Below are 70,391 nucleotides of genomic sequence, written 5' to 3' on the forward strand. Positions count from 1 at the left end.
TATTTTTCTAGTTTTACTCTTAGTTTGTTCAGGTGCCCTCCAGCAATAATCATAATTAACACCACCAAACAGCCCTAAGACTTAAGATGGTAAACAATCATTTTATTTATTTATTGTTGGAATGGGGTTCTTACACCGTAGAAAAGAAAAAAAAAAAAAAAAGAGTCACGTAAAATGGGAAAATGAATTAATTATTTTCTTAATATCGGTTGTCAATACCGTGCCATCTTATTAAGAAGTCGCGATAAAACTCCAACTCAATATATCTTAACTTGAATGAATTATTACTTATGGTATGATTGAAGCAGGAGGAGTAGAAACTTGAGCAACACCTACTCCGCTAATCATGACGGTGTCCCCCTTATTCCACCCCTACACTCTCGGTGGACAACTAATATGGATCCATCCACACGTGGTCCACATATATCTTCACATGCACATTCAAATCTCTGGCCCCCGTTTTATTAATGCTCACGAACGAGACGCACGCCAGAAACTCGTGCTAGCAGTTTCCATGTCTGTTTTTTCTAGTCTCAGATGACACAGGCAGGCAAAAAGTTTGACCTTTTCCATGTTTGATTTATCCGCGCATAAATATATCCAATTAATTATACAACAATACTCTTTAAATAGATATAATCAAATTTAGCTCGCAATTAAAGTAATTTCAAATGATATCGAGAACTGTGACAAAAACATACGTACATTTATATTCTATAAATTAAATAAAAAAATACTTGGTAATGAAGAAATTTCTAGTAGTTTCTGGATATATAGAATGAAACGCTATTGACAAGTATCCGATCGGATGGTTAATGCACAACAAGTGCGGTATCTTGGCAAAGCCACTACACTACATTAATTAATCGAAGATACTTTCCGTGTACATAATTACAGATTAGCACCCCCCCCCCCAAAAAAAAAAAAAAAAAGGGTTCTTAATTTTCTCTTGACCAGTTACATTAATCACCAAACAGCAATCAAACAATAAAACTTGACAAGCCCTTGATTTGGCAATGGAAAATGTTTCCGTTTGGAAGCATAAAGGTGGTAAGAATATATATTTAGAGGTTGTTTGGGAGTGTAGTTGTGGTTATTTTTTAAAATGATTTTAAAATATCAAATAAATTAATTTAAAATAAATTAAATTTAAATATTTTTAAAATATAAAAACAAACAATCACAGTGGCTTTGACATAGAGTGGATGCGTCAACAATTTGCATAGCACAAGGGTGGGTAGTAATACGGGTCTTCGAGTGAGATTCTCATGCAAGGTCCAAACAGAGGAATGTGACCACTTGGATCGAAGTTGTTTTTCAATTTCACTTTTGTTCCTGTCAAGGTTCAAGAATAGAATTCGCACGTGGAGGGTTGAAACTCGAACATTTGTTAGAAGATCTTAAACTTGGGAGAGTGTGAATTACAAGGTTGTTTATACCGATAATCACGTACATGCTGTCCCCCTGCATTTTATTACTCTATTTTACTGGGAAGTAAAGGGTCGATTTGATCCAATGTAAAGTCGAAGCTCTATATATATATATATATATATATATAGCCTCGACTATTGAAGTTTCTCTCATTATTATTTTTAGGGTCATTAGGCAGAGATTGAACACCTTAATTAATTATTATTTGGCGGTGATTTGTTCAAACAAAAGTTAGGTTTTGAAAGTTTTGTATGTTTGGTCGGTGTGCTCTTAAGTTTCTTCCATTGAAAAAAAAGAAAAAGTAATTGATGACACCAAATTGCAAACATGAGGAACGTGAAAAAAATCAATTGACATTCAAAGTGGAGGCAAAACATGTAAAGCTGAAAAAACATGTTGCCCGCTCCTCCTACATTCGACTTTAGAAGAAGCTTGTTGCTCTTTGAATTTGAATTTTCCTTCCTGTAAATATTGTCAAAAAAATACATTTTTAACACGATATAAAATATATAATATAAATTCAGTTGGTAAATTCAAATTGTAAAATTATAAGATTATAAATAAAATATTTTAATTAATTACATATTGACAATTCCAATAAAATAGTAAATATTTTTAATGATTTACAATCTAATTAGACAAAAATTACATTGTTTCAACTTGTAAACAAACTATAAAATTTAAAGTAAAGCTAGATAAAATAAAAAATTTCACAATTCTAAGAACTATCTTTTACTAGCCAGTTAATTTGCTAGTCCATCAAACAAGTATTAGAAATATCATAGGATATCACTTAATAGTTTAAGTGCACAAGGTAATGTAAGTCTGTACAAGTTTTAAGTTCAAAGAGCTTTTACTTGAGAAGGTGTGTTAGAAAATAATATAAATTATATCATAAAACATTATCTAACCGCTTAACCTATTGGGTTGAAATAATTTTTAACAATAAATTTTCTAGAAGATTTTTTTTACGAGAGAAAACAACTTAAAACTTCCAAGTTAAATCATATACATCGCATGATCCATCCACTGATCCACAAACATATATATATATATACACACACACACACATATGGGAGGATGAGAAAAGGGAGTAAGATAGAAACCAATCTGCATGATTCTTGATAAACAGTAGAAGAAGAATAATTGTTATGTTTACATACCTCTGCCCTCTATCCACACCCACCCCAGTAATGTAATGAACAGCACAAATAATATTGTAATAGAAAAGAAAAGGGGATGTAACTGTGATTCCATTCCATATACCAATATTACCGCAGTAATGCACTCGCAATTACTAAAAAAAAAAGAAAAAAAATGAGATGTTCTTCTTGTATGACCACGGGAATAACACCCAGAAAACAATAATCTCAGCTGAACAAGACAAGCAGTGCCCTGTGACAGCAGCAATATATCCCTTCAACAAATTTCAAATTGCGAAATATGCAACTCTAAACTGCTATGGTTGCAAGCTAACTAAACCAAAAGAAATACAACTGGAAGTGGGAAACTTTACACGATTGGACTCTACAAACGCCTTGTTGAAGAATCAATATATGGTTTGAGGTGGGGAATCAGAAGACATTGTTTTCCACATTAAAGCCCCCAAGTTTACTAACCACTCAAATGGTCAAATGTTCTTCTCTGGGCAAGCTCTGAACTGTATCTGACCATCTTCCAGTTGAATAGTCACTGCTATTAGATGAAACTTGAGCCTCCGCCCTTGCGTCTCTGATCATCTTCAAAACATCCCTCATTGACGGCCGGTTCTCTGGTGTGAGTGAGACACAAGCCATTGCAATGTTTACAAGAGCCTGAAGTTTCTCCTCCGCTGCCTCATTACCGGAGGCAGGGTCATCTCCAGACTCAGTCTCTTCCTCGCGTACTGACCGAACCCACCTGGGAATATCTGGACCATGCTCCTGAACAAGGTCCTGGAAGGGAGCCTTTCCAAAAGAAGAAGAACTGTTATGTTTACATACCTCCGCCCTCCATCCACACCCACCCCACCTCAGGGTCGTATTTTTATATATAAAAAAAATCAATTAAAAAACATTTCAAAACAAGTTGAACTGTAAGAACAAATACACCTTTAATATTGTTTTTATTTTTTATTTTTTATGCACATTATTAAACTGTTATGTTTATTATACATGAACATATTAAAAATAAAAACCTAACTCAGTCCCGCACCCGCCAGGGACTCGAACCAAGGTGATTATATAATACGGGACCGAATCCGATGCGATCTGAATGGGTGCTCGGGAAGGCAAAACACTAATAAGCTGACCAATTGCTACCATATCTAGCATAAAAAACCAATCTTCGGATAAACTTGCACCAAAGGGAAATGTTTATTCGAGACACCGGTGATGTCAGCTGAGAGGACACAGTGGTTTATTTGTGTAGCAGTATATAACAATGCCAATGAAGTACAATTGCCCTATCCAAAACAGCTTACATTTCAAGACATTCACTTCACTTCTTCATGAGAAGAACCACTGTGTGTGCTGCTATACTTCTATTCTCACCAAGGCTATCGACTTTTTCATGAGTTTTTGCTTTCAAATTTACAACAGAGGGGTCTGCTCCTAGCAGCTCAGACAAATTGGCCCTCATAGACTCCTTGTGTGGGCTCAGTTTTGGCCTTTGAAGAATCAAGGTAGCATCCAAGTTTCCAATCTCGTAACCTGCCTCGTGCATAAGTCTCACCTGAAATGAAGCATAGGATAAGCTTTGGTTATTACAGATAACTGAACTGCTTTGAGTACCTAACATTACGATTTCCCAGGTTTCAGAAAGGTAGATGAAATCATTTTCAGATATAAACGTAATGGACGGTGGTTTCCAGGATAGATTATCCTGCCAGGTTGTTATCAAGATATGTATATAAAAAGATTCCTTGATGTCAGTACTCACAAGTCATAATCTCACATCTAAATGTAAATGCCAGGACACCACTCCAGTCAAGAACATCCCACCCAACGATTTCAGATGTTTATCACAGTAGTTATTGTTCAAGAATGCCACAAGAGTGTAACTATAAGAGGTTTGATCGTCAAAGGCTTGTTCCCAAACTGCTTTAGGCTACATTTAACAGTAACGGATGCGAATAGGGAAGTGATAGATGGCACAAAGATTGAAGGAAAGAATAGCTTACCTACCAAAGAGATTGAAGGGGCAGCGTATTAGAGACTTGGATGGTGAAACTGTTATAGTTTTAACTAGTTTTGGTAAGAAAGGTGGTTATGCAGTTGAGTCAAAACAGCTAGAAGGTCACAATTTTAACAACTCTACAAGGATCAACTCCCATCATTGTAACATAATTCATTGAGGAACAACATTGATATTCTCTTCTTTCCTCTCCAAAATTTCTCTCTGTATCCTAATTTCACAAATTTGTTTCTGCAAGAAGTCCTAAGAAATATGCATCACCAACACATTATGCATGTTTGAAGGTATGATTGCCAAGAAAACACATGGGACAACGGATACATTGCATAAATAGATGAGTTAAAAAACCCATGCCAATGCATAATTTTTGCAGGAATAATACAAGTAAAACCTTCAAAAGGTGATATCAAGACTGATATGGTGAAAGCTTGTCTGCTGTTCTCCACTGGTTACAATAAACTTAAAAAAAAAATACACTAGAATCAATGCATGGAGGCCCAGCCAAAGCAGAGACACATTTTATACCGAGAATTTAACGGTGACAGGCTACTGTGGGGTGGTGCCATTAGCACTTTACCAAGTTTAGTTATCACTCTACTTCTCTCTAGATCTATCTTTCTCTCTTAATAATAGTGGAGCACTATCAACACTTTTCTGCAGCGCTAAAGGCCCCACCCGCTTCGTTAGGGATGTATACATCATGTAGACAGCGTCACTTTTATCTTTTTGAGGACATACATATCATGCAATGGTAATTTCCCATGACGAATCCTTGCCCGCCCTCCCCTGAACTCCCAAGTCAAACCAGAAACAACTGAAGTTGTTCCAAGCACGGGTGTCATTTCATCAGCATCAATCAGGAAGCATAGGATTTTAGAGCACCATTAGAAATGCTTCTTTGTAGATTATATACTATACCTTTAAATGCCAATTCATGCAAGGGAAGTAAAGCAGTTGGAAAATCACGTTGCTTAATTTAGAGTAACTCCAATTCAACTCGAATATGTGTCTGCTATTGCCTATAAAAGTGTAGATATTCTTTGTTTCTTTCATAGCAATAGAATCTTTCTTACCCTCAACTTGAAGTAAGCAAATCTGATCTATTCATTATGTTCATAGCAGAACAAATTCCTCAAAGCATCTTGACTAGCACATCTGAACCTGTGAGTGATTTGCTACTCCTAAATGAGCAAACACAGTTGAATCTATACTAAGTGTTGACAATGAATACACGTAAACATTAAGCATACACAAACGAATTTAAGACACAACCAAGAACCCATAATACTTATCTAATAGTCAAGACTAGTATATAAAAACTCACAGCTTCTTTGATAAAAACAGATGAAGGTGCTCCTTTCCATTTAGGATCAGAATCAGGGAATATCTGCCCAATATCAGGGAGCCCCAGTGCACCCAATATTGCATCCACAACACAATGAAGTAGCACATCCCCTGCAAGCAATTCAATGAAACTACTTAAACAAAATCATACCCCAATTAGTTCCCATAAAAAAAATAACCCCAAAAGGATGATCATAGCCCGAATCTTTTAAAACCCAAAACTCCAACTTTGAACTCAAACATTCAATTGATATGGAAGCAATAGCAAAAAAAAATAAAAAACATCGAGAATCAATCAAAATGTTACCATCAGAGTGAGCTTCGCATCCTCTATCATGTGGCACATCAATCCCACCTATAATCAAAGGGTACCCAGGTTCTAGCCTATGGAGATCAAACCCATGACCCACCCTAAAAGGCAAAGTCTTGGATGCTTTGCTAGAAGTTGCAGGTCCCTCTACTTGTGTTGCAGCAGTACTCGCAGCTGAAATTGGAAGTCGGGTTCTTTTTTGAATTGGTAGAGTGAACTTGACATGGCTAGTGGTGTAAGTACCAGGTTGTAACGAAAGAGAGACACTTTTGTTATTGTGGGCTTTGGTCGCTATTATAGAATATGAAGTATACAAGTTTGTGGCCATGGCCATTCTGATTTTGTTTTGCAGAAGAAAAACGGGTTCTTTTTGTGACTGTTGTGGTGTAAAGAGTGCTTTGTGGTGTTCAAGCCGGTACTGTTCTGTTTGGTAATGGAGATTTGACAGAGTACAATGCTTTATAAGCTGATGGTACAAGCTCGCGAAAGATGGTGGACGAATAAAACTTATTTTTAAAAATTATTTTTGTTATAACAGCATCAAAATAATTTTAAAATAAAAAATATATATTAATTTAAAATTAAAAAAAAATATATTTTCTTAAAAATATTTTTAAAATATAAAAACAAACAAAAAAAATTAATTTATGAAACTTGGAGTAAATATAATCAAAATTTTAACTTATATACTTATTTATGTGATAAGTTAATTTTTAAAGTATTTTTATTTTTAAATATATTAAAATAATATTTTTTATTTAAAAAAAATTAATATTAACTAATCCAAACAATACAAAAAAAATTAAAAACTTAAAATTTGATAAAACACTTCTCGTGGCCCGTGCTACAGCAGCAAATATTTTCATTTATCTAGTTAAAAAAAAGCATTCGGACCACACAATCTTGTTTCAAAAAAGTAAACAAACATAACTCATGGTATGGATTTAACTGAGAAAAAAATGGTATAATTTAATTTAAAAAAACATTTCAAAACAGATTAATTTGGTTGAAAAAATTTATAGAACCTTAAAAAAATGGTTATCAAAATAAAAAAAAAATAAAAAAACCAACATTTCAATCAACCAAATAAAAAAAACTAAAAAAATAAAAACAAAAACGACGGGAGTCAATCCAAGTGAGCATGCTAAATATTCAAGTCAAGTAATGTGATCAAGATAAGTTAGTAGAAAGCATATATAAAAATAAACAAAAATAAAAAAAACCTCAAAGTTCAATTCCAGACAAATACAACGCTGAATGATGAATTAAAAAAAATAATTAAAAAATAAAAATAAAAACAAAACCAACAAGTCAAGAAAGCCAACTAAACTTTATGACTCGAATCATGTGGATGAAATATCTCAACAGAAGAAAAACCAAAAAAGATTACAAAACTTGAGACGTGAAAAAATATTAAATTTAAAAACAATCTTAAAAAAGCTTGGGTCAATCTAAAATAACTCATCAAACCTACAATTTAAACGATGAGACTGAGATAAATGAATAGAAAGAAAACTAAAGAAGATCGTAAAACCTAATATCAAAAAACTTCAACCTTAAAGGATGCAACTAAAAAATAAAATTAATTTTCAATCAATCTAATGTTGAGTAATGAAATAAAAAAAAATATTTCAATTTAAAAAATCTGTCAAACTAAATTTAACCAAAAAAGATTAATAAAAAAAGCTCGGACAACCCAAGTTATTTTAAAAAATTATTAAAAAAAATTATAGAAACTAAATAAATAAAAATAATAGAGCTTGGTCTTCAATTGAATAAATGTTGATGGATAAAATTAAAAGAGCACGAGCTTAAAAAAGAAAACTCATTAAAACCTCTTAAACCAAGGTAACTCAGTAGGATTCACAACCCACAAAATCTAAAACCCTTACTTAATAAAGAAGCTCAATTATCAATTGATTTAATGTTAAAAGGATTATAAAAAAAAAAATCAATTTAAGAAATTTGCTAAATTAAAAAAAAAACAATAAAATTAACAGGGATCAAATTTATCAGGAAAAAAACTTAAAAAGGATAAAATTATAACTGTTAAAACCACGACTCTGACTCAATCAAAAAACTTAATTCTCAACCAATTTAATATTTAAAGATAAAATTGAGAAAAAATATATATCAATTAAAAAAATTATCAAAGGAAAAAAATAGCAATAAAAAAATAAGATACAAATTTGATATATACAAACAAAAGAGAATAAAATCAAAAAATAAAATTCAAACAATCTCATACAAAACAAATTTGGATCAAGATAACAACACATAAATCAAATAAAACAAACTTGGTCTGTCAACTGGGTTAATCTGGAGACTCGGCACGTAAAATTGGAATAATCTCATAGAATAATGGAATAAAAAAAATCACTTGTAAAAAATAACCTGATAAAAAAAGACCTAAACAACTATTTAAACTTGTAACCTGAGTTATGGTAGCTGAATTATCTTATAGAAGACAAATATAAAAAAATTATGAAGCTAAATTTTGGATCAACAAAATCACAACCAACAAAATTCTCAAGGATAAAATAAAAAATGAAAGTTTCAATAAAATATCATTTAAAAATAACAATCAAAAGAATAAGGACTAAGTTTAATAGAAATAAAATAAAATAAAATATTAAGAGATGCAATTGAAAAATAATTAAAGAAAAATAAAGCAAAATAGCAATAAAAAAAATAAGGACTAAGTCTAACAGATAAAGAAAATCAAATGATGATGATATTGAAAAAAAAATTAATTTTAAAAATTATTTAAAATAAAATAGATAGTAATAAAAAAAAATATGGACTAAATCTAAAAGAACAACAAATTAAAGGGTTACTCTAAAGCTTTGTAAGGCTTGATATGAAAATTAAGGAGAAGAGAAGAAAAAAAGGTTATTGATGTCAAACCAACACGAATATTGTCATATACGTCACTTAGTAATGGAGGGGTTGGTGAATATTCAAACGCTATTATGAATGATGAAATTCGACCACCAAACAATACCGTATGTATCATCAAAATAGCATGAACATTGCCACTTGTGTCCATGTTAATAGCATGCATTGTAAATTTTTAATGTTAAATAATATTTTATATAAGCTAAAATACCGAAGTGCCCATGACCTAACCTTCTAATAACAAAAAAAAAAAAAGAAGTAAAAATACCAAAGATCCCTTAAATGCTAGCCTAAGATAATATGGATTAAAGGACACTAAAATCATTCCATCTTGTTATTAAAATGGAAAAGTAGAAACAACCAATGTGTGTTAGTTCAATAATTTTTGCTTTAAAAGTATTTTAGTTATTTTATTATGCAAAAAATAAATAAATACCTCTAATATTTTCGTGAGATGGGCAAAATCATGATTTTGTTGTTCCAATCTATAGTGCTAATAAGTCTAGAGCTACAATAAAAACACTACATGAAAACATCTTCCCTTTTTAATTTTTTTTAATGATATGATATATTTAATTTAAATTATAAATAAATTTAAACTCAATTAATAATGTATTACAATTCTTATATTTGAAATAAAATATAAAACCATATAATTAAATTTACTTATACTGTTTGAAACACATGTGGAAATAAATTGAATTAGCAATCTTAACTATTTTGCCCTTAGTTTAGAAAAAAAAAATTTTATGAAAATTATTTCATTTTTATAAGCACCCTTATGAATTTTTAAGATAATATAAATAGATTTATCTCGTATTAATTTTTTATTAAATATTTGTTAAAAAAATAAAAAATATATGTTTGTTAAAAAAAAATTTCAATCAAAATTTTTTCATTAGAATAATGAGGAAAAAAGTTCAAGAAATATTTTAATAAAAAAATATAACATTTTAACATATTTTTAACTTAGGCTTGTATCAATCATCTATCATCCACGGGTATTAAAAAAAAAACTAGAAAAAAGAGAAGGAAAGATTCAAGCAAAAACTAAAAAAAATAAAGGAAAGGAAAAATTAATAACATACCTTATGAGGAATGAGAATATCTTGATCAGGATTGATGTCATATAGAGAAATAAATAATATTGTGCTGCTAATGATTTTTTCGAAGAAAAGAAAGAGGCGAATAAGAGAGATAAAGAAAGAAAAAAAAGGATTTGTGTTAACATGTGGGTATTTTTGGAATACTGTTTTCAACATTAATTTCAAGAGTGATTATTATAGCAAATCATATAATCCTCTAACTTACTCTTGCACCTCTTTATAAATTAAAATTTATTTGAAATTCAAATAAATTTAATCCTCTCAATTGAGTTCAATTCACATTCTAAACATGCCATTAATAATTGTATATGCAAAACCTGTGTTGGTCAAAATTATGGAATAAAGTTTAATTGGGTAATATATTTTTTTTAATTTATGTTTGTAATATTTTTTTATATATAAAAAAGAATTTAAATTCATAATTTCATAAAAAAAGGGGATTTTCTCTTTTTTCTCTTACTCATATCTCAATATTCTCTTTGACTAAAAAAGTACATACACAAATTCATAAAGCTTTAATTTTTTTACTGAGAGTCAGTTTAAAAAAATTATTGTGATTGTTTTTTAAAATATTTTTTATTTAAAAATACATTAAAATAATTATAAAATATTAAAAAAAATATTAATTTAAAATAAAAAAATAAATTATTTTTAATTATTTTTTAAAATATAAAAACAAACAATCTTAAACTAATTTAGAGATTCCCAACCCTTTACCAGGAAAAGTCTTTATGCCTTTTATAACAATTTTAAGAAGACCATAATTTTATAAGGTTTTCAACAATCTAAATAGAAGTCATATAAATAAATAAATTTGAAAATCTTGCTGTCAAATGATTTTAAATTGAAGGACATAATTTTGGTCAGGTAAAATTATGAAGATCATTTTGAGAATATGGACTCCAAAAAAAACGAAATTCTTGTCCCCGAGAAAATTTTACAATCAGTCCGATTCAACATTCTTTTTTATTTTTTAAGCTTAAAGAATAAATAAACTACAAATCGCCTTTTTTTAGCTCAAAAAATATGTGGCGGAAAATTATTTGCAAATAAAAAGAAGAAAAAATCCCCGACACAGTTTATCCAAGAAAAAGAGGGGAAAATAAAAAGAAAAAGGAAAACGTCGACGTTTCCTCAACGACCCAATGAAATAAACGCTTACGTGTACTGAAGACAACCGCCAAGACAAAAGAAAATCACACACGTAAGATCAGTAGAGCCTCAATCGGCTAACACATCATCGAGATCCTAACCACTAAATCCCTCGCATCCCCACCGAACACAAAACTCTCTAAATCCACCAGATAATTCCCCTACCCCTTCTCTAGGGTTTTTGACCTGCCTATCCCTCTCTACCCTTCTTCCACTCCTCGAAACGACGGCACCTCCAAATCGACGAGAAAACAAAGAAGAAGGAGAAGAAAAGGCGGCAAAGATGGCCGCACCTGAAGCCCCTCTCCGTTACGTCGGTATCGTTAGAGAATCCCCTGCTTTCCGCCTCATGAAACAAATGGTAGATTCCCCCCATCTCCCTGATATATTTATTCGTTTCACTTTTTAATGGCGTGTCTGTTGATTTTTTTTTCAGGGATGGGAAGAAGGAGAGGGGTTAGGGAAAGATAAACAGGGGATCAAGGGTTATGTTAGAGTAAAAAACAAACAGGACACTACAGGTGTTGGAGTAGAGAAGCCTAATAACTGGGCATTTGATACCACCCAATTTGATAGCATCCTTAAAAGACTGAAAGTGGTCTGTTTTTGCCTTAATTGTTCAACCGTGTTTGCATAATATTTGGCATCATGGATTTTGATTCTCCTTTTTTTTTTTTTGTGTTTGTTTGACAGCAAGCTGTGCAAAGTAATGATGAAGGTATGATCGTACTATAATGAAATTTGATTCGACTAGTATTGGAATTACTATTTAATTGTCTTTAGTTTTTCTGCGTCCGACAGAGGTTGTGAAGGAGAACAGCAGTGAAGAAAAAACTGAGACTGATGCAACTAATGATGCTAAGGAACAAGTTGTCAAGGCTACTCGAGCACGGGGAAGGTTAGTGGTGGTGTGTGTCGCTATAGTTATCTTTGAAGAAGTTCAGTTTTATTGCATATTGGTTTGGGTTAATGTATAGAAGAATTAGTTTAAGGAATACTAATCAGCATCAGCATTGTTTATCAGATATCATAAAAGAGAGAGGGGGAAGCTTGTCAATGCATATTCCTCAAAGGATCTCTCAGGGATTCTTGTAAGTCTTAAAACTCGGAAAGTTAATGTTTGTCAAATGGTTAAAGCATGAACTTTGAGTTTGCATCATCGCTATATGTGGGATTTGTTGCAGAATCTAGGCTTATAATTGATATGCTGAAGATTACACATGTTATTGGGTATTTAAAATACAATATACCAATGGAGGAAAGCTCATTTCGAAATATTCAATTTCTGATAGATTCTTGTTCCATTGGTCTCCGTGCTCTTGTTTGATCTATGTTGTGAGTTTAGTATTCAAATAGAATTTTATCTTTCATCTTTAGTAATCTAGTGATATTTGTCCCAGGTAAAAAAATCAGAGGAGTTACCTCAGACAGACCCAAATCCAGACAATGAGTTGGAGTCTGAATCTGCACTTGAGAGTCAAATATGGTATCTTGGAGGTAAAATACAAGTATATGGAGACAACAGGTGTCTTTTCTGATAAATGGCATGTCTTGGGATTTTTTCCGATGAACTTTTACTTGTTCATGTGTTTTGTGCATTTATGCATTCTTTCAGGAATTGATGATTTTATAGTCTGTGTTATTTCCACTTAACTCCTAGCTTTTAGTGTCCTGGGCTTTTGACAAGGCAGTTCAATGTGATTTTATACCAAGGGATTCAGGTCTGCATAATAAGATTCTCTATGTGCTTGTCAAGATAATGATGATGACAATTTAAATCATGTTTCATATAGCTGGGAAACATATGCTGATTACATTCTGTTGAACTTATCCAAAGAGTAGTTACTGCAACAAATTTATCATTCAACACCATTGGCAGGTGTTTAACTTTTTTAATTTTAGCTCATTGATTTCAGATAATTTGGGGGAGTGAAATCATTTGAATCCAAGGGTCTTCTCGGCCATTCTTTGTCATGTTCCTCATAAACCTCATTTGATCATCTCTGTCACAGATTTCTCTACATAAATATGCAATTTGTGCTGTATCTGTAGATCCTTGTGCTTTTTATGAGAAGCTATATTTCACATTGGTTTTCCTTCAGCTGCTGATTGGAAAACATTGATTGCTTGGAATAACTTTGGTCATTGTGACAGGAAGCAAGGTTGAAGATCTTCCTCCAGATTGGTGGGGTTTTAAACATGGGTTTGTATCTGGTGGTTTACTTGGAGCAAAGCCTGCCAAAAAGAAATCAACCAGAACTGCTGATACTCCCAATCGTAATGAAAGGGCCATGTTCTTTGAAGAAGATCAAGAGAATCTCTACAAACTTGTCCAAGTACGTGTCCTTTTTGCAACTTTTTTTCCTTGAATACTATTTTTTGGGCAATGATTTTCTTTGAATTTTTGTAATCCCTTGAGTTCTGAAATTATTAATATGGAATATCCTGTCCAGTCTCTTAACCTATGCCAATTACATATCTCATGGAAATTCCTGAATGGTGCAGGATAAAAGTTGTACAGGAACATGACTGATAAACTGAATGTGCATTTTGATTTTTTTTTTCAAAGGCTGTGTTTGGAGTGTTGGGTAGTTACATGACGGTGGAGTCATTGATTGCATTTTTCTACTGTTTTAGGATAAAGCTACATCTGGAAAGCAAGGTTTGGGAATTAAGGATCGGCCAAAGAAAATAGCTGGTGTTCGCTTTCAGGGGAAAAAGACCACCTTTGACAACAGTGATGATGAGGATTCTGCAGCTGACGAGGACGACTCTGATGCTGATGACAAATGTTCTGCTGATTTTCCCTCAGCAAAACAAAATTGTGATGGCATTCTGGAAATGGAAAATGTTGAAGCGAAAATTGTTGACAAGGATTCTGTTGATTTCTGTTCATCAGGAAAACGTAAACATCAGGACACTCCCAAAATGCAGGAACTTAATGAAAAAAAAGTGAAGTTGAAAAGCCTGTGTAAAAGGCTCCTGCACCAGGTGCGGCACCTAACATTGCTAGCTATTTTAAGCAAATGATAGTTTATGTCCCTAATTAATTAAGCTATCCAGGTGCCGGGAGAGTCATTAAAGCTTAAAAAGCTGAAAAGTCTGGTTGAAGAACACTCACCTGCTGTTTTTTCAAACTTCACTTCCAGGAGAGATGCTGTTGGTTACTTGAAGCAAAAGGTATGTGCATCTAGCTATCAGTCAACAATTTGCAGCCAACAATTTTTTAGTAATAATTATCAGAAAGATATGGCAGCTTTTTTTCTCCTTTTATCCCTGCTTTTTGATCTTCAGCCAGCACCTTTCATGCTCCTTGGTGACCTTGCACGTACAATTCTGATCTGACACTTTTTCTGTGGTGGTTGCAGCTGGAAGGTTGCAAGAAGTTCTCCGTTGAGGGAAAGAGAGTGAGTCTAACATCCAGGAGAAGCTGAGATTGTTTGTTAGGAATTGAGATGCCTGTAGTTCTGTATATTGCGGCTGAGACTGGTTTTGAATCTGATTCACACACCATTTGATTGTTGGATTCATTTTAGTAAGCTGGAATTTTGCTGGTATCTATGCTCAATTTTATCCTCGATGAAGAGTGTAAAATTCATTAAAATAGTTTTCACGGTTTGGATGAGAGTTGTATCACAGAATAATTTCTTAGAACAATTTTGTTATTAAAAAGTAATGGAAGTTGTTTTGAAGTAATCTATCATTTTAACCTGCTATATACTTACATTTGTTATTCTTGTGTTTTTTTGGCCAATATGACTATTGCCATGGTTATCGCCACCATGTTTGATCCTTTGAAAAGATAAATGCTTGGATCTGGGATCAGTAACTGGCAGTTGACTATCCTTACAATATCGGGCTGTCGGCAGTGAACAGTGCTTTATATAGAACTTGTTGGAAACAAGGTTGTAATTCCGTTATAATAATATGTTCTTTATAATAATATGTTCTGTATTTTTAATTGGAATGGAATGTTTTAGTTTTATAGTGTTTTGATATGATGTTATTTTAAAATTTAAAATATTTTTAAATAATCAGATTAAATAGATCTTTAATTTAAAGTAATTTAACTTAAACAAAATATCAAAATATTAGGAAAGTAAAATGTTTTAATAAAAATATTTTAAATATAAAGTTAGATCAATGTTATCAAGGTTAATGGAATCTAAAGTATCTCTTGTTTTGCTCAAATTTCTATAAAGTATAAACATGAAAAAAAAAACAACATGAATATAAACCATATATATTAGTGATAAATGTAATTTTAAAAAATTAATATCATTGTTAATGAAAATAGTAATAAGAATTTTAATATTATTATTAATATCATTGTTATTGAAAATAGTAATGAAAAAGAGCTTTTTATAATTGGTCGTTTAATTAATTAAATTGAATAAGGTTTAATTTGATTTAATGACTTTTCAAGAACGGAATGGAACATGTGGAATGAAACTGGAATGTTCCGAGTGGAATTTAGCCGAAAAATCCGGAACAGATCTAGATTTAAAATGAGATGGAATTTATTTCGTTTTGTTCTATTTTTTGAATTGGTATTAAATATTTCGGTTATTTAAAGCAAAATGGAACGAAATTGACAACCTTGGTTGTCTTGGACTTAGAAGCTGGGTTTCTGCTTTTAACGTCCACCTTATTGACGGGCATTTAATGGGCTTTCTTGATGGCAGGGCGTAGAAGTCAATGGGCTTGCTTTTGAATTCCTGGCTGGCCCAAACCTTAACTATTTACTCGTGGGCCCTGCGCAAGGATCACGGCTGCAAACTGGTTGTCCGAGAATCACCCGCAGACAGCAAAAGTGCCATGCTTACGTGAAGGAAAATTCTTGCACCATTTTTAAATTAGAACAATCAATTTGGAGAATCATGGCACTTCTAATTTACAAAGAGATTCTTGCGTGATCAGCTTAGACAGCCAGTCCCAAAATATTTTTATAGTATTCCTTATTTATTATTTATCTTCCAATTATTCAGAATAAAAATAAAAAGAATAATTAAACAATTAAACATAGTTTTTTAACCTGATTCGATCCAGAGTCCAGGTTCTGAGTTTTAACCGAGTCAATTCATATTTAAAAAACAATCAAAACATCGTTTTAGTAAAACAAAAAAAAAACAAAAGTTAACGGATTGCAACCGAGTTTTTAATTGGGTTTTGCCGGGTCAACTTGTTGAGTCACTCGAGTCATGACTTTTTCAATTTTTTTTAACCCGGCCCGGTTTCAGCTCCAAGTTAACCTATCGGATCATACTGGATCATGACTTTTCATATTTTTTTCTTTAATTCGGCTCGGTTCCTACTCCAAGTTGACCTGCCGGGCAGGACTGGTTTCAAAACTATGCAATTAAATACTACTATTGTTGTTTAAGAGAGTATATAGGTACGTAGGTAGCTAATAGCTATTTGGTCTTTGGTCAAATGTCGGTTGTGAATCATGCATGAATTTTAATTTTGTTCCCTACTGATTTAACCTACCATTTTATTGAAAGATTTTTCTTGTTAATTTTTTTGTTCCAACTTTGAATCTCAATTCATGATTTACTCTGGAGTTATTCTTCTCAACTAACACATGTTAATTTTTTTTTTTACAAACGAGCACATTCAAAAAATTATTTGAGAAAATAGCAAAGATTTATAAGTTGCCTTGTTCTCAATAACATAATCTAACGGGCTATGTTATTTTCAAAGGTACAATTTATTAACTAAAAAATTAGAATGAAGTCCTTGAATTCAATTTGTTCCGTCCTAACTAAACCTTAAATCCAAACATCAAATCCTACCACAAACCTAACCCTTAATCCAAACCATAAACCCCAACACCAAATCCTAACCTTAAACTCTTAATCCTAATATCAAACCCTCATAAAACCTAAATTATTGTTGCAATGTTCATTTACTTATTGTAACATCACAACCTAACATGTAGAACAATAATTTGCTTAATGACCTCTCTTACTTGCATTGCTTCACCCAATATTGTTGCTTTCATTCACTTGAAAATACTTGGTTTTAATTGTAAACAATGTAATTATGAAAACTCAAAATGAGTAAAATAATAATAATATTTTTTTTTGGTAAACCTAAAATAATTATAAAAGTAAAATCAAATACAATCTCATCATTAAAAAAAAAAAACAACATATAATAATTACATTTAACTAGCTCTATCATTAGTACTTCTCCTATAACTTGTTGATGGGTTGGCTTCAACCACATAATTTCTTGAAACTTATATAGGTCCTTGATTTTTAGTAGCCTCATTCTCAGCCACGACATCATTTAGAATTGAAGCCTCTTCAATCACATCAAGTCTAGAACGACAAATTCTGAACCAATTGATGGTCAGGGCATGTCTCACAATATTAATCTAATACCCTAAAAGATCTTAACCTAATACATTAAAAATGACATATATCAATTTATAATATATAAAATTCACCATTTATTGTATGTTGAAAAAAGAAAACAAACATACACTAATTTTTATGCCCCAACTCACAAAACTCATATTATATACGTCTTTGTCTAGGAATACAATCCCAAAATGACATGATAAAGTGATATGCAATCTCCATGTACACATCAACTAATTTAATGTGATACACCTCTTCATAGATTTCTAACTTCCATGCATGCAACTTTAAGATATAATATTTGATGTGCTAATGCCTTATTATTGTCATTTTTACTACAATGACTTATTGAATACAACTCATTATTGGTGTCAACATCAAGTGAGATGTTTTGTTGTAACCCAAATCATCACATAACATGATCATAAAAATGCAACTCAATCACCTCAAAAAAATACAAGGGAGACCATTAATGTCCATGTGTGACTAGCCAATTTGAAGATTTGAGGTATAACTAAGAGCTCATCCTTAGTGTAAGATGTTCGTCATTCAACTTATTATAACATCAAATCAATATATCTTTTTATAAACAATTTGATATAAAAAATAATATATAAAAAATATGAATATTTTTTCTTAACTTATACCTGATGAGGTTGGTGTTGATCTAACTCATTGCAGTAAAATAACAAGATAAATATTGGATTATCTTTAAACATTCTAGTTCCACACCACCTAACATTACAACTTATAAAGTTATTATAATTCCCAAACTATTATAATTTATGTCCTGATAAAAAAAAAAGATTGTCAATTACCTAGATTTTAATTGGAGTGATAGTCTTAAATTTTCATTGATCATCTACCTACCTTTTTCATAAGAATTTTCAATGTGCAAATGTTCCCAAAACCATATCTATATATAATAATATGCAAACTATTAGTAAATTTCTCAAATTTATTGTTTCCATATAAATGAATTATAATAAATTAAAATATTTTGTTTTAATTATTATATTTATAAAAGCAACAAACAACTCTAAATTCATTGTAAGCTTATTATGCATCCATTACACAATTAGCAATATAAATTGACAAGAATAATAAACCGCCACTATATTCTGAATATGATTAAGCTACTCTAACAATAGTAGATACATAACTAACATTACCTATATAAAATCTGTAAACAAGATACTATCAAACATATACATGATATATGCTCTAGTATATCAATGTAACATCTCCCCACTCACGTCATTAGATGGTGGGCTTGGAAAGTTCTATTCAAGCCACTTCAACTTTATGTTATGCTTTTTCACAGCATTAATGAAGGGTATATGTCCTAATAAACACCAATATAAATTCTATATTTTTATCAATCCCTCACTGATCATAGGCTATCCATCAATGAGCAAGCCAAGTGAAAAAACATCTTGGAGTATAGGTATCATTTTATTTACACGAAGATGAAACATATAAGTCTTACGCCTTTATCTCTTAATTAATGCACCAATCAATTCATGATTTAGCTTGATATGTTGAAGGCAGGTGATGTCATAGAGGCTTGCCTGCATGATATATGGTGCTATACATAGATGAAGATTCATTAATCTATGATATAAAAAATAGATCTTATTAGCGATATGAAAATAAATCAAATAACAGAAATATTAGTATGATTATAATATTGTGAGCATGGTTGAATATAATAAAAACTATACTTACACATCTCGACCATGTATCCTTCGATTTATAACGGTCCTACAAGTATAGAACTGACCTATCAATAGAATAAACTATAAAACTATTTTTCTCAATGTGTTAGGCATGTATCCACCATGTTGGTGGACTTCATGTAAAACTGAAGCATAACTCTTCTTAATATGTTGGCCATTACAAGAGCATTTATCATCAAGTTAAAATATAGGTTGAGCGAGGTGGATATAATAACATCATTGAATGAACGGAATTTTTTTTACCTGAAGAGAATAGGTTAAAAAAAACCATTTGGCTCAAGATACAAAAACATTGATATGTGCCCAAAATTTTATATGTTGTATAACAATGAAGATACAAGTTTCACCAAGTGCAAAACTAATGAACATACTTAGTATAAACCAAATACTAGTAGAGGAAAGACACTTATTGCATATAAAAAATTAAAATACTTTTCAATCACTTCTCGAGTGCAAAGGTTATTTATGTCTTCAAAGACATCCAAGCATATGAGGCACTATTTATGGGATGCAGTGGATGAAGGACCTTTTAAGTTTTAACCCATTTGAAATACGATCTTGAGTTTTGGTTGGAGGCTAAAACAACCGACGGACCCAGTAAAAATCAGGTTTATAATATCTCTATGACTATGACTCAAGATATAAGGTCAAGCTGTAGTCTTTTAACTATAAGCACCCCACAACCTAACATGAGACAACCATCACCAGCCTTTCATGAGTTGGTTGAAGAATGAATTGTTGCTATGATTGTTGATCTAAAGACTAAAAATGGAGGTGTGGCATGAAGAATGAAGTAAAAAACAATGAGATGAGATGAGATGAGATGATGACATATGTTCAGTCATTATCTTCTCTCTAATAAACCTCCACAAGATTTTCTCTCTCTCTCTCTCCCTCTCCCTCTCCACCTCCACATGTAACTTCAACTTCCTTTTAATGTGTATAAACATTTATAATTAATTTTTACTATTAAATTAATAATATAAAATATTTTGTTCAATTTAATTTAGTTATTTAATGTTGTTTAATGACACTTAATGTCAAATTGTTTGATCTAAATAAGAATATATTAAAAAAAATAAATTATTAAAGTATCATTTGAATCATCAACAAATATCAAAATTATATCAATGATTTTGTCGGAAAAATAGGCCAATTTTCTCGGAGAATTACATAGTGTTGTGAACTATTTTGATATAAATTGATGAATTCATTAACATAACTTGTATATCAATGATTATGTTGGTCAATCCATCAACATACATGATATATTATTGATGGTTAGTTTGTTGGTGCTATGTTAATGAATGAGCCAATAGAAAAATGATCGACACTTATTTTTGTCACCGATGCAAATATTTTGTTAGTGATGTGTTTCCATCGGTATTTAAATAATTAATTAAATTATCAATGGATATAAAATCCCCAATAAGACACTCGCCAATGACATGTTTCTATTAGTAAATATGTTATTGTTTTTTATACTAATGAAAATACAATGTTTACACCGACAAAATATTTTGTTAATGTAAGTCAATTTTTTGGTTGTGAATTGATAACTAATTGCTTCAATTCCTATCTAATTCCCTAGTTAGTCTTAAAAATCAATGTAAAGCCCTTATTTATCAAATTTATAAATTGCTTTGTTTTTAACAACGCAACCAATTTTATGTAGTTTCTAAATATTTTTTTTTGTTATGTGTCAATCTACTATTATATATAAGTTAAAAAAAACCCCATTTACTCTTGACATGCTATAATAATTCAAACTATTAATTCAAGAGATTAGCCATAATGATAAAGAAACATACCTTAAATTTGGTTATGAAAAAAAAAAGTTTTATAATTGTTTTTTGAATGTTAATAAACTATCATTCTTATTGTATCAAAAGTGATGTAATTTGTTCATATATGTGAAAATTGACACGATAAAGGTGTAAAACCAAAAACTCCTATCCAATTATTTTTGTAAAAAATTGGTTTTTTTTATAGTAAGAATTAATTTTCATGATATTAAATGACTTTTCTTGGTTTGTATTTTTAGATTGTGAAACTAAATAATTCTACCAAGTAAGTTATAATCGAAATAAGAAAAAGATCGGAGACTAAAAAATAATGTAACATCATGCTAAAATAATTATCATAATAGAATTATCATTGAGGTAATAATCTTGTCTCAAAGAGCCTTCCTAAAATCAATTTCGTCCACTCTTGGTCCAATTTCTTTCCCTTTTTTTTAATGGGTACATGGCATGTAAAATTACATCTAACATAAGGAGTTCGTAGCCATGCACATGTGAACGAACTTATTTTTAGAAAGTTGCTTAGCATGTTTCTTAGGCGCATACATCATTTAAATCTGGGTACGAAAAATCTTAACTCAAGAGAATTTACAAAATTCCAGCCAATAAGAAACAGGGCCTCAGCTCATTTTCAAATCATATACTAAATGCATTATATTAGGAAAAAATAAACTCTTTTTTTCCCAGCGTTAATGTTTGAATGCAAACCTAACTACTGAGACATCAAATTCTGACGTTAGCGCATTTAGTCATTTTCAATTTCATTAGTTACTTCCCGAGCTTGGAAGTCACAACCTATCCGCGTGGGACAGCTCCCAATTGCCACAACCGGCAAGAGCTTTCAATCTTTTCAATTCCTGCTACTTGCTAGTTGCCTGCCTACACACGTACAGCCACACTCTATGGTCTATTCTTCATAGGTAAAAGGAGCTAGGGCAAAAATAAAAACAAGAAGGGCAAACTACAATTATGTCCTTCCCCTATTGATTGCACCAACGCTGCACTCAACCTAGGAAAACTGTGCCCATCCATTCTCTCCATCGATGGGATGATATCTGCCTTGTCAAATTACACGTCGTTTTCTTCTTTTCTAATTGCCATTTTTAGTTGCGCTAGCTCCTTTTAGTGCCACCTTCGTTATCTTTATAATGTAACTACATTATTATAGAAACATTCTCCTTGAAACTTTCATTTCTCTTCGACACACATCCACTGGGAATAGTCTTCACCATGAAAGACACCACCAAGTACTCAAAAGTGAAAAGTTTGTGAGCATAGAAATTGGAGAGAGTGAACTTGCCTCAGATTGTTGTGTGATCTAAAAGGAAAAACCAACGTCTAATCAATAAAGAGGAGATTGGCACATGCAGTCTTGATAGCTTGAATCCAGATTCCAAGAGGTAATGTTAGTGCAGTTAGTGTGGGAGGGACCTAATTGAGACCTACCTAATAGGTGGAGGGCGTGTTAGTAGTTCTCCCAAAAACAAAAGCTAATTGATGACCAGGGACAAGAAGCATATTCTTATGTGTTGAGATGAGATCACTGTAGTGGCCTCTGTGGACCCGATATCTTATTTTTTGAGTTTCCCTAGAATCTACGCAATGCATGTAAAGATCCCTTGCTTGTTTTTCCATTGCCATATTGCTTCCCGTTGGATGGAAACTTTACTACCGATTTGTTGTAGGCGCTTCAAATTTCTTGCAAGTTGCTGGCTGGCGACCACCGACTCCTTTTCTCTCTTTGACCACCGATTGAACTTTTTTCCTCTTACAAACTGGGTACTTAAATTGGTGGAACGAGCTAGCAACTCGGTGAGACCGCGCAGGTCCCCCTTTAAGTTTCTATACTCGTTTTCTGCCTGGTAGAATGGGCGGAGCACATGCATTAGACCAGGCCGGAAATATCAAAGTCAAAATTCTGAATCTTACAGAAAATAAAGGAGATAAAATGAAGGCTGACCAATATACAGAAAGAAGAAGAAGAAGAAGCTCTATCGCACGAAAATAAGAAAACTATGAAAATTGAAATTATCGGGAGTTTTACACAGAAGAGACAACCCCCTCCTTTTTGGGTTACACAACCGGATTAATGCATGCTAGGGTGGATATACGATTGAGAATTTATAGGACGAGTAAACACTAGCACTATATTTCAAGATAGATCAGTCCCATTTAATGAAATCCTTAATAAATTAAATTAAATTAAACAAGTGGCCGGAGTGGCAATTCGGAGAGTTTGGCTATACCCTATATATATATATATATATATATATATATATATATATATATATATAAGTTGAGAGGTCTAATAATATAGAGGTGACCCCTAATTCCTTAAGGCGTGCAGGAAGGGAAGGGGACCGTTTATGGCACTCATGACAACATCCCAATGGCTCGAACTATAACAATCACTAGAGGATTCCCACCCCTGCCAGACGATCGTGACGCCGAGGTTTATCATTTCTGAGCTTCTCTTGTAATAATAACAAGAGACACAGTTGCAAATAATTAATATGTAGTACAATGTAGCATATATACAATATATTAATAAAAAAAAACCCAAACCATGAGGTTGTGTTCTTTGTTTCGATTATATTTAATTTCATATGTTTTTTTATATATTAAAAGGAATAAAGAATTTGAATTCTAGATTCTACTTCTGTGATTCTTATATAATTAAAGAGATTAATGCTGCTACCATGTATAAAATATGAAACCTTGAGTTTTATTTTACTAAAAAAAGTAATAATCAAAACACTGGACTAACATGTGTTTATGCAATTCTAAACTCAATAAAAAAAAAAGCTGACAAAAGGTTACTAATCACATCAACTAAGAGAATATATACTGTGGAGGCCAAAACTCACCGGAAAGCCTACAAAAATTCGAGCTCTCTAAACAACAAGCAATGCTCATTAATTAAGTTCTGTACCTTAAGAGATTTACCTTCGCTTATCCATCCAATTTAAAGCAGAAATTAACTCCCATTAACTTTTTTTTTCTTTAAAAAATAAACCCAATAATGCAGCCCGGTATAAGATGACATGGCCGACGAACGAGTCTAAGCAAGTCGGCTTTATCCAAGGGAATGTATAAAATACAAATTATTGGTCCATGATTTATCGTATACGTTTTTGACTTTGTAATAAAGTCAACTCAATGGAAATGTAGTAACAGCAGCCAAAAAAATCCAGTCTAGCTAAATGGAGAAGCCTGAGACTTTCTAAGTAGGCGCTACTCTCCTTTAATATATATACAGCCTGCCTGGAATATATCCTTTCACAGGTTCCATCTCTCAAAATCTACTCCAACCACAAAGTCAGCCCCTCTCCCTCTCCCTCTCCCTCTGTTTTAGCTGATAAATGATGAGTGAGTTCGTTTGTATGGAGGACAGCTGGGATCTGCACGCTGTGGTAAGGTCAGGAAGCAGCACTAATTATGAAGATTTTGCCAACATCAAGAACAACTCACCTTCCTTGTTTGCTCCGTTGAGTTTTTATCAAGATGAGCTCTTAAATTTCCAAGAAACTCCAACAGATTTTGATGGACTAGATGGCCTTTACAAGCCCCTTTACCCTTTGTTGCACCAGACCTTTAATTCCCCAGAAAGCAATATCCTTAGTAGCAGTATCAGCACTGGTACTTTAGCATCCATGTCTGTTCCAAAAGAAGTTAAAGAGAGACAAAAGGTGCAGAAAACGAAGCCTGTTTCTCCTGAATCTGCTACTTTTGCAAACACTGTTGATGCTACAAGTGGGGCCAAATCAAAAAGGAGGTCAGTAAATTTATTCAGAATTTCAATTAATACAGTTTCTTTTTAATTTAGATTTCCTCGACTGTTATCGATGCAGCTGAGATTAATTGATGTTAATCTTCAGGAAGAATCAGCACAAAAAAGTGGTTCAACACGTGAGAGAAGATGGTCTCTCATCTGATATGTGGGCTTGGCGCAAATATGGGCAGAAACCCATCAAGGGATCCCCATATCCAAGGTAAAAGAAAACTCTATTTGTTTGTCTATTCTGAGTTTTCTGTTTGTCTGTGGTCAAGCAAGGTTATAGAATCTAATAAATTCTACCCCTTTCCTACAAGCTACAGCGTGGGTAGCCTGGAAATGGTACAAATAGTGCTGCCCACATTTATTGAAGATTTATTTTTAATTATTTAATGGCACTCTAACATTTGCTTTGACGAACAACAAACAGGAGCTACTACAGATGCAGCAGTCTAAAGGGATGTTTGGCAAGAAAGCAAATGGAAAGAAGCCGTACAGATCCATCAACATTTATCATAACCTACACAGCCGAGCACAGCCATGCCCATCCTACTCGAAGAAGCTCCCTCGCCGGTAGCACCCGAACCAAGCCATCTATGCCTAAAGAAGCCACCAAGAATATTGAGCCCAATATGCCAACAATAAAAGACGAACTTTCGCCGAATTTTGATGGTGTTCTCTCCCCAACAACCCCTTCAGTGACTTCCATTGAAGATGAATCGGTGCAAAATGCGTGTATTAAAAATGAAGAATTATTAGATCAAGGGCAGGTTTTGGACGAAATTGCCTTGCCAGATATATTATTCAGTGACGAATTATTTCCGAGTATAGAGGATTTGGAAGGGCTTCTTCTGGATGAATTTGCAGATTGTCGATCATCCAATATACCCGCAACTAGCTCTTAATTAATTGTGGCCGCGCACTGTACTAGTTAACTCAAGGAGAAGCTACACCAGAAATTAATGAGCTTATTTAGGATTAAATTTTCTTTTTCTCCTTGTTTTTTGTTGTAATTTAAGTTTTGCATGTTCGAATCTATCTTGAAATAGAAGATTTCAAGATATATCAGGAATGAGCAGTATGTTAGGGTTTTAGAGGACAATGTTTCTGTATCTAAAACAATAATGGGCTCAACATTCACCTGTTCTTGATCAACTGCTGCAAACATGATACTCTGTCATTATCTTTTGCTCTTCTTCTTTTGTTTTTTTCCTTTACCAGGAAAGAGAAGGACTGAGATCATAGCATCTCCTATCTTCAACGAGTTATTTTGTTATGAGCAACTTGGATTTTTCGAGAATTTTCTAATGCAAGTGTGCCACTATATCACTTACCGTCCATCATCTATCCAACTGTGATGGAAAATGACATTAATTAATCACTTTGCTGGATAAGCTTAACTGTATATGGACCCAACACCATGTTAATTTCGGCGTATTTAGCGTATAATAATTGCTTTTTAAAATTAGCATATTAAAATTAATCGTTTAAAAAATTTCAAATTATATATATAGAATATGGCAAGTAATGGAAGAGGAGAGGAAGTTTTAATTGATTGCTTACAAAAATACCTAAAAAATCAACTCTCATGCTTTTAATATTTGGACCGTACACAATCTTTGGTAGACAATCTTTGAGTTGGATCAAAGGGCTGGTACGTAACTTGAAAATCTAAGAAGCTGGAGGATTTGGTCAGTGAGGTGGAAATAGATCGAACCACATGGTAGTTCTTACATGTTCTCCTCCAGACGGTCCTAGATTAGATGCAATGTACCTTGTTCAGATTAGGACTAGAAATATGTTATTTATATGTTTCAATGAACCGCTCGTTCACATGAACTGATTTAGTACACACGTAATTATTTGCTTCTAATTTCAATTAGGTTTATATTAACATCTTCGGGTCCCTTAGGTAAACAAAAATTTATTAATTCAAGGGCTTAAACTACACCATTTCATATATTTTTTTCATTTTTCATTATTATTTTCTTTTCTTTACATTACTCTCTTATTAGAGGATTTTTTATTCTGATAAAAAGTTATTTTTGCAGAAACAACCTAGATTTTTTTTATCTTTACATTACTCTATGACTTAATTGGTATTAAAGAATATTTTATTACGATAAAAAAAAAATTGCAGGAACAACTGAGATAAAATCTGCATTTAAATCCAGACACTTGAGATCAAGATGTAGCTAAGAAAAGTCTAATTCGATGTTGAAGTTCTTACGAATTCTTCGGCAAGAAAATTGTTTTAATTATTTTTTAATGAGCTTGAGAAGACTTTCAAGTGTTTACACGCGGTTTTCAATTTTTTGCTTCTCTCTCCTTCTACGTAGCCTTAGATTTTGCTAGCTTCTTAATTTGACTATTTATAGCCAAGCCAATTACAAGTAATCACCTTTTTTTTTTTTTTTTGAGTTATGTGGGTGTCCGGGCTAGCTTGCACATACCACGACTAATCCCACGGCTCACTAAACATCCTACAAACCTAGTGAGCATAAAGCACCGCGGGGTGACAGACATGCATGATGAGATTTGAATCCAAAATATAAATAAAAAAAACAAGTCCCTTTAACCATTTGACCAAAACCTCAAGTGCATTAATCACCCCTTTTGTTTTGCTTACCAGGAGTCGTTTCAATCTGTACAAAACCACTCCTCGGAACCAATGCACATACAAATGACTCCACATCACTCTTAAACTTGTCCAAATCCTTCTTCCCACCATAGAATTCAATTAACAGTGCCTTTTTTATTTTATTTTATTTTATTTTAATTTTAGTCACTTAACTTTATTGTTTTTTTATCTCATCCATCAATTTGATGTGATGTTTTGATATATATTTTTTTTATCTTTTTATATTCTAGGTGTTTGATAAATTTTTTAATTCAAATTGGAGATTGATTTGATGAAATAAGTTTTAAATTTTTAGTATTAAAAATAGTTAAGAAATGAAGGACACAAATAATAATAAAAAACATAAAAATAACGGGCATTTTCCCTTTTTATGTTAAAAACATCATTTTCATCCCAATTGTCTTTATTTAGATATTTTTTATCCCTAGTCTTTGAGTTCTGATAAAATAAAAAAGAAAATAGTTGAAAAAATAGGAAAGGAAAGAAAAAATGATTAATTAATCACATTTTAACAACAAAAAAAATTAATCTTGGTATCAATATGTTACTATTAACAAGAGTAACATTATTAAGGTATTTATGAACTTTTATTTTTCTGGAAAAAGTAGATTGAAGTTAAGGAAGAATTTTTTATTCAATTTAATTTTATATGTTTTGATTTTGAGATTGGAAATTAATTTATTAAAATTTTTATAGTGTTAATCAAGTATTTTTCAGATAAAAATAAATTAAAAATAATTTATTTTTTTGATTAAAAAAAATGACTGTCAAGCTACCTTTCTTATGGTCAAAATCTGAATCATCAAACAACGTGTTATTTTTTTTTTAATTAAAAATGAAAGTGTTAAAGACATATCATCCACCTAAGACAAAAAAAATAATAATAAAAAGGGCTACGCACATGTGCATGGCTTTGAAGTCCCATGTCGGCATGATCTCCTAGATCAATGTGCTTGACTTTATTCTATATTTCTTTTTCAAAATTTTAATTGAAACATGTTATAAAGTAATTACTTAACATGACATTTTAATTATTGTTCAATCTTGCTATCATTTTTAAATACTATTATAAGTTCTTATGTCAATGTTAACAATTGCCTTTTTAATTATACTGTACCTAATATGAATAAATAAATAAATAATGTGGTCATGATTATTCAATAAAAATAATTTTTTTCTTATTTTTAATATATTATTTTCATAATTTTATCAGTTTTTTTTTTTACTTTCACATACAAAATATTAAGATATTATTTTAATATTTTTTTTTATTAAAATTTCTTTATAGATCATGATAATAGTGCTTCCAATTAAAAACAATATGATTTTATTAAATAAAAAAATTATTAATAAAAAAAGAAGTTTAGATTAAGAAAATATTATTTTTTTACTTATTTTGAATGGTTAAATTTTTTAACAATTATCTTTTATTAAAAAAAAAGTTCTATGAATAAAAAAATATGTTTTATTCAAATAAGAAAACATAAATAAAAAAGAATAAATATTTTAATAAAATTTAATTTTTACGAGTCAACATATTTTATATTTATTTTTATAAGAATTAGACAAATAATATGTTGTTTGTCTTATTAAAAAGAAGCACGAAGTTTTGGCTTTCGTCTAAGGGTAAATGAAACATCATTGGACCTTTTATTTAAAAACAAAAATAAAAATAAATTAGACCATACATTATCTGTCTTTTTAAAAAATATATATATATATAAGATGCCTCATTTGCTAATTCAGACTTCATCCATGGGAGAGGCGGCTGAAAAGCCTGGTTCAAGGTTTTTTAGACAAAAAAACAAAACAAAACAAAACCATTTTGCCTTACTGATCGTGATTGATAAGATGATCTATACTTGTCTACCAAATCAAACAGCTGTATGACATTCTTAACGAGTCAGCCATTCTTAATGATCGTGATTAGCAGGTTTGTCATGAGAGAGAGCAGAGCGTCTCATCCATTTTACTCTCTGGTTGGAAGGCAATTTCCCAGAACGTTGCCCTTCAAAAAAAACTAGTTATGATTATCATTTTTTCTATCTAAACTAATTTGAATATGTTAAAAAAAAATTTCTATCTAAATAGAATTCTAAGCTGTAAAAAAAATCATGGAAAAACTAGTTATGATTTTCATTAAGTCATTGAAAGCCCGACCTACCCGAATTTTCCGAGAAATTCTCTTTTATCCTTTTCAATTAGATATTGTGAGTCAATTCCTTTTTATTCAATAAAATTGCTATTATTATCACCATGATAATTCATGTTGTATCAGAGTCTGGCAAGTCATGTATCTTGAAAGCCGAATGGTGCAATTAATGGAGACAGTCGCTAGTATGAAACAGCAACAAATTTTGAAAGAAATAGCTAAACAATTACATAACATGTCAGGGAGGTTAGATCAGTTTATTAAAATTCAAGGGAAAAAGGCAGCGAAGTTAGACTTTCAGAAGGTCTAGACTTGTTGCATACACAGGGACAAAGAGGGCCTAGTAATGATAGGTGGATTGATGATGGTCAGCCGCAAGCAGGTGCCCCAGCTACTGAAATTGCACAAGTAATAGAGGAACAATTCCTATTGCCGCTGTGCAGTGTACCTGCAACCAATGCTTCCATTGAAAGGCGGTTCCAAAACTCAGGAGTCCTGGAGAATAAACCATTTGATAATCCTCTATCCAATGATGGCCAAGTAGTGGTGGATGGTGATTACACCAGCTGTAACCAAGCTGAAGTTCAACAAGGAAATGACAATGAAGTCACCCATTAACAACCTAATCCAACAGCTAAAAACATCCCTGGCAATAAGCAGTTTGATTCTTGGTCTTCATTCAGTGATGCAGGTGAAGATTAACATGTGGATGAGCCCCTGTTAGCTCAACTAATTTATCTTAGTACAATAAATGGTCTTGACAACATGCAATTGGAGACGGTGATGGCATTACAATTCCACAACCATTGATTTCCTCGCCAGACTCCTCACCTACGGGAAATGCTGGAAAATCAACCTCTGCACGGACTACTTCATCAACTTCACAATCTCGTATATTTGGAAAACTTACTAAGAGGTTAGTTAATACTTTAAAAAATACAGTGAAGGTATTATAGGTCAAAACTCGGCTTGGTGTCTCTCAAAACAAGCGAAGATATCAGGAAGGAGGTTTTGATTTGGATATAACATATACCAGTGAGAATATAATTGCTATGGGATTTCCTGCTGATGATATGAGCTCTGGTTTTTTTGGATATGTGGAGGGGTTCCATCACAACCACATGGAAGAAGCGACCTAGTTTTTTTAGACCCATCACAAGGACAATTATAGGGTGTACAATCTTTTTTCTGAAAGGTTGTATGATGTATCATTGTTTGAAGGAAAGGTGGCTAGTCTTCCATTTGATGACCATAATTGCCCCCTAACGCAACTAATAATATCCTTGAAGAAATGTAAACATTTAAGCTATGGCCGAGCATTGCAGGCGGTTGAGGGTATTTGCCTTGAAGAAGGTAAGAAAAGGGACACTAACTCACTCTTAGAACATCGAAGCTATGATTCTGTTCAAAGGCAACAGAGAGAGAAGCTTGTTGAGAATGAGCATGATCCTTTGTTCATTAGCAGTAGATTTGAGGTAAATGTTATATCAAACGTGTTAAAAGAAGCAGATAATCTGAATGTCAATCGATATAGGTATGAGGATACTTATGGTGGTATAACTTCTCAGTTTTGTGACTTGGAATGTGGTGAAGATAGTAATTGGAGAACCGAAGACCAAATGCATCAAGTGGAAACTTCCATAGAAATTGCCCGAAACATGCAGTTTGTTAATGGAATGTAGAGTTTGGAACTCAAGCTCGAGTCAGTTTCTGTCCTTTGATTATCGATCAATCTTGCGAACTCAAGCGAAGTCATACATGAGGGCACACTTGGAGGACCTACCTGAAAAGGATGCCGCAGGGATGTTCGAAGCTGCGAATAGAGTCTTGAATCAACTTTTAATAGAAATGGATGGCATGGCAGCGAAGAAAAGTGTTCTTATCATTGGAACAACAAATATGCCAGACATTATTAACCCAGAATTGCCTAGTCTTAGGTGTCTAGACCAGTTCATTTATAAACCTTTTCCTGACAAGGCCTCCCATCTTCAAATATTTAAAGCATGTTGGCGGAAGCCACGTGTTCCTAAGAATGTTGACTTGATAGTTCGTGCACAATATACTCGAGTTTTTATTGGTGCTAATATCACTCAAATTTGTCTTCGTGCCTGCAAATATACCACTTGGAGAAAATATAGAAGAACAGCTAAAGAGAACCTACCCTGACCTTGAGGGGAAGGTTTTTTTAATTGGGGTGAAATTATAGCGATCCTAGTCAAATTATAGGGGCAAGATTTAGTCCATTTAAATTTTAAATTTTAAATTATCATATTATAATATTTTAAATTTCTTTACTTAAAAAAATAGAATTTTAAGTTGTAAAAAGAATCATAAAAATACCTGGTTAAGACTTTCATTAAATCATAACAGACTTTCATGCTCGAGCTACCTCAAATTAGAAAAAAAAAAAAATTCATCAGTTGTTAGAATCTAAAAAATGGATCTTAAATTCTAATCCCAACAAAAACATGTCAAACTCGGATTCTTCCAGCTATGTCCAGCAAAATTCTTGGCAAAGTAAATCCTGAAAATGAATTCTTTTAGTCATAGTGATACAGGAGTGTTTCTCTGTCCAAGTTTTCTATTTTCAAGATCCCTATACAAAAGCCCTAAAGCAAAATTGAATTTGTAAATGACTGCAAAATTAATCCCTGTTGCTACTCTCTGACCCCACCATAACTACATAACAAACAGTTATAAATTTTGCTTGGATATGTACCTACTTTTAGGAAACAGTGAAACCAGTGTCTATTTGGGTGCAGATTCAACGCACAATTAAACTGTTGATATTCTGGGAAGCGAGAGCTGCGCATGAAAGGCTTGAAACATTATAAGAAGCCCTAGAAAATCATTTTCCTTCTTGAGAAAGAAGTCCTAAATTGTTCTGTCCATCTACAGAAGCACTTTCCTTCTTGACTCTTGAGACTAACTGACGCGGGACTGTGGCACAGAGCAGATTTTATAGCAAATCCTTCTCAAAGCTTTGTCCATAAGAACGTGCATCATTCAATAACTCTCCTTTTCAAGTGAATCAGATGTTTGCGAAGATATGACAGTAATGCTTACAGTGGGAAAGTTCCCAACTCCTGACCATGCCTTGAAAGAAGTACCTTACGTTCACTGACCCATTGTAGTCGGTAAGAGAGGTCCAGATTATGAATCAACATTTTCAAACTATCAGCATAAGTTGAATCCCGAGATTTCTCCTGCAGGAAACAAAAAAAGGACATCACAAAAGTGTAGAAGCCTCAGTTATATAACGTCTTTCTTAGTTGTGCTAATAGAGGAATCCTTTTGGTTTACACTAATCTATCCTGCAAAAGATAAAGTCGTCCACCAAAGCAAGTTAAGGCGATTCAACAAAAATATAATTTTTAACCACCCGAGGTTGCACGTATTGACTAGCTATAAGGAAAATCACCTGCATATTGACCTGGTTATCATGCCCCAATATGTTTGCCATTATGCTAGACCTAGAAGAATTGGGTGAAAATCCTTCCCATGGAGGAACAAATATGACTTTGGTGCACTGGACAGGAGCCAAGTTTCGACTAAGTTTCTCCCACCACACAGATCCCAGGGACCACCATCTTATCATCAAACCATGCTCAGAAAATGCAACCAGTCCCTGCATGTAAAATGAAAAATTCAGATAATGGCAGGAAAACACTCAAACAACCAACAAATTGTTATTTTCATCTTTCATTAACCAATCGGACCAATAATTTAAGAGGGTCCACACCTCCGAACTACTCAGGATCTTGTCAAATAGGTAACATTGATAAGTTTTGTAACCAACAAGATTGCAGGCTATACTTTTACCATTACCCCATGGATAACTGAAGGTGTTAAATTTTTTTCTGAAGATGTTCTGTATGTCCATTAGATCTGTGCATACTAAACCTGACTTGAAAATAAAATGATTCTTTTACATAAAGTGGAAGAAAAATATATATACTTAAGTTCTTCATTCAAAATATATACTTTCTGAATTCACATGGAGTCGTTATTAATATGTTCATGATTCAAAGCCAAATCTTTTAATCCGTGCTGATTGCGGAGTCTAAGCCAGAATTAGTTGGCTAGTACAAGATTAAAAATTCTCTTTGAGGCCTATGAACAAAATACAATTACCTCTCCATCAGGGGCAAAGCTCAAAGCTGAAATTACAGTGGTCACTGCCATTTCTGATGTTCCTGACAGCAAATTTGGGAGGCCAGGAGGTCCACTTGCATCCAAGACTTTTATTTTTGTCACACTAACATTAGAAAACAAAGATAGACTAAGTATCCCCACAAAAAAAATCATGTATCAAGCTAGAGGTGTCAAAAGAAAGTACAAAGACAACTCCAGCAGCACATTCCAAAAAAAATACATAAAGCAGGAATGGCAGAAGTTTACAACTCTCTCCAATACTCATATTCTTCAAATGACAGTATAATTAATCATTCAAATGTAAGCAATTAGTACTGTAAGCACTGAGTGATTTCTCTATGTAATCTGGTCAGCCAATTATGTTGATGGACATCTTTGAAACTAAATGGAAGCTCCAAAATTTCATGGAGTTATGAACACTCTGCATTTTGTCGGGATCTCAAAAGCTAAAAGGATAGGTAGGATCAGTGTAGAACTTAGTTTACAATCTTTCCAAAAAGACAAAATAGGAAAAAGAATGCTAGTATGCTGGTTTTGTGGAATAGTTATACAGATAAGGACAAGCAAACACTAGGGTTTTAGACTTTAGTTCAGAAGAGCAAGGGTTCCTATGCCAATGGGCACTTTGGACCAAGGTAATCAATCATGGAGGTAGATTGAATGGTACACACAGCTATTTGAAAATCGCCATGGTCATTCACCTTGTATTGTGACTATTATATGAGCCATCTAGCTGACCACATAAACCCAACTAAGAAAAGGATATCATATAACCACTGAGGCCAAAAGAGCTGCGACCTTAAGCCAAGTGATGGCCATCATGGCCTCCCTTGGGCCATATGATCTGTGAAAAGGAGAAATCTTAGATCCAGACTTAGCAAACTTCACTCCTAGGATGAACATGATTCAGTAAACCAAACATAGATAAGCATGAGAATTGTTCAGCAGACCCCACCCCCCAAGTCCCAAAAATATAATACATTAAGAGTTAATTACCTCAACCACTCTTTGTTTTGGATAGTATTAATTACAGTTTGCACCTTGGATTTTGAAAATTTATTTTTTCCGCCTTAAGACCAACTAATTTCTTGGCAGAGATTTTTAAAAATCCAAAAAACAATGTCTATGTTTTTTTTTAAAAAGCTAAAATATGTACCATATAGTTTCAATTATTGGGAATTCTCTCTTTCTCAAACACCAAACACTGAAAACTCTTAATCAAACATTTTTGAGCAAGTGCTCGAAGAAATCAAGGCGGGTATGTCTATAAATTCCCTTTTTTGGAAGAAAAGATTGTGTTTTTTCGAAACACATATAGTGGTAGTTGGATAAGTATTGTCTATTCCAGGTATTTACCATCTTCCCAGGGGTTATTTCAATGATGGGCATACTAATCAAAAGCAAAGTAAATTTCTAACTAACAGATTTTTAATGGAAGGTAGAAAGTGAAATTGCTAGAAAAATAGAGGATGGAAAGTGTTAAGGTTTTGAAAAACCAGGATGCAAAGCGTAATGTTACCCAAAACATAGGATGGTGGGGGTACTTACTCATCATAAAGAAATTCTTTTGAATCTAAAACTCATACCACCCATACCTTTGCATGTCATAAACTGAAATGGTAGCATTATTAATCTCTCCAATTGCATCCCCAACAGCCAATCTGGTAGATGTGTCATTCAAGGCTACCATAGGAAGTGCCCGTACCATTTCCTTTAATGCTGTCATTGAACTATGAAGACAAGTTTTACGCATGATTGAGTTGCCAGGATCTATAGTGTGTAAAATGAAGCTAACCACCTGCAGATCTGTCCAAACGTTACATGAAGATCCAAAATACGAAGCATATAGTCTGAATTATTGTACATGATTGTCTTCTCGAAATGTAATTGACCCTACTAACCTTATCAAGATACTGAGACAACTGCCGTGGAGAACCACGCATAACCCTTACAAGAGTTGTGAGGGATACCAGATGAACAGGTGAATCAGATGCAGTGGACCAAATTTGGCTCTCAATGACATTTAAGAACCCCGGTATATCAGCCATAGCTAAATTTGGAAGAAGAATCCCAACCAAAGTCTCTTGAATGGAAGATGGTACAGGAGGAGGATGTCCAGCTGTGTTGGCAGATTGACCGCTTACACACTCTATCTGGAAGAATGTGTCCCCAATGAGGCGACATATTTCAGAATTAATGCATGTCTTCCATGTACTCTCCATACCTTCTGATAGAAGCTCTGCTGCGGTGGAACTGTATGTTTCATTCATGGCCATGACCAACTTTACTAAAGGATGAGCAACCAATGTGGCAAGGCTTGGTTTGACAAGGCTAGGGTACCACATAGCCAATGCAGCTGCAACAATGATGTGAGATGTCATTGCATCTTGACTAGTCCCCCCAACACATGATATCCAGTCTTGCATTTCGTATGATTCTAGCCAATCAAGTATTTTGAATCTTTCTGCTTCGGTAATTCCTTGTTTTTCCAGTGACTTGTCAGGAGATTCTGCAGCTAGAGAGGTTGATTGTGGTTCAGGTGACATATCAGATGACAAACCATTTGTAGATGTCCCACCTACTTTTGAAACTTGACCTTCATTTTCTCCAATTTCACTCAAGGATCTCACAAGTTCTCTGTTAGCATTTGCTTTTTTATCATATAGAGGGGTTGGGATAGCCCGTGAAGCAGCACAGTGGAATAAAGTGCGCGCAGCCATGCGTACATGTTCACTTTCATCTTGCCAAAAACTCACCAGAAGCTGTTTTCAAAAAGCAGAGACTTCATCTAAAAAAAACAATCCGATGATAAAAGAAGGAACTTTTCAAGCAAATTCCAGCAGTGCAAGTTTCAGGACTGATATAAATGTCAAGATGCTTCAGGGGAAAAAGATGACCTGGAGTAAAGGTGGCTTTATATCTGGAATCTTGTCGGCAAGGCTTCGAGTGTAAAATGCTGCCAGGGCACTGAAAATAATATCCATTGGATCAAAACTACTAAGCATTGACAGCAAAATGTGCATGGGTTTTTTGAAAATTAACAAACAAGAAAGCTAATTTGATCTGTAAAACTAGGAATTTGCAGATCATGGTACTATTCCTGCAAGGTAGATATTAGCGTCTGCAGGAAAACAAACATGCAGTGTCATAGAATGCCACATGCAAGAATGAAGACCTACCATGCAATATAGGTTTTCTCTGAAGGTCTCCCACGCCAGACCAACATAGAAAAGTATATAATCTTATATTTAAAATATTATGTCAAGGAAAATAAAACCAAGAAGCTAAATATTATCCCAATGTCATTTATTGGCAGCCTAATATTGTAAACGCATAGCAATAACAAGAAGAACAATCTCAGACCAACTTCAGAATTTATGAAGATAAAGGTGGTTCACACACCTTGTCATAAACCATTCAAATTTAAGTATCTCATTAACAGCTATTTCCATATCCACATTTTGATTCGTTGCACAATCCTATACATAATCCTGATAAAATAACAGATATTAGCTTTAACTCAGAAAACCATAACTGTAATCCTCGACAGCTTACAAGTTTTGTAGCATACACTAAGAATTGGGTGACAGAATTAGAGTAGTATCATACAGTGCTTCTGTGGGGGAACCATCACAATACCTGCTGGCTGGTGAACTGCAGTGAGAGAAGCTAATCATTCGTTGGGCAATGGACAGCATCATAAGCGACCTCATTGCACAGAACTCCGATGATGATTTCCAGAGCTACAAGGTTATTGTAAAGGTCTCAATGAAAGTTGAAAGAAGCCAAATAAGAAAACAGATCCCAATATTTAACAGGTTCATCCAAAAGTACCTCAAGAATAGAACTTAAACCAGGAAACGTCAGTGTCAAAGACCCCTTGTCACCTTGCAAACCAGAAGCTATAATCAAATTCTCTGGCCGATTTAACTTCATTTCTGTTACTAGCAATTTATCAAGCTCGATATCCAGATCCCACAGATGCAAAAATGACAAGCTAAATCGAAGAAAATATTCTTCTTGTGACCTAATGCACTCATGCTCTTCAACTGAATCGGTTGAGGTCCCATTCTTATCAGAACCATCATCAGAGTTCATATCATGGGTTCTTGGGTTGCTAGTTCCCCGTTCCTTAAGCTTAACACCACCATTAGCTGCAGGCTCATGTTTCTGACAAGAAAACATCAAGGATGCAAGGTCAAAACTCAGGGCTGCAATTCCAGGGAACGGGCAAGTGCACCCAATGGCATGCTTGTTCATTTGTAGAAAAGATGGCGTGGATGGAAATATTCCTTTCTTGACCTGTCCTTGGGAAGTAGTGGGGTCCATTGTGATTTTCATGCTTGACGTCATTCTTGGTGAGCTGACCTTCTCTGAAAGCTTTGAGTGAGATTGGGAGAAGTTTCCATCTTCAAGTATTGGAAGAAGCAACGAGGACACTGAAGTGTTTCCATTCAATATTGAACCAGATAAAGAATTCACAATGATTCCTTTACAAAAATGATCCAGCATTGAGTGAGAGGCTGTTCCACAAAGGACCCGCTCTCGGGCACCTGTTTTTACATCCCAAATGTATAAAGTATCAGAGGTGTCAGATAATCCTGAATGGCTCCAGCAAAGACATGCAATGTAACCTCTTGCACCATCCCACACAACCTTTTCAGGATAGCTTGGGTGTCCTGGAAACATTCTCTCTACACGCAAAGTTTCAAGAGAAGCAAGAGCAACACATGAGTCCTCACCAACAGAGAGAAAGCAATCACCCCAAGGACGTTCTGTCCATGCTGAGGGAAAGATTATTTGGCGCACTGAAGCTACATGTTGTCGCATCACTGTAATGAGGTTTCCAGTGTCGAGATCCCAGACGCGAATTGTGCAGTCCATGCTTCCAGAAACTAAAACATGACTGAAACTCCATCCTTTGGCAGCACCCATCATTCGATGTGCTGCCAAACAAAGCACGGCACCTGTGTGCCCTGAAAAGCATTGCCTGGAAACAGGTGGTTCTACATCATGACTTGGACTTTCACCATGACAATCTGGTCCAAGAAGCATATCAAATCGGACAACTTCTATTTCACCACTAAAGAAGCCATACACGACAGCATAAGGAACAAAATGGTTTTCAGAAATAACCATGGACGAGGATACAGCTAGTCCATTGCGCACAAAACTAAAACTTTCATCATTGGAATGTTTATTATTTTCAGTTCTTGCTTTTCGAAAAGTGCTTTGCAAAGAAGTAATCCTCATTTTCCTGCCACCCTGGCTATTGATTTCATGGAGGCTAGAGCTTGAGATCCATTCAGCCAAAAAATCACTTTCACCAAGCATTTTGCATTGTCGGGATGACTTTCCATGTATATTATTCTTTTGACATAGAGACCAGATTGTGACATGGGGTTTCCATCGTAAAGGCTCTTCATCATCATAGCAAACAGATTCGATTCGAAGAAGATAATTTTTCAACTGAATGAAAGAAAATAACAATCTCACATCAGCAGGACAAGAAGAAGAAGGAATCTCGCAGAGCGTTTCAGATTTAAATACATTATTCAAATACGATACAATATATACAATAGCAGAACCTCTTCTATTCCACACAGCAAAATGTCCCAAGAAATTATCATACTGTGCATTCTGCATTTCACCAGTATCACCAATTTCAAGAAACATGCCCCCCAAAACATGTGATTGATTAGAATGTTCCTCAACGCAAAGGATATCCTCGGCAAAAGAAATCTCTCCAATTGAGGAGTCGCTGGACAATATCCTAAATATGCAACGAGTTTGCAACACTAGAGCGATAAGGTCCCCGCGGGTTGCAATTGACACAACCTGTCCTCCTTCACTCAACTTATTTCCCCAATTAACCACTTCCAACTGAGAACTCTTACTCGAGCCACTCCCATCATCACCACCTGCATTCGACTCTTTCAAAATCGGAACCAATTCCACCCTACCAGACGAATCAGCCATAAAAACAGAATGCTTCTCTCCATCCTCACCCAAAAAGACTATATCCATAAAATCCAATCGCCCAATTGATAAATTTCCATGAAAAACAGTCTGTACAATAGTAAGACCATGCGTATCAACAATCACAACGGTTGTCTTTGAATGTTTCCCATGCTTACGACCTTTATCCACCGAAGCCTCGCCCCCTTCAAAAGAATCAATTGAACGAGGATCAATAAAACAACACCCTATACACACATATCGCGGACTCGTAGGCAATGTCCGAACAATACACGGGCTTCCAACCCAAGGGGGAAGTTTCCTTCTACGCCGGCAATGTCCACTTCCTCTACTCCAAACACACAACACACCATCGGTACACGCACTAATTAACGCACCATAACTTCCATCACCATTACTCGAACATTCCGTTTTCGTATCATCTCCCGTAACCACCATGGGACAACAGATGCTAAGACCAGCTATCGGTGCAGCATGGCCACAAAGCATCGCAACCGGTTTAATTTCCTATCAAATCAATGATAACCTCGATTAGTAACAATTGCAGTGATAATCATGAAAAATGATTAAAACAATCATTAAGCTAAGTTAGCTTGGAAGAAGGAAGGAAAATTCAATTAGGATAATTGGAGAGGGAGAGAGAGAGCTAGGTGATGTGAGTTACCGAGTTGGTATCGGAAGAGGAGAGGTTCCACCAGAGAATGGAGCCATCGGATCCACCAGTGTAGAGAGTTGGTGGGTGGTTAAGTGCGGCGGAGGCGGTGACTTTGTGAGATGGAGGTGTATCTGGCCATATACACGCCACGGATCGGCACTTCATGGACTGTTTAGTTCAGGCGTGCATATGAGTGAGTCAGTAACCGAGTTTCTTTGGCAGTGGGAGAGACGTGGAAGGGGAAGTTGTTTGCGTTTCGTGAAAGCGGAGAGGTGTTTAGGCTTTGAATTAAAGGGCTTTTTTTTAGTATTTAAAATCCCAAAACGAGCCCATCATTAAAACTACTGCTCCATTGCATTCCACATGTGGGGGCCTCGTGGCTAGGTGCGTCTAGATCTTTCAATGAGTTTGATTTTAATTATTCACGCGCCGGGGGAGGGAGGTTTAACTTTAAAGTGGTTTAAAGAAAAAGTAAGCATAAATGTCACCCATCTACCTAGATTACTATGATGGCAAATAAACCAAGGACGAGGTTTCTTTTTTTGCCTAAAAAAATCATTTTTAACTCATTTTATTAGTAAAACCACCTGGTGTCTTAGTTTTCTTTATAACAAAACTAGTTTGTATTCACTGGAGACCCTAATTTTTTAAAAAGGTATAAAAAACTTCCATATCTAAGAAAATGATGGCATTATTATTAAAGCCAAATATATAATCATTTAGAATATTTTTTTTCGCATCTCTTGTTTATCACAATTTAGAAATAGATGCACCTCCAATACTTATCCTCACGACCTGCACCCACCCCAAGCGCTGAGCCATGACATGGAATCATTATTAAAAGATTAAAAAAATACATTAATATACTTTCTCTATTCATATAAACATTCCATAAAAAATCCCAAATTCTTTTGGAGTGTTAAGGTAATATCATTAAACATGGTCTTACCATCCTAGGAGGATCCTAAATTAGTTATGCTTGCCTGAACAATATAAAACCCCACTAGAAACCAAGTTCAATCCTGAATCCACGCACGTGGAGTTCAGATTTCTACGAGGCCCTAATACAGAACAACTGTGTGAAGCAAAACTCAGCCATACAGTTCATATACATCTTAAGTTAGCAAATCAGTGGATAATATTATGGTAGACTACTGGAGCTTCCATTTGAAATATTATGGTAGACTACTGGAGCTTCCATTTGAAATGGCAGATCCAGTCACAGGACTACTCTGTGCCTGAGGAACTTGGGCATTTCTTGCAAAGAGAAACTGCAGGTGAGGTGGCATACTGGATTGAGATGGGGGTAAGTTTGGTGGTGGTCTTGGGGTTTGAGTTTGTTGGGTAGGCTGAACCATGAACTCTTTAAGAGCAGCAGAATAAGCTCGACCTGAGAGACTTCCACGCATTCGACCTGTTGGTCGCCAATTCTGTTCTGATGCCAAATCCACCAGACCCTCAGTGCCAGAAACTGCTGGCAATGCTCCTCCAGCATTCCCTCTCTGCTCAGTTGCTGGCGCTCTAATCCCATCAGCACTAGTAAGATATGATGGCCCTGCTCCAGATGTTTGAATTTGAACTGGCACTGAAGGTGGCTGTCTAGCCCTCTGGGCAGCAAGCTGAGCAGCAACCATCAACCTACTTTGTTGGCTATTTGTAGCACCTGCTGAGTTTCCAACCCCAACTTGTGCAGCCCCTTGCTGGGTTTGAGCTGGTGCCAGAGGCAAAGATGATCGGACTACATTTGGAGGGTGGCTCCTTGATTGGGGCACTCGAAGAGGTTGCTGATATAGTAAGTTGGGTGAAGATGCTCTGTGAGCACCAGCCAATTGACTCGAACTAGGGAGGGTAACAGCCTGTTGTTGAGCTGATTGACCATGCATAAATGGATGGTCTTGCGCATTCCAGTTCTGTGAGAGAATTAGACAAACAATAAAGCTGAAAAGGTTATGAAAGAAATCAGAACAAAATGCTCTCAAGCAAACAAACATACAGAAGATAAAATCCAATGGCTTAATTAGCAGACACGGAAGAGGAAACTCAATGGCACATATAAACAATGCAATTTGTCAACCTGTTTGGTCAAGCAGACAACAAATTAAATGAACTTGTGGTCTGATAATGCCAGCTCACTTCTACTGTGGCAGGCACATGCTTTGCCATATATAAACACGTAATGAAGTATAGAAGGCAACAGAAGCATATCTGACCTGCGCAGAAGAGTTATGCTGCGAAGAAGATGAATTCGTGTTAAGGGATCTAGCAAATTGCTGCTGCCTGTCCATATTACCAGAGACCGAGCTAAGACCATTTGCAGCTTCTGGTAGAGTACCATGAGAAGAAAGGGAGGCCCCACTGGAAATCGCAGGATTAGGAGTTCTTGATCTTTGTTGTGGAGCTGGTGTTTGAGGCCGAGCTGGGAGTGCCTGAACTGCTATTGGAGACCTGTTGGCATGATACATTGGTGGCAATGTACCATACTCACCATTGGCAATTGAATTCACAAATTTTTGCTGCAGCGACTGTAAATAACTTGAAGCAGATAGCTGATTATGCATCAATGAGGAGGTAGTGGTATTCCCGTAACCCCCAACATCACAGTTAAGTGCAGGAGAAACAGAATCAGTTATCACAGGAGATGTCATAAAAGTGGTAGTAGAGGGCTCAGAGAAGCCATTCACCATTTGTGCATCTGATGCAGAACTGGACCAGTAAGGACTGGACCAAAATTCATCCGCTAGAGTAGAAAAGTTTCGACCAGGTGCATTTGCATTAACCAATTGTGATGGCATGGTTGGAATTGGATTAGTATCGACAGGATGGTTTTGAAGAGTAGCCAGAAAAGGTTTCCTGTCTTCAGCATCAATATTATCCTCACCATTTATCTCATCATCATCTACTGTGAGATCCATAACCATGGGAAGGGTTCTCGTGGAAGTCATAGATTCTACCTGCTCCGGCATGCCCTTCTCACAATGCAAAGTCCTTTCTTGTGTCTGATCTACTTTATTGTCACTTTCTGAGATGGCCTTCAATGATCCATCAGCAGAGATAATCACATCACTGCAATGGTCTCCCACTTCTCTCAGAACCTACAGAACAAACCAAAATAATAATAATAAGTGAGAAAAACGTGTCAGGTTTATTAATGAAGGATAAGCATATAGCAGTTCCAACCCCACAACTTGCCTTAACCATGTTTTGATCAACTCGAATATCTGCGTAGCAGACATGCTGATTACAATGTGGACAGCGCCAAGATGGTCTTCTTGTATTTATATCGACGAAGTTACTAAAATCAAAACACTAAGGCACATAGAAAGCAGTGAGGAAGGAAAATATTCAAAAAACAAGGAAAACATGAAATAGTAACAATTGAAAATGACAAGTCAGTGGACATTAAAAGCAACCATGTCTTAAATTCTATAACAATTCTGAAGACCATATATCATGCAAATTGGAGCATTGTGGAGATGATCTATATTAATTTTTCCCTAATATTGCATAGTTACTTGGTCCTCTATAAAATTACTAGAATAATCTAAAATATTCTGCCTAGTTTCGAAATTATGCTCCAACTTCCCAGAAACAGTTTTGTAGCAAAGCAAGCATTTTTACACCTTAAACAAGGTTTTCCAAGCAAATAAAAACAGTACATTTTAGCTTGTACAGTTTAGCCAAATGCTATAATACAGACGACTAGGGATTTGCAGAACCTTGTATCACAGTGCTCCAGGGTCCCATAATGATACAAATTGGGGATGCTGAGAAATCACAGCCTTACTTGAAACAATACCAAGTGTTCCAAACACTAATACCCATCATGCTGTTATGTTGACGATGCAAATGAGACAACTATTTGCAACAAGCATCAGCGATCAACAGTTGATAATAGATAGTTTGCTCACCTGAAGATGTCTGCATGAATGCCCTTTGACAGGAGTTCTGATTCGTGTGTAGCTGTATGAGATGAAAAATCAGTTGATCAGGACAAGGGTAATTTTTGGCCCCTAAAGACAAACAGAAACATGCTGCCATAATGACTTATACCTGATTTGTCATTCATAAAAAAACAAGACATAATAGCAAACCCGAAATCTATTTAGCAGTAACTTACGCTTTACTTTAATTAAGATTCACACAAAGTTAAACCATCACTTCTCTCAATAACTTAAATCAATCTTAATACTAGCAAGTTACAACAAATCGCTTCAAATTCTCCCAGTGAGAGAAAACATCTAAAGTAACCACAAACTTTTATTCAGAGAAGCAGAATAAGAAATTATCACAGCATTTATCACAAGCAAAAGTACCATAGCATACCTTATGGGACAATTAAGAGAGATACGTGATGGTCCCTCAATTATGTCAGAATCTAAGACAGAATAAGAAGAGACAACAAATGAAAGATCAAATAACATCACAAAAACAATTGTAAAACCATTCTAGACCAAAAATAAAAATTAATATCTTCTGTTTTCTTTTTTCCACTATCAGCATACCTGGATCTAGTTCAGCTGCACAAGGGTGAACGTAATCTTGTAGGACAGGAGTTTCAGGTTTTGGTTCCACACTCATGAAGGCGACAGCTATAACATAATGGCCTAGAAAGCTAAAATGTCAGACAAAGGTCACTCTAATAAACCATGAACTTTCAAGAAATAGAAGGACTTGTGCTTGAGCATACCCTTAAACTGGCCAACAGCTTGAAGAAGATTTGTTCCATATTTAAGCATTCCAGTAACGTTGGTTGGCATCTGTGGTCCGGTATCCTAATTTGAAAAGAAAAATCATCATAAGGCTATCAAATCCAGCTACTGCATATGTCAAAATCCAAAATGTTTAAGAGGAATTACACTAACCATTATAACATTAGTTCTCCTCTCTACTCCCTTTCCGTTTAAAAGAAAGCTAAAAGGGTTTAATAGAAAAGATTATCAGAATTTAATAAAGCAACAGAAACTAACAAAGAAGCAAAAAAATGATGCATACTTCACTTCTTGTGGGGTTACAATACAGGTAGATGTCTCTGTATTATCTGTCTGTGCTACAAATAACCACTGCAAGCCACAGGATAAACAAAATAGGAGTGAGAAGTTGAATGAATTTGACGATCAAACATTCCATTCTGAGAGTGAAAGTACTAAAGCAACAGTAACAGTGCAAACAAATAATAATAACAGCATGTAATTAACTCAGTCAGGATCAATTGCCATTTATTTACTATGGTTTTGACTTTTGACATTCCCCAGCTGGGGTTAACTTGCAGCATGCTAATACTGAGGGTAGACATTTACCAATTTATGGCTGAAATCTATTTCACATGGTCCTGGTGACCCTGGACAAAGCAGAGATACAAATGTCTACATTGCCTAAAGCTCAATTGTTAAGACAAGTGATATTTGGGAACCTTCTTCCCTCAATTCAACTTGCCTGAGGTTCCCCGAGTTGGGTATTCCAACAAGACAAAGTACCACCCATGGAACAGATGATTGAAACTATAGAGCACCAAGACCAAAGGCCAAATTGCACATAGAAGGTGAGATGCTTTGACCAATTTAGATAAGCCAACAAAATAAGAGTCGGCAACAATCAGACCACAAATCAAAATGGCAATGAAGTCAAACAGAAATGAGGTTTCCAGCAGTCAAGCCAGTAGTCACGTAATAAGCCATTCATTAAGCAGAAACATTCACAACTTGAGTAAATAGGGCACTAATGCAGCGACAGAGCAAATTCTAAATAGAATATATGTAAATTAAGAAGATCAGATGCATATTCAATTTAAATCCCACTCATCCCCAATATTACAATGCAAACTCACCTTAGACCAGTAAAAAGTTTTAAACAAAGTAAAGAATGCTTACTATTTTGTCCTCGGTCGAATTTCTTGTCGTCTTTGAAATATGAAAATCAATCACTTGTGCACCAAATCCAGGCTACAACACACAAAACAAAAGGAAAGAAAATATCAACAAAAGCATTTTTCAGCTGCTGAAGATATAAAAGAAAACAGGAATGAAACTACCTTGACTTCTAGAGAAACAATTATCTGACCCATCTTCATCAGTGGATAGAACCTGCGAGAGAAAGGGGTGGGGGATTTCAAATATTATCTCAAGACATTCAAAGCTAAAAAATTCAAAGCAAAGGCCATCTTGATAGATTTCATATGATTACCCCTCAACCAACCTAACAATTCAATTGGCACAGCAACTATAGAGCCCATTTGGTGGCTGAAACCAGGGGCACATCTTGACAAATGTTGTGAAATGCAAGCCAAAATTCCATCTCTACCACTTTTATGCTAGATTTTCTATAAAGGATGCCAAAATTTCTAGTTATGATTCCTTTATAATCATTCTACTTCGCATTTTATTTTTGCACACGAAATTCTCATTTATTTAAGTTACCGAGCAGGCCAAAGTTGGCAAGAAAAAAATAATATAGGATCAACCATCAATAGTGAGAGCTCATAAAATGTTAAATGCCTTCATAAAGATCTTGGGAAAGTCATTTCATGTGGTGTGTTGATCTCATAAAAAAATGTCAAACACGAAAGTCGAAAATCATTAAGCAGAAATTACTTGTAAAACTGGAATTGGAAAACTCAGTATGAAAAGGTTGTAAAACAGAAAAGGAAAAGGAAAAGAAGAGGAATTACAAAACCTTTTACCTGGACATGATTGTTGGGATAATGGAAAGAGAATCAGTTGTCCCAGCATTAATATCTCCAGGAGTGCAAAAGACTTTCCCTATCTGAAACAGGCAGTGAAAGATGATAATTAGCAACATCTAAGCAAATCACATCACATATGGCACAAAAACTCAGTGGAAGAGAATTATAGCACCTCGGTGGCAAGAGTAACGAGTTCTTGAGTTTCTTTCTCTTGAAACCATCCAACCATGCAAGCATTCTACCACATGAAGACAGAGAAAGTGAGAATGATCACATGAACTTCAGTTTAATTTTATATTGGATGACTACAACTGCACAATGTACGGGCCTCAGAGAGAAAAATAAAAAACTTTCAAAACAGAAGGGAGAGGAAAGGAGGAAAAGAAATGATCAAGCATAAGAATTTATTAGCTGTAATAAAATACTCTTAGCATGAGCATTCATTTGAAGAATGCAGGAAGATGGCACAAAAATGAACAAGCAATGCACCTGAAGACAAAAAAGGGAATCAATGGGGAAACCTTTATGTAACATTAGATAAGAAAAAGCATTCATGCCACAGTCAAGTGTTCCACAAGAATTCTCCTCTGACACCCCAAACAATAGATTCAGTAATGATTAACTGAACCCATCCATCCATTTTTCCGATTTAGTGAAGGAAACCACATACAATAAAAGTCCAGCTGTATAGCCCAAAACAACATTCAACAGAAGATGAGGAACATTTGTGAAAATGCTTTAAACAAGCTACAGAAGTATTGCTGAGATACCTTAACGGAAGCCATCAGAACCATAATAGCTGCTTGCAAGAAAACATCATTTTTACGTTGGCAAATCTGCATAGCAGATGAGAATAATTATAAGATGATACTTTTCTCCATAGCAGATTTTTTTAAAGCTGAAAATAGAATAGTTTATTGATAAAGAGGGAGTGGATATAACATGACAAGCTATCCTCCCAGACAATGAAAAAGAAATAAGATAACAGGTTTTGTCAGTTCAGCTGAATATTGTATATGGAAACTCCATAAGGATGCCAAAAGGCTATTCTATGCCATGGCATTTCGTACAAGGAACGATAACAGTATTCCACTCCATCCAGTTGCCCCAAATAACCACAGACAATACACAATTTCAAAAACTTTTGCACTTTTTTACCTCTTCCCAAACACGAGAAATTCACCATCAATAACTCTGTCATGTTAGGGACTAACAAAGACACCCAAAACAGAAAAAGAACTAATCCAACATGTCCCAAGCTAATGGAAAAATGCAGAAGAGTTAATGCATCTCCTATTATCATAAAGATTTAAATATAAAGAAGTATGAATGAAGATTGCTTTAGCTCAAAAGTAGCACAGATTATGGAGCACATTACCCACATTCTGACCATCCTAACTGCACTTGTCAATTAAGCCAACATAGATGATGTTGAGAACAAAATCAACATAACATCTGTCGTATGAAAAATCCAAGAAGCTTGACATAAATACGGGTGGTCCATTTGAAAATAGCAGGGTGTTGCATTGTTACCCAAAATATAAAATTATGCAATTGATAAAAGAATACATAAAAAGGGAACAATAATAAGAGTACGAAACAACTCACTTGTTTCAATAAAAAAGGTAATTCTTGAGCTTTCGGCAGAGTCTCATTGTTGGCAACTGCAAAATCAATCCCTCTGTATTCCCCGAAAAAAATTTAATAATAAGCTAATCAACACCAGCAAGTGTCAAAAAAATACACACAAAAAGAAAAGCAGAATTAATCAAAATTTAATTCCGAAATGCTCGTTGCTTCGCCAGACCGAGAAACACTTATAATGTTAAATTATAAACCCTAGCTAACTAAACAAGCAAAACTTAACACTGAAATTAAAACAGAGGATCGAATAAAAACCTAGATAAATAAAATTTTCGTGTGGCTGATAATGAGAAGATGAATTTACCGAGCAAGAGAGAGGCAAAGGCCAAAGAACTCCGTAGGGTTACTGTCAAAGCCAGGTTGTATATGCAAAGATAATCGCTCCGCTACAGCATGAACTCTGAACGAGTTCGCAAGCGACGCCGACATCTGCTGCCCTGCCGCTCTGATCGTCACCCCCTCCGCTGCTTGAGGTGGCGGCATCATTGTTCCGGCCATCATTCCGACCATTATATTTCACGCGCGCCCCTTATCTCTCTCCGTGCGAAGGTACGGACGGTTATGCTGTTGTTGAGGGATTTTTTTTTATAGAGCAGTAGAAGCAATTTTTTTATGTGAATAATTACGGTTTTTGGGAGTTAGTTTTACTTTGAATATTTTTTTATTTAAATTAATTTTTTTATATTTTTAAATCAAAATAAAAAATATAATTTTTGAAGTGAAAAAATATTAGAAAATATTTTTTTATATTAAAAGTAAATTTAAAAAAAAATATTTTGCACCAGCTATTTTTTGCGTTTTTTTCATCTTGATTCTTTTTCTTTCAATTTTGCTTATAGGCAAAGCAATTGGCGACCAATTTATAATTAAAGAACTCAATTGATGAAAACAAAGTTTGAGAACCAGAATAAAAAAAAATTAAAAAACCACTTTTCCAGTTCATAGTGTATTGTGAGGGTGCGCATAATGTTGAACTTCACCCTTTTATTTTAGTTTTTTTTTAATAAACGACACTTTGGATAAAATTTTAGCAATTTTATACTAAAAAAATCGTTGGCTTTGAGGATGTTGTCTCCACATCCATTTTAAATTTTTCAAGTGTATCTTTTTCTTTTTGCATGTGGGTTTGTCTTTTATGATTTGCCTGTTGAGAGTTTAAATGCTCATGTGTATTGTTTCGAGACATTTTATAGTGTAATAGTAGTTTTCTGACCACACTGCAGAGTTGCAACAAAATTTTATGGAACTTAAAAAAATGTATAGGCCTGGATGAATAATTTAGCATCGTTATTATACTGACTTTAAAAACTCATTACTTTACTTTTTATTTATTTCTAGTTTAAAATTAAATTATGTAAGAATTATTTTAATGTAACTTATTTAATTTAATAAATTTAAAAACAACCTGAAAAATTAATAAAAAATATGGTTTGGTTTTAAATTTTCTTTAAAGATAATATTATTTTTAATATTGAAACAATAACATATTAAATTAACTCAATTTTATTGTTTAATATGTTAAACCTATGATTTGAAATATAAATTTTATTAGGTTTGCTAACTTTTTTTTAACTATTTTTTACTTGATGCCGGGATACTTATTTAAAATTATGAGAATTTTATAAAAATTAAATCAAAATAAATTATGAATATTAATTCAAAATTAATCAAATATTAAAGAATAAAATTAATAAAAAATAATAATTCAATTGAAAGAAAAAAATGGAAGATGGAATTTTTAAAAAAATTATTTGGTATTGTTATTAAACCCTATCCAGTGGATCAAGTTTAAAAACTTTCAACTTGGCTTCTTTTATAACATGAGTTTAAAATTGAAGTATATGATAAGTGACTTAACAAGTCAAAATACAACTTAAATGATCGATAAAAACATGATTTATCTTTTAAAAATTTTAAGATAATTTTTTTTAACATATAAAATATTTTGAATAGTAATGATAGAAAAAGAGGTGATTGTTGTGATGAAATGATAATAATGGTGGAGAAGATAGTTGGGAGATGGTGGTGGTAATGAAGATGGTTACGAAGGAGGAGGAGATGGTGGTAGTGATTGTGAGATGAGGATAATGGTTAAAATAAATATATGATATTGTATGTGAACTACTATTCAAATTTTTTTTTAGAAAAATTCATGAGCTCTAGCTAAAAAACTGAGTTTGAAGATTGACCGTAAAGTATTATTTATTGATAAATTTTATTGTAAAATATTTCACAAGAAAAAAACATAAGAAAATATTTTTTTCAAAATAAACATGGAAAAATCTATAAATTATTTTTTGTTGTAAAGTATTTAATGCAAAACAAATGACCTGAGTGATCATTTTAAGTAAAAAAAAAAAAGTTGATGAGATGATGTAGCATTGACAGTAATGGATGCAGTAGCGAAGATGATAATAACGGTGAAAATATTAAAGAATAGATAGTAGTAATGATTAATGGGTGGCGACGCGGCAATAATTGTAGAATAATTTAAGCCACTGGGATTCCTTTCATTTCCAATTTCCGATCGGATAAATGGCCGGGCATGAAGCACAAGACTCCATCACCCTCACTTAACGAACCCGACCATTATAGAACAAGATAATGTCTAGTGTTAAGGGTTTGAAATGCACTCTTAATTTTGTTTCATTTTTTCTCCTAATATCAAATCTTAAAGCAGATAGCACATAATATAACATATCTCCATCGTAATTATTTTACCAGTAATTGTTATTTGGTGTTAACATCATCACTATTAATTTTTCGATTCTCTTCTCTCTTCTCTCTTTTGTGTCATCTTCTTTACTCTTTTCTTTGTTATATCAAAGGGAGTAAAAAATGGGTTGCTCTATCTCATGATCCTGGCTCTCTCATGGCCCAATGTCACTGTACCTCTGTTAGCAACGAGGTGGAGAATTTCTTATGGAATAAGGGACGGCTGCAAGTGAAAGCATAATCGGGAGATGAGAGAGGAGGTGCTAAGTTTATGCATTTAGCGTGACTTGAAGCTCGCAGTTTGACTGGAAAAAAACGGAAATTGTTTCATCTTCTCTTTGATTTTGATTTCTCTTGGGTCGATTAGCATAGATTTCTCTTGGCTGCATTAGCAATGGCATGTTAATTTGAAATTCTCTTTTTTTGTTAGTGTTACATTAATGAAATTAATGAAGTTAGAGGATAATCTGGGAAATCAATTGGATAAAAAAAGTTTATACTAGTCAGCAGCGTGAAAATTCCATAATTTGACTCATCGAATCCGCGTGAAAAAAACATAAAGACTAAATTACCCTCCCACATACCGGAATATACCCAAAACGACGGGGAATAATTCAAATTCACACGCCTCACCTCACCAAATCCCGAAAACTATAAATACTTCTCATTCTCATCCAAATTTCTTGCCCTAACAAGAGCCTCGCATCCAAACAAACCCTCTCTTTCCCTCAGCCGCAACTATGCTTTCCCTATCCAAACAATTCCTTTCTCTTCATCTTCCCTACAATTTCTCAATTGTCTTCATTAACACTTCTACACGACATCGTTTTCTCTAATTTCATGTTAATTATGCGGCCGTGATGGATGCGTCGGTGGAGCTGAATTATCCGGTGGATGTAGTTGTTTCGGCGGCGGCGGCGGTGAAAAAGAATAAGAGTTTTGTTATGGGATCTGATGAGGTGTTCGGTAGAGATAATAATAATGATAATACTAGGGTCTCGAAGCTTGTTGGTAAAGAAGTTGTTGAGGTCGAGGAGTCGATTTTAGTTAACCCTAGAGCAGCAGCTGCTTCGATTCAGCATTGCAGCTCTTTGTTTGCTCAAAAAGGTTTGTCTTTTACCTTGTTTTTTGAATTTTTGACCTATACAATAATTTTTTTATATTTATATACTTTATTGAATTCGTTGTTTTTTATCTTATACAAGAATTCGTTGTTTTTTGACCTTATATTTTGGCTGCTTGTGGTTTGGGTGTGTGGTCTTTTGCGTTGATGTAAGCTAATGTTCTATTAACATTGTTTGGCAGATGAAACGAGCTCACTCACTGCTTTGCAGTCAATTTCATGGGAGAAAGTTTTACCCCTGGAACACCGTGTGGATGTTATTAAGAAACCTAGCTCACCTATTGGAGACATTTCTAAACAACTCAATTGCAGTGGCTCAAATGGTCCTTCATGGATTCCTAGGCCTGAAGAAGTGCAAGTACAAAGAAGAGGAGGAAAAGTGACAAGAAGTAGCAGTGGTTGTTCTAAGAGACCACGGTTATCTCCATTAGAAGATTCTACTAGACCAGCTGGAGTTGCTGACTCAAAGGATTCTTCTGATAAGCTAGGTTCGCATCCAACCGAGATTGACTGTAATGGTAAACCCTTTTCTCTGGTATTAAATAACCAGTTGAACTGAAGTGTTTTCTGTCTACTTCAGATGCCAGTGGTGGAAGCTCGCTCCCTAAAATGATTTTCTTAGTTGTGGTCGTTTTATTGACAACAATATTGTTCTCCTTCACATACATGTTTTTAATTATATATTCATGTATATGGAAGCTCGCCACATAATGTGGTGGTTGTCTGTTTCTGCATGCTGCTGTGAATACCTAGCAGGATTTGTGTAAGTGTGCACTTATTTCCTCGGCGTATTACTTGCTAAACATTCCACAGAGAAAGCAGTTTTGGAACTGCAGCATTCCTTTTCTCTTCCACTTCTCTCAAGCAAAGTTCTTTAACTGCTGTTTCTGCTCTACTTCATATACTAGTTATGTCAAAATCTGAACTGTGCTAGGATGAATTCTCATAATGATGACGTAATTTTTCCATGTCACTCACAACTGTTGGCATCGCTGAAATTTGATTGTAGCAACTAACAATGACCTATCATATGTTCTTCTATTATATGTGATTTAGTTATGTGCGTACAAGAATATGTAGTACTATTGATATGAAAGCTATTAGCCACCTCAATCCTCATACTGATGCATGATTTATCTATCTAATGTACGTTTTAGAAAAAACTCAATCAGCAAAAAAAAAGAACAACTTTGGCCGCAAGCGAGGTGATAGGAGACACTCTAAAGTTACATTGAAGACTAAATTTGATTCCTTCTCTGTGAAGGCAGGTTTGGCGAGCTTTGGTTCAGCTGGTGGTGGGAACAGCTATTTTGGTACAATACAGTCAAATAAATACTTCTTTTTTGTTTTATGATCAGTTTTCATTGACAATATGTGTAAGAATTGTTAATCATGCCTCAGCTTACTCTGTATTACATCCATGCATACAAATTTAGTTTCCATACATTAGAGGCATGCCAAATCAACCTTCTATTTTTACTGAAATTAATATAATACTGATATTCTTGATGCTTGATATATAATTTAAATTAATGTGATGTTCTTGGGAATTATTTGGCAAGTTTTTGAAAGAAACCCATCAATTCAGGGTGGGGGAGTGTGTGCATCAGCATGTTTTGAAGCCACAAGTTGAGTCAATTGCCTCTCTCTTTGATAGTTTAGAACTGCCCTAATTTCCCAATCGAGGTCTGGTCCATTGAAGTAGTGTTTCTGATGATGAATGGACATTTGATTTTCAGTTGCCAATATCAATCTATATGAGATTTTGCAATATCATGTATAATTTCACTGATATTGCTTTTTTCAGCACTTTTTAAGGTTGTCTTATCTTGCTGCAATACCTTTTTTCTCTCTCTTTTTTATGGTGCTTATAACTTATTGTGCTATTTATCTTCTCTTTACGCTGGGTTGCTAAAAACTGATGTGTTTATATTTGGATATTAATCTCAGGACTATGTGGTTTGAAGACGGATGATCATGACATCACAAAGCTGGTAGACCATATATCATTGAATGATGTTCTTGATGGCACTTACGAGTGTCCTAGCTTAGGCAAAGACAAGGGGAAGAAAGCCATAAATGCAACTGAAAATATTCTGCATTCAGTTGTAAAAGCTTGCTTTATTCTTCATTTCTCCAGGCCTGCTCATCTCCAGAATTTTGCTGAGACAGATGTCTATTCCAACGAGAAAATGCCTACATGCCCATCTTACTCTGTTTCTATTGTTGAAAATGGAGATTCTTCAGCAACTGATATTTCTTCATCTACCAAGGTTAGTTCAATGAAATTGTTGAATGCAAGAGAATGTAGACAAGCATGAATTAGATGAGAATTTAACAACTCACTTAATTAGTCACTGTGAACTTCTTCAATTTATTTCCTAACACACAGATAACTATTCACATTTCTTTCTAAAATCTTACTATTAAATTTCAAAAAACTCAAGTCGCCTTGACGGTCATCTAACTCCCTATACTATCAATTTGAAGTCAATTTGTAGAGCTGACTGAAATTTGGGACAACTGGTATGCAATTCTGTGTGATTGAACTTAATAGTCTTAAGGCTCCAATGATAGAATTGTTTTGGTTGTCATCTAACATGCTAGCACTACTTATCCTTCAAAGATAATGATGCTCATTGTAAATGAATGTGTGCTCTATCTTCTCCTCTTTCAAACATACAGGATTCTTGCAACAAGCCTGAAACTCCTGCTAATTTGCTTGATTTTTCATTTGACCAACCTAAAGATACTCTGGATCGGTTGGCACTTCCTCCACCCAAGGATCTGGAGTCCCTGCTTCTGGATGCAACCAAGATTGCTGCATCATCAAGGCATGCCCCTGATCCACGACCTGGGAAGCAAACATCTCGCCAGGCTAGCTTGCCAGCTTTTCCCTGGTCACACACTTTCAGTGGGCAGCACTCCAGAACTAATTCTGACGCGGTTAAGTGTTCACCAAGTAGGAGTACATGCCAAGGTAGATGGGTAAGAATAGGGGACAGTTTCAATTTACCTGGGCGTGCCTCTGATACTCTTACAAATTTGGAGTCATGTGCTTATGATGAGACCTTAGTTCCTTCACAAGTAACAAAGCCAGCTGTTCTAGGAAATAATGTTGACTCATTGAAACCTTGGTGTGGGTGGGGTTTGTCATCCTCACAAGCTTCTATGACATCCCATGTTCTGCTAGGTAATAATTCTTGAAGGGCTACCTTTTCTGCTGGTCTTTTGAGGCTTGTATTTAACAAAGATACATGTAGATATATTGTAAATACCATTAATAGGGTCATTTGTCTTCCATTTGCAGAATCTGAAGATGACCTGAAGTCTCAAGGAAGAGGTAAAATTTGAAGTTAGTCGTAACTTTGTTTTCATTTGATTTGAAATACTCAGCTGCCTTTTTCAACCTTGTCTGTACACTGTGTGATGAGTTACTAGTTTATGAGTTCAATGGTCTGGATGTATCTGTGCTTGCCATTACGGGCCCGGGTTTGACTGGATAATCATTGCAATTAATTGTTTTTTGTGTTATTTTTCTGCCTGGCAGTTGAACGTTGTCCAAGACTGTTGGAGGCTGCTCAAACCTTGTATGACATTGCCACTCACGTGGCAAGGCTAAACCAAGATGGAATATTAAGGCGGCCTAAGGAGCTCTTACAAAAGGCTATGAAAGCTCGCAGGACAAAATCAATCGAGAAACCTGAAGATGTATCTGCAGCATCAACTTTATCAATGGGGTCTGACCATTTGCCGAGAAGTGGCATGGACCGGATAAAGCCCACAAAGAGGCCTAAACCCTCAACCATTAGGGACAAAAAAGATCTTGATCATATCGACAGTCTTAGGAAAGGGCCAATAAATTGGTCTGCTCCAAAATCAAGAAGAGCATCTCCCATCAAACTAATTAGGGACTCCATTGCAGAAAGTAGACATTCTGCTGCTTACATCTTAAAGGAAGCATGTGTGATGCCTCCTCCACCTGCAAAAGTTCTGAATAGAACTTTTCACGGTCAACAAAAGGTTCGTAAATTGATGCAGATGGACTGAAACAGGGAGTGTTGACAGGCAGGGTTGATCAATGTTTTTCCCGATTCAGAAACCTCTTCGTTTTAATCAATTCTTGTAATCCATCAACACCGCCATTGAGGTGCCAGTCAAACTGTGCTGGGCCGATGTGTACATAATGTGGGATTGTTGTACGGATTTAGAATGTAGACGGACGGGATTTGTTGTAAGGGTTCATCTTGAGGGATGAAAAGCTATGTTGTACCATTAAGAGCAGGTAATTCTTTGCCTTGTATATAAAGCACTTCACCGAGGCAATAGAAATTTCCCTCGTCTTCCTAGTTGAAAGTAAGTACACTTGCAAAACTATCTATTTTTTAAAAAAACAAAACGATCGTCACCGAGTGGCTTGTGATGCAAAGAAACATGTGGACGTACTAGGGGAGATCTGGTTAATGATTCATATAGAACGGTATTTTAGATTCAAATTCGGTTACGAAGCACAGCACCAACACATTGTTCTAAAGTAGAAAATCGTCACAGCTCAGATGGCTGCTTGTGTGCTCATACATTATTTATATTAAATTAACTTCCACTCCGACACCTGTCTTTGGGGATGTAGCTCAGATGGTAGAGCGCTCGCTTAGCATGCGAGAGGTACGGGGATCGATACCCCGCATCTCCATGCTTTTTGGCTGGTGTTGCAGCTTTGAAAAGGTTACACCGTTTCTTTTTCCCTTCCCCCTTTTTGACTGTAAAAGAAAAGGGAAGCCATTCTTTGAACAGAAAAATTCCGGGAATTTAAATTAGCAGTTTCGACTTGATATTTCATCAGTTTAACAGAGAGAGAGAGAGGGCAATCCCCACATATTCCTATGATCGGAAAACATAAGGAAATTAAATGTGTTTTTCTCTTAATCTTTGGAGCCAAGATTATCTGTCACCTCACTACCCACTGGCATTTCTCTATTCTGAACCGATCAGTGCTCATTGGTATTTCTATTTCCTTAATATTGCGGCCAAAACATATGGACATGGATATTTTACTTTCTCATTACAAAATTCAAAAAAAAAAAAAAAAGAGTAAAAATCAGGGGAACATTTGGTCCAATATCAAAAGCAAACCCATGGCAAATCCAGGATCAAATCCTGGCTCTACATTCAAAACAAAAACCTCGACCCCATAAGAAATACCTTCGACCATAGCTTCTTTCCTCTTGATCTCTGCCAAAACCTTTCTTGATCCACCTATCACTTTGCATGATCTACGCGTATAAGAACCTTCGATCACAAACGAATGTCTTTTATCTGTGGATCCTCGAAAAACATACGCGAGCACATTGTGATTGGTTTGCAAGATGTTAATATTCTTCCTCACACACCAAATTGGCTTCTTTGATAATTTGTTTGTTTCACAGTAGTTACCCACTTCACCTTCATAGACAAACCAGTTATGTACTGGCACTCCAAGCTTCTGCAAAAGAGTTTAACCAAGATTTAAGACGAGACCAATCTTAATTCGATTCGTCTTAATAGGGTCTTGAGTTCTAATCTGCTTCTTCTTCACCTAAAGAACTCAAAAACGTATAGAACGGGAAAGCAAAAGGGGGCGGATTACCTTGCGTCGACGCATTGTGAGGATGGATTTTCCCGAGCCATCCATAAGAACGAGTTCGTCAGGACGATCAATGTAATTATCAACGCGATAGACTAAATCTCCACAAGAATTAATCACTGTAAATCCATTGCAACTAATTAAAAGTGATTTTCTCCACACTGTTAATGTCGTGCACGTGCCATCGTTAATCCTGGTCTCCACCTCATCCTCAGCAACTGGCTCGTGATGATGTTCTTGATCATGGACTGATCTTGACAAAGATTTTAAGAAGAATACCATCTTCAATAGAGCGGTGGTAGTCTTTGCTTTTGAAACCTAAGAAGATATTTATGTAAGTTAGCTGTAGCTAGAATGATAGTCTGTCTTATGATTTTGCTTGTTAGGAGGAGACATGCGCGTGTAGGGCGCGTTGCTATTGTGGGGTTTCCTTGTAAGAAAGTTTAACAGGGTCTGCCATCTTAAAATTCTAAATCCCAACCCGACAAGACTTTACCTAACTAGAAATGCCTCTTCCCTCGGAGTCTCCGTGTGAGATTAAGAAAATAATTTCATTTTAATCTTTAGTGTTAGGAGTTTGATTGTATTGTATATGTTAGGGTTTGAAGATGTGACGCGTGTGCGTTTCCATTGTTGGTCTCAAAGATTCCAAAGTTTTTCAAAGTGTTAGGAGTTTGATTGTATTGTATATGTTGAGTTCGGCATTTATATTTTCTTGAACAGATGAAGGAAATTATATATGTATCCACGTGGGAGGTTGAGCGTAAAACCCAAGGGAGTTGATGTGTTTCTTTCTAGGTCAGGGACGAAATTAGAGGATGTTTGAGAATGTTTTTTAAAAATGTTTTTAAAAATATTTTTTATTTATTTTGAATTAATATATTTTTGATGTTTTCAAATTATTTTGATGTGCTGATCTCAAAAATAATTTTAAAAAAATAAAAAAAAATCATTGAAATGCTTTTCTGAATGAAAAGGACTTTGAAAAATAACAGTAACCACACTCTCAAACATAATATAAATCGATGGATGATGATTTCTATCCCAAACAAAAAACAAAATTCACAATCCACTTCATTGTGCATAATGAACAATTAAGGTCCATGAGATTTTTTTTTCTTTGCAATTCTCTCTATTTTTGTTTTTTTTTTATTTTATTTTTCAATATTTACTTAATTTTAAATTTTTTTTATAAATTGTTTTAGTTTCATAATTATAATTTAAAAAAAACATCATAATATTTTTTTTGTGTTTGGTTTGTACTCGATTTTACGAGTATTTATTTTTGTAATTGCATAATTAAAAAAAATAGTTTTTTTTAAAAAAAAATTCTTAAACCCGATGGAATTAATTCATCACCCGAATAGAGAATTTAACGAGATAAAGCCACAAAACTCAAATTGATTAAATATATTGTTGTCTTAATATTAAAAAAAAACTTTAATTTTAAAGTCAAGCTATGCTGGTCTTTCAGCTTATCTCTGGATTCTATAAATTGACTGGTTTATATTAGAATAATTTTTACATGATTTAATTTTAAATATAAATTATGCAAAGAGTTGTGTTGAAAAATTTCAAGGTTAATATGTCGAGTAAACATGAGAATTTTTTATTTAATCCACGATGCATAGTAATTGTGTAAACTATTTCTTTTCTAATAAAAATGTTAATGTAATGGTTCGATAAGAGCCAGCAAATGATCAAGATGACACTCACACACTAGTGGCTCAAGTTTTATGTGAAAGGATGTAACTTGAAAGTATGTTTTATTGTGCGAACTATAATTATAGATAAAAATCATAAAATTAAGAAAATGATTCAGGGAAATTTCGTCAAGGAAAACCGTATGTTTAAAGAACACGCAATTGGGATTTTAGTCTCAATTCTCATAAAATTCATCGACTAGGACTTTTTTGTGATGATAAATAGATTTTCATCACCAAATGTCAAGAATTGGACCCTTTTTTTATATAACAAAACGGATCCCTTCTCAATCGGAGCAGTGCATCCCTAACCATATCAGTATATCACCATGGTTGGATGTTCTTAGGAGGAGAATCTTTTTTTTTTTTTTTGGCGAGTCATAGGAGGAGAATCTAGCACATAGTGTCTTAGCACATCATCGATCATAGGCATGATTATTACACCGAAGCCATTGATCAGTAGACAGTGAGCTAGCTCGTTTTGAATCCAAGCAATACAAGAGATTAGATATAGACGAAGAATCAACATTTCAAGTGCTTGCTCTTCAAAGCTGTTGACCCACCTGGTATTTCTCGTGAAACATGTGGTGGTTAAAAGATGCATGATCTCCATTCAATTTTCACCAAAGCACTGTTTCTTGTAGACTTTTAAACGACAGATGTAGGACCTTGACATCTACCTTAGCCACAGCCACATTTTTGAAAATGTTCTCTTCAAACACGTCTTTCCTCTAACATATAAGGCAGCACGTCACCGACTATTACCGCAGTGTCTTTACCAATGTATGGGCCCTCAACTATGGGAGAAAGTTCTGTTTTGTAACACGTAGCACACAATTACGATGGACATGTCTGATTTTTTTGTAAGGATTATGCTTCAATATGTTAATTAAAATCAACTTAAATTTTCAGGAGAATATAGATGTTAGGAAAATTAAGATATTTGAAAGAATTAGGCAAGTAGATGCAACCAAGATTTTTGTTTTTTTTTTTTTTTAAAATATTAAATAAATTAGTAACTAAAATCAATAATAAAAATAACAAATAAAAGTAAATATGAAAAAGATAAGGATCTAGAAGAAACTTGAGATTTGGCACGTGGTAACCTATTCTTAAAGAGAAAAACTTCCTCGGCATGAGGATAATTTTCATATAATTCCTTTCTCAGTTTCTCTTCCAAGACACAACCATCCATTAGAGTTTTTGAATTCAGCAAAAACCTCTCAAACTTTTTAAATTATCCTTTTTCTTGCTGAAGTTAATAAAGTATAAGAAAATAAATGCAGTAAAATTTAAGAGGAATATAGAATTTTTTTTTTAAAAATTATGTATAGAGATATACGAGAAACTAAAATAAAAAAAAAATTATTTCTAAGAGTTTTTATAATAAAAATATTATATATGATCATCCTATACATATGCCCCATTATATATATATATATATATATATATATATATATATATATATATATATATGTTATCAAATATGTTTATAATAACTAAATATTTTGAATTAATTTAATTATTATTGTCGACCATTAATTATATTAATATTAACTATTTAAATTTATACACCATATTTAAAATCTAATTAGCTAAGTTAATAACATTTATTAATAATAAGATATAACTATCATTAATTATAATTTTAAATCAACTACTCACATGCAATACTATTATATTCAAATCACTTTGGATAAATAAATCAATTATTGTTTTAAAAATATCATCAATTATTGATATTCATAAATCTAATATCTTTAAATTATCTCAATATTAATATCATAATAATATCACCATAATAATATAACATAAATATAATTGCACGACAGGTGTTTGATGGGTTTCTAAAGAAATATGAGCTGCATTTGCTTTCATGTTTCGTGTTTTTCAATCTATTTTTAAATTTCATGATAAATCATGTTTTCAAAGCGGGAGATGTTAAATTGTCTTGTTTGAGAGGTGTGATAATGTAAAAATATATTATTTTATTAATTTTTTAAAAAAATTATATTATCCTGTCAAAATCTCTAATTTACTGTGATTTTTTTTTTTTGTTGAAAAAAACCCTTCATTATTATCTCTCGAGATCAGCAATACGGGATTTTCCTGAAACGAGCTTTTTGATTAGTGGAAATGCCATCGCATACCAGGCTAGAGTAGGTCTGCCCATTCTAAACATCTCAGGGTGGGATTTCCTGTACTGTTGTCTCCTTCATTACCTCATAAGTCAAAATCTACATGTGCCCTTTGAAAATAGCTGGGCATGTGTTTAAATACCATTGGCTAATATGAGATCAGTCACCTCGGAGAGATTTTTTGTAGCAACAACCAGCCGACCACGACGACTGCTGAAACCCTTTTCCTCTGCTACTTGTTGCTTACATTAATTAATCTGTCCCTCTTTTCGATCTTTCTGGTGTAAGGTTATTTTCAATCAACTTGCTAGTCCTGTTGAATTTGATAAACAAGCAAAGATAGCTGAGTATGCACACCCAATGGAATGCTTACACGATTATATATAGGACATTATTCAAGTTAATATCATCTTTTGCCTCTTTATTAATCTAATCCGAACAACTAGGATAATTCTAATTACTGGGAGTTTTTCTCTTTAATATCAAATCTTAATTAAAAAGAATACAACGAAGATTTAGAAATAGAAGAGTTTTATGAATTCCATGCTTCAAGAAAGAGACAAAAAAAAGGAAAGGAAATGAATTATCCATTCATCAACAACAGCCAGCATGAAATCATGAAAGAGCTTGTTTTCAGTAATTATCTTAATTATATCTTAACAAAAAGAAAAGGCTAGCTTGATCCGGTTTGAAATTTCAAGAATTAATTTGAATAGGTCAAGCTTGATTCATATTAACTGATTCTCATCCAGAATTCGTGGAGGTTAAGAGTAACTTCTAGATTTATCAGGAAAATCAGAAATAGGGAATGTTGTAGCCAGGAAAACTGGACAAAAGTCTCTATTATTTACCTCACGTCACAGCTCATGTCAGCATTTCAAGAAGCCCACCTAGCTAGATATATCTTCCCTGCTCTATATACCATTTTTGAAGAGATCTTCCCATGCTGGAAGATCAAGACACCCAGAAAGGGACACATGCATTTCATCAAAGATGCAGCTAGGGTTTGTATTTATAAATGGAAACAGCGAATACCTGGTATGTACCCTTGCACCATGCATGTGCACGCGGCAACCAAACCAAATCCGGTAGGGCGGGTCCGATTGTGATTTTATTCCCTGCCATTTTAAGAAAAACATTGCATCGACATTGAAGTTTGAACTAGTTGTCAAACCACGTGCACATTTGCAGGTTGAAGCGTCGATGGAGATTTTTTTTCTTTCTTTCTTAATTTCTTGATCGTCGTCGGTGGAGATTTTCTTGGTGCAAATCATCCCAACAGATACTTTGGGTGCAATACATATATTTTAATGGCTTCCAAGAAAACTATGCATTGTTTTATAGTTTAATCCAAATTAAAGTAAGAGTGAATGAGAAAAGATTCAAGAAATAGCAAAAGCAAAACACAATCAAACATTATTTGAATGCATCGATTAAACTTTATTTATTGTTGAATTGTGTTTAGAAATAATGAAAATCAAATATTCAAATAAAAATCAATGACATTAATTAAGTATATGCATTAAATCATTGTTATTTATATAACAATTCTTCGTGCTTACAATAAATTTTAAATAAAAAGAAAACACGTAAATCAATTACAAACATTAAGCGATTCTTAACAAGTGCGTCAAGATCACTCATTCGTAGAATTAACTCTTGAAAAATTTCCAAGGGAATTGTAAATTCACAATAATTGTTAGCTTCTTACATTAATTTAGGTAAAGTTAGTATAACTTTTCAAGATTATCTGAAGAGAGGATTTCATTTTGATCAATGTGTAAACTGATACGAGAATAAAGAGAAAAGAAAAATAAGAGAGAGAGAGAGAGAGAGATAAGGTAGGAAGATCTATCTTTCGGGCTTGAGACTTTCTGGGCTCCCCGTAAAAACTAACTAGCAACTAAGCTTTCTTCCAAATGGACTTTTCTCTGCTAAGCTCATTGCATAACGGAGGCCACAAAAAGCTTTGAACTCGCATAAGTAAAATGGACCACCACATTCCAAGTAAATTAGGTTAGGTATATCTACTGGGCTTTTATTCCAAAGGGATTTTCAACATACTTCTATGTCTCTCCTGTCTGTCTGTGTGTACGTAGGGGGATCTGTCTCTTTCAGTACTCTGCCCTCTTCTGCAAGTCCAAGTCATGAGAAATTTCCTCATCATTTCTGTGCTCATTCTGACAAAAATAATCAATTCAAGGATAAATTGATAATTTAATTATTCTAAACCGCATTCCCATTTATGGACTTTTACTGGAATCGGCCCCAAAGACTTGATTTTGAGTTTTAACCACCGGGCTACAAGTCTAGAACCATTGCACCCCAACTTACGTTCTAGCTAGCTTGTAGAGTAACCAACATTCGGCTTTTGATTTTTTTTATTTTTTTTTGCGTACAAAGAAGATAAAAAAAAAAAAACTGAAACCAAGGTCCGAGGAATTAGGTGCCAGCAGCAGCAGCTGCCGACCAAACAGAAGACTAGGAGCAGGTGGAGACCGGAAGATGCAGGGAATCTACTTGAGGAGACCCAAGCTTTCCTATGAAATCAGCTCATGAGTGAGTATTTTACTTTAACACTTAAAACTTGTTAAGAAGATTTTGAAGGGATAAAAGAGAACAAAGTTTCCTCTTCAAGGATGAAACTTTTTTCTTTGTTACAAAAAATAAAATAATAATAAAAATCAACCGTATCATCTTTTTTTTTAGAGGCGGGTGAAAATTCTCCATCCTTGGAAACGTTAAATATGTTAGTAATGTTTTCTGGACAAAAGGGGATATATTTTTTCGGTAATTTTAGTGACCAACTAGATATTTAAAAAAAAAAAAAAAAACACATCAAATGCTCATATTTTAATTAAAAAAGAGGAAATTTTCTCGTCCTTGAAGGATAAGGCTATATAATATTAATTTATTTTAAATTTTTATAAACACTATCAATTAAAAAATAATATTTGCACTAATAATTAATGTATTGATAAATAAAATACAATACATAAAGAGTATTCTATTATATTTCATTCATTTAAATCAAACCATGTGAAAATTATATTTATTAAAATTGATAAAAAAAAATTATTTTATGTAGATAAACTGTTTCCATCTCTCTAAAATAAAATAAAATAAAAACTCAACTACCTATTCAATATTTTAAAGAGTATTTAAAAGTGTAGTTAGAGTTGTTTTTCAAAGTGTTATTCACTTAAAAATATATTAAAATAATATATATTTTTTATTTTTTAAAAATTATTTTTGATATCAACGCATCAAAATAATAAAAAATATATATTAATTTAAAATAGAAAAAAATTAAAAAAATAACCAAAAATAAACTTTTTTAAAATACTTTTAAAATATAAAACCAGACAATACCTTAAATAACAAAAGTAACACTCTGATGTCAACTCGCTTTAATTAAGAAGCCATGCTTGAAGCCTTGAACTGCCCTTGATAACAAAAGTACCTCCGACCATCACCTTGGTACACAAATCCTAAAGATCAGTCCGCAGCCTAAAGGGATATGTCAGCAGTGGTGCTTTCTTTCTTGTAAATTTTATCACGTGTCTGGCTAGATATATTTAAAGTATGTTTGGGATGTAAATTATAATTTTTAAAATTTTGAATTTTATTTTTGTTTAAAATGAAATTTTATTTATGTTTTTAGATTATTTTGATATTTTAATATTAAAAATAATTTTTTAAAAATAAAAATACTTTATTTTAATATATTTTCAAATAAAAAATATTTAAAATCTCGAATAGAACTTTAGTGGCACAGTATAAGCCAGCTGTCCGAGGCTAAAAGGATTGTAAATTTTGGCATAAATGCACGATCACTCATAGATTCCTTAATTAGTGTAATGAGGGTCATTAGCCTTAATTCGGCGCTTAAAATCTTAAACTGCATTCCCATTCACAAAGAAACCATTTAAAAATAAATGCGAGAGTGACAACGTGTTAGTGCTTCTTCTTTTTGCATCAGATAATTACATGTGATTGTGATTATTATCCATCATTTACCCTAGCTTGTGTACAGTCCTTTTCTGTTTCTTTCAATAATTGAAACCGAATAGTGATATTTTATTAATAACTTGTACCGTGTAATTATTAAGCAATTGCTAGTTCAGGAACAACACTACTTTGATATGTGATAATTAAATTAAGTCTATTTGGAATTATGACAATAATTATTTTTTAAAGGTTTTTTTAAAAGTATATTTAAATAATATTATTTTTTAGTTTTTAAAATTTATTTTTAATATCAACACATTAAAAAATATTAAAAAATTAATTTTAAATAAAAAATAAAAAAAAATTGAGAACACGCATTCCCAAAGAAGCTATGAGAACATTCATAGATGCTTTGCGAAATGCCCACCTGAAAATGATAGATCAGATTGTTTATATATGCATGAGAAGTGGGAAAGTAGGAAACATTGCCCATAAAACAGGATGGCTCTATTTTATTATACTTGTATACCAATTAATTGGTCCTGGATTTTAAAAATTAACAATTATAGCAAAAGTATGCTTGTAGTTGCAGTTGCCTTTTTATCCATGAGCACATACCTCATTTTTCTTTTTTTCTTTTTGCTAGGATGGTTTGGAGAACATTTATTTATTTATTTATGATTCTGTCAATTGGATCAATCCAATCACAAATTGTTTTGAGTCTGTTTTACTGACAAAATATGAATTTTTCGTTCACATGGACCCAATCTACCAAGAATTTATCAATTTGTGGCCGTTAATAGCTTGATCCATAAGCAAATCACTTAGTTTTGCATCTAATTTCATTTGCCCGAGTCCCTTATTTTTCTGTAAAAGACGAGAATATTCTAGTAAGAGATTACACCGAAGGTACACAAATTCGGCACTTCTTCCCTCCCCGCATTCTAATTTCATATGATCAATTAATGTTTTACACAGACCTCACCAAAAGTCAATACCTACTCTAGATATTATCTACTATTGCACAGATGGTTTCACAGGCTGGGACTGGGACTGATTGCCGGACGGGTCTTCTGCACTTGGCATGGTTGACGAAGTAAGCGTCGCAAGAAGACCACTTTTGGGCTCAACAACATGCTTACAGCTAATTCTACCTACTCCCTGTAAGAAAAAACAATGGAATGACATGGACCGACCAGTCACCACTTATGAATCCCATTGTAAAACTTGACTCGTTGAGAGGGATGTAAGAAGAGTACTGGTCCTTCGTTCCACTTTTCACAGTTTCCATTATTCAACGAGGCTCCTGATTTTCTAACGTGGAGCAACCCCAAATTTCCAGTCAGTATAATAATAGTATAAGGATAGAGTACGTATTTGCCTTTATGGATTCAACAATACCCAACTTCAGTTCCTCTAGTTGAAAATTCCTCTATATTTATCCTTTAGTTTCCAAAAAAAATTAATTTGATTTCTGATTGAAGGATCGTTAAATATATAGCTAATCGTTTTTTAGGGTCTCAAGAATTCCTTAGTTATCACACATTTAAGAACTTGGAAGGAGAAAATGAGAAATATATATATTTATAAAGGTGAATGATGTTGTTTGAAAAAAATCCAATTGCTGTAAGAGCAAGATTTATGTATTGGATAATTTTTTAATTCTAGTAATTTAATTTTTTTTTTTTTGACTAAAATGACTAGTAGCTGGTACATGGTACCTGATATGTCAAAGTGATTGATACATACAAAAGGTTCATTTTTGGTAAATTTAAGTATTTTCAAATGTTTAAGTAAGTATCTTTTTAGAGAGAGAAGATAATTATATTTTAGAGAAAAATACTTAGAAAATATATATGCAATAAAGAATGAAGATTATGAAGTTTAAGCATAAAGAATTCATGAGATATTTAAAGCTTATAAATTTTGTTTTTTTATTGAGAGAATGAGTTAAAATGCAATTTTATCTTGATAGTATTAATGATGAATAAATATCTTTTACACAAGTATTAATAAGAGAAAATATATATGACACATGTATTAATAAGAAATAAATATCTTTTATACAAACATTAATATGGTGAAAACATAGTAGATTTTTATACAACCAGAGATGTATAAAAAATATGAACCAAAATGTAGCTTGTGTGAGCTTAGCTTTTCTACTAGGTTAAGCTCACGGTATTATGCTTTTTCTCAAGGCTTAGTCCATGAGTGCTAAGCTCTACCTCTAAGTTGAGCCCAAGGTTGTTAAAATCGCGATTTTAACATGGTACGGAAAGCCTTACACAAACTCAGATCGTAAAAACGGATCATAAAATTGTAAAATCGTAAGGAATTTTAAAATACATTAAAAAAAATTCATGTTTCAAATAAAAAATTCATACATAGTTCAAGCACCTTAAAAAACATGCTTCAAATAAAAATTCATACATATTTCAAGCCTTCAAATAAAAATTCATACATGGTTCAAGTATCTTAAAATACATGATTCAAATAAAAGTCATACATGATTTAAAATAACTTTTCATTAACTAATAATCAACAAACTTAAAACAAACAATCTGCTGGAATCAAGAGTTTAATTGAAGAATTAATGAGTTTGAGAACTAAATTAAACTTTGATTTAATTAATTAAAGGAATCAGGGGTGTAATTGAAAAAATACCAAAGTTTGGAGCTGATTCAAGAAAAAATTGCTTGAAAATTAAAATTCAATGACCAAATTGAATAGTCCAAAAACCCAAGACTGTTGTGTAAATAACGCTATAACTCGAGGATTCAATTGAATTTAATCCAAGGGCACAATTAGAAATCAATTATTTCTGATTAGGGTCCCAATTGTTAAGTTTAAACTGTCTAGGGACTAAAGTGAAAAACATCCATGCCCAAGGACACAACAACGCCGTTTTGGAAGCATTGTTCATCGTCTCCTACGCTTGCGCGGATGAAACCGGTTCAACAGGGAAATCTGCTGCAACAAATCCGGTTATGGACCATATCTCTTGCCCACGATCTCGTTCGTGGATTCCATAACAGTCCTGCAAATGGAGGACTGGTTAAGGGGAAGCTTCTCTATAAAGGGGGGGGTGAAGACAGACGAAAAAAAAAAAGAGGATGGAAGATCGAGAGCTAAATAACAGAGCAGAAATACAGAGTAAAAAAACACAAATTCACCGAGGGGGAAGGGGCCATCAACCAGCAGACTTGGTGCTTAGACCACCATCATCTTCGTCTTGAACAGAGAAGATCGGGCAGAGGAGCAAGGGGAAGGAACAGGGAAGAACAACCCAGAACACAAAAGTGGTGAAAGCGGCTAAAATCTTTGACAATAATCTTGCATCCTACAATCTTTGACATAAGCTTAATAACAGAGTGACAATCCCCACAAACACGAAGATTTTTCATGATTGTTATTGTGCTACCCTCCATAGTGCTTACTAGCCCAAACACAATAGCAAGTCTTTCACTGTGAAAAGACAACAGCCATCTACCAACAGATGCATATATATATTAGAGTCTAATATAATTCTTTTCCACCTTAATGGAAATTGGAGAGATGGAAAGAGAGGTAGATTGTACAAAAGTGGAATTTGAAAATTGGTAAGTTACGGAGAGATGGAAATTGAAGAGATGGAAGTATGGAATACTGGATGGTAACTTACTTAAATGTTGCAGAGATGATTTGTTTTGAATTTGGAAATTGGAAGTTTGGATTGGAAAACTGGAACCAAAAGGACATTGAGAAAGAGAGGTGCTAGGAGACGCTAGGTTTTTTACTTTTTGGGGCTGTAATTGGTTTACTGTAGTGCAAACTGCATTATATATATATATATATATATATATATATTTCTTTTAAACACGTAAAACAGGGTTCAAAAATGCGATTTTAAACGTTTTCATCCGATTTCAATGTTTTTATACGATTTTGCTACGATTTTACAATTTTTCGAGTTTACAAGCCGATTTAACACGATAACATATACTAACTCGTAAAATCGTATGATTTTACGAGTTAAAAACGAGATTTTAACAACCTTGGTTGAGCCTATTGATAGTTTTGCCAAAACATGTTATCTAAGACCAAAGGTTTTGAGTTTTTAGAGTTCTTAGAAATGTTAAATCTAGGTTTATT

The 70,391-nt window shown here is 33.9% G+C and overlaps 8 protein-coding genes and 1 non-coding gene across 14 annotated transcripts; 4 read left to right on the plus strand and 5 right to left on the minus strand.

Annotated features, from left to right (window-relative positions):
- Positions 1-3,053: 3,053 nt before the first annotated feature.
- On the minus strand, positions 3,054-3,734 carry LOC140955442 (inactive leucine-rich repeat receptor-like serine/threonine-protein kinase At1g60630). Its single transcript, XM_073408367.1, has 2 exons — positions 3,666-3,734; positions 3,054-3,377 (listed from the first exon to the last, which is right to left on the minus strand). Exons 1-2 carry the CDS (start codon positions 3,732-3,734, stop codon positions 3,054-3,056), a joined length of 393 nt encoding a protein of 130 aa, XP_073264468.1.
- Positions 3,735-3,737: 3 nt separating this feature from the next.
- On the minus strand, positions 3,738-6,695 carry LOC118028426 (2-C-methyl-D-erythritol 2,4-cyclodiphosphate synthase, chloroplastic). Its single transcript, XM_035031990.2, has 3 exons — positions 6,257-6,695; positions 5,930-6,060; positions 3,738-4,143 (listed from the first exon to the last, which is right to left on the minus strand). Exons 1-3 carry the CDS (start codon positions 6,591-6,593, stop codon positions 3,910-3,912), a joined length of 702 nt encoding a protein of 233 aa, XP_034887881.1. The 5' UTR covers positions 6,594-6,695; the 3' UTR covers positions 3,738-3,909.
- A 4,851-nt stretch (positions 6,696-11,546) lies between these two features.
- Positions 11,547-15,111, plus strand: LOC118028424 (G-patch domain-containing protein 1). Of its 2 annotated transcripts, none has more exons than XM_035031988.2 (10): positions 11,547-11,776; positions 11,852-12,013; positions 12,109-12,133; positions 12,199-12,313; positions 12,440-12,506; positions 12,816-12,912; positions 13,570-13,751; positions 14,053-14,406; positions 14,479-14,595; positions 14,784-15,111. In XM_035031988.2, exons 1-10 carry the CDS (start codon positions 11,699-11,701, stop codon positions 14,847-14,849), a joined length of 1,263 nt encoding a protein of 420 aa, XP_034887879.1. In that variant the 5' UTR covers positions 11,547-11,698; the 3' UTR covers positions 14,850-15,111. The 2 variants fall into 2 exon arrangements, with proteins under 2 accessions (XP_034887879.1, XP_034887880.1); XM_035031989.2 differs by having other exon boundaries at positions 11,549-11,776; positions 12,217-12,313.
- Positions 15,112-24,561: 9,450 nt separating this feature from the next.
- LOC118028423 (WRKY transcription factor 22) lies at positions 24,562-26,288 on the plus strand. Its single transcript, XM_035031987.2, has 3 exons — positions 24,562-25,099; positions 25,203-25,316; positions 25,530-26,288. Exons 1-3 carry the CDS (start codon positions 24,687-24,689, stop codon positions 26,002-26,004), a joined length of 1,002 nt encoding a protein of 333 aa, XP_034887878.1. The 5' UTR covers positions 24,562-24,686; the 3' UTR covers positions 26,005-26,288.
- Positions 26,289-32,361: 6,073 nt separating this feature from the next.
- On the minus strand, positions 32,362-40,980 carry LOC118028421 (uncharacterized). 2 transcript variants are annotated; one of them, XM_035031986.2, is made up of 9 exons: positions 40,691-40,979; positions 37,882-40,533; positions 37,687-37,790; positions 36,945-37,014; positions 35,949-36,809; positions 35,643-35,845; positions 34,027-34,150; positions 33,314-33,520; positions 32,362-33,098 (listed from the first exon to the last, which is right to left on the minus strand). In XM_035031986.2, the coding sequence occupies exons 1-9, from the start codon at positions 40,844-40,846 to the stop codon at positions 32,955-32,957; spliced, it is 4,521 nt and encodes a 1,506-aa protein (XP_034887877.1). In that variant the 5' UTR covers positions 40,847-40,979; the 3' UTR covers positions 32,362-32,954. The 2 variants fall into 2 exon arrangements, with proteins under 2 accessions (XP_034887877.1, XP_073264208.1); XM_073408107.1 differs by lacking the exons at positions 32,362-33,098; positions 33,314-33,520; positions 34,027-34,150 and having other exon boundaries at positions 35,673-35,853; positions 40,691-40,980.
- Positions 40,981-41,535: 555 nt separating this feature from the next.
- LOC118028420 (uncharacterized) lies at positions 41,536-49,610 on the minus strand. Its single transcript, XM_035031984.2, has 16 exons — positions 49,309-49,610; positions 48,969-49,041; positions 48,131-48,196; positions 47,533-47,598; positions 47,358-47,440; positions 46,710-46,761; positions 46,549-46,620; positions 45,674-45,741; positions 45,544-45,592; positions 45,369-45,453; positions 45,184-45,285; positions 45,005-45,056; positions 44,590-44,641; positions 43,871-43,987; positions 42,892-43,773; positions 41,536-42,591 (listed from the first exon to the last, which is right to left on the minus strand). The coding sequence occupies exons 1-16, from the start codon at positions 49,512-49,514 to the stop codon at positions 41,857-41,859; spliced, it is 2,760 nt and encodes a 919-aa protein (XP_034887875.1). The 5' UTR covers positions 49,515-49,610; the 3' UTR covers positions 41,536-41,856.
- Positions 49,611-52,315: 2,705 nt separating this feature from the next.
- LOC118028418 (uncharacterized) lies at positions 52,316-57,226 on the plus strand. Of its 4 annotated transcripts, none has more exons than XM_073408200.1 (7): positions 52,316-52,826; positions 53,025-53,330; positions 54,000-54,155; positions 54,793-55,115; positions 55,528-56,035; positions 56,153-56,185; positions 56,393-57,226. In XM_073408200.1, exons 1-7 carry the CDS (start codon positions 52,580-52,582, stop codon positions 56,890-56,892), a joined length of 2,073 nt encoding a protein of 690 aa, XP_073264301.1. In that variant the 5' UTR covers positions 52,316-52,579; the 3' UTR covers positions 56,893-57,226. The 4 variants fall into 4 exon arrangements, with proteins under 4 accessions (XP_073264301.1, XP_034887871.1, XP_034887872.1 ...); XM_035031980.2 differs by having other exon boundaries at positions 52,317-52,826; positions 53,025-53,360; positions 54,111-54,155; XM_035031979.2 differs by having other exon boundaries at positions 52,318-52,826; positions 53,025-53,360.
- A 236-nt stretch (positions 57,227-57,462) lies between these two features.
- Positions 57,463-57,535, plus strand: TRNAA-AGC (transfer RNA alanine (anticodon AGC)). The gene has a single exon. It is a non-coding gene; the product is annotated as a tRNA-Ala (tRNA).
- A 342-nt stretch (positions 57,536-57,877) lies between these two features.
- On the minus strand, positions 57,878-59,091 carry LOC118028419 (protein LURP-one-related 17). The gene is made up of 2 exons (XM_035031983.2): positions 58,469-59,091; positions 57,878-58,324 (listed from the first exon to the last, which is right to left on the minus strand). Exons 1-2 carry the CDS (start codon positions 58,745-58,747, stop codon positions 57,941-57,943), a joined length of 663 nt encoding a protein of 220 aa, XP_034887874.1. The 5' UTR covers positions 58,748-59,091; the 3' UTR covers positions 57,878-57,940.
- Between the last annotated feature and the right edge of the window lie 11,300 nt (positions 59,092-70,391).

The sequence above is a fragment of the Populus alba genome, chromosome 3 (assembly GCF_005239225.2).
Source record: "Populus alba chromosome 3, ASM523922v2, whole genome shotgun sequence".
NCBI classification, from domain to species: domain Eukaryota; kingdom Viridiplantae; phylum Streptophyta; class Magnoliopsida; order Malpighiales; family Salicaceae; genus Populus; species Populus alba.

Coding starts and splice junctions, on each gene's coding strand:
- LOC118028420 (XM_035031984.2), bottom strand. CDS start 49,514: ATGGTCGGAATGATGGCCGGAACAATGATGCCGCCACCTCAAGCAGCG. Junction 45,286..45,368: donor AGCTGTTGGCCAGTTTAAGG/GTATGCTCAAGC, acceptor TTAGCTTTCTAG/GCCATTATGTTATAGCTGTC. Junction 45,057..45,183: donor TGCAGCTGAACTAGATCCAG/GTATGCTGATAG, acceptor ATTCTGTCTTAG/ATTCTGACATAATTGAGGGA.
- LOC118028418 (XM_035031979.2), top strand. CDS start 52,580: ATGGATGCGTCGGTGGAGCTGAATTATCCGGTGGATGTAGTTGTTTCG. Junction 52,827..53,024: donor CTCTTTGTTTGCTCAAAAAG/GTTTGTCTTTTA, acceptor ATTGTTTGGCAG/ATGAAACGAGCTCACTCACT. Junction 56,036..56,152: donor GACATCCCATGTTCTGCTAG/GTAATAATTCTT, acceptor TTCCATTTGCAG/AATCTGAAGATGACCTGAAG.
- LOC118028421 (XM_035031986.2), bottom strand. CDS start 40,846: ATGAAGTGCCGATCCGTGGCGTGTATATGGCCAGATACACCTCCATCT. Junction 37,791..37,881: donor GTTTAAGTTCTATTCTTGAG/GTACTTTTGGAT, acceptor ATAACCTTGTAG/CTCTGGAAATCATCATCGGA. Junction 34,151..35,642: donor TCAGTTTATGACATGCAAAG/GTATGGGTGGTA, acceptor TTCTAATGTTAG/TGTGACAAAAATAAAAGTCT.
- LOC140955442 (XM_073408367.1), bottom strand. CDS start 3,734: ATGGTAGCAATTGGTCAGCTTATTAGTGTTTTGCCTTCCCGAGCACCC. Junction 3,378..3,665: donor TTCAGATCGCATCGGATTCG/GTCCCGTATTAT, acceptor TCTTTTGGAAAG/GCTCCCTTCCAGGACCTTGT.
- LOC118028423 (XM_035031987.2), top strand. CDS start 24,687: ATGATGAGTGAGTTCGTTTGTATGGAGGACAGCTGGGATCTGCACGCT. Junction 25,100..25,202: donor GGGGCCAAATCAAAAAGGAG/GTCAGTAAATTT, acceptor GTTAATCTTCAG/GAAGAATCAGCACAAAAAAG. Junction 25,317..25,529: donor AAGGGATCCCCATATCCAAG/GTAAAAGAAAAC, acceptor AACAACAAACAG/GAGCTACTACAGATGCAGCA.
- LOC118028424 (XM_035031988.2), top strand. CDS start 11,699: ATGGCCGCACCTGAAGCCCCTCTCCGTTACGTCGGTATCGTTAGAGAA. Junction 11,777..11,851: donor TCCGCCTCATGAAACAAATG/GTAGATTCCCCC, acceptor TTTTTTTTTCAG/GGATGGGAAGAAGGAGAGGG. Junction 12,913..13,569: donor TCAAATATGGTATCTTGGAG/GTAAAATACAAG, acceptor TCATTGTGACAG/GAAGCAAGGTTGAAGATCTT.
- LOC118028426 (XM_035031990.2), bottom strand. CDS start 6,593: ATGGCCATGGCCACAAACTTGTATACTTCATATTCTATAATAGCGACC. Junction 6,061..6,256: donor ATGCGAAGCTCACTCTGATG/GTAACATTTTGA, acceptor AATTGCTTGCAG/GGGATGTGCTACTTCATTGT. Junction 4,144..5,929: donor CTGTTTTTATCAAAGAAGCT/GTGAGTTTTTAT, acceptor GCTTCATTTCAG/GTGAGACTTATGCACGAGGC.
- LOC118028419 (XM_035031983.2), bottom strand. CDS start 58,747: ATGGTATTCTTCTTAAAATCTTTGTCAAGATCAGTCCATGATCAAGAA. Junction 58,325..58,468: donor TCACAATGCGTCGACGCAAG/GTAATCCGCCCC, acceptor ACTCTTTTGCAG/AAGCTTGGAGTGCCAGTACA.